The sequence below is a fragment of the Cibotium barometz genome, chromosome 42 (assembly GCF_041138505.1).
Source record: "Cibotium barometz isolate CiBa-2024 chromosome 42, ASM4113850v1, whole genome shotgun sequence".
Lineage (NCBI taxonomy): Eukaryota > Viridiplantae > Streptophyta > Polypodiopsida > Cyatheales > Cibotiaceae > Cibotium > Cibotium barometz.
Genome location: NC_141087.1, coordinates 40,232,174 through 40,304,262, shown reverse-complemented (window position 1 = coordinate 40,304,262; position 72,089 = coordinate 40,232,174). Strand labels below are relative to the sequence as shown.

At 41.8% G+C, this 72,089-nt stretch overlaps 2 protein-coding genes across 5 annotated transcripts; one reads left to right on the top strand and one right to left on the bottom strand.

The window, feature by feature from the left end:
• Positions 1-14,063: 14,063 nt before the first annotated feature.
• Positions 14,064-51,763, bottom strand: LOC147614471 (uncharacterized). Of its 4 annotated transcripts, none has more exons than XM_086781004.1 (5): positions 51,583-51,763; positions 50,926-51,224; positions 15,798-16,021; positions 15,227-15,429; positions 14,064-15,063 (listed from the first exon to the last, which is right to left on the bottom strand). In XM_086781004.1, exons 2-5 carry the CDS (start codon positions 51,200-51,202, stop codon positions 14,505-14,507), a joined length of 1,263 nt encoding a protein of 420 aa, XP_086637130.1. In that variant the 5' UTR covers positions 51,203-51,224; positions 51,583-51,763; the 3' UTR covers positions 14,064-14,504. The 4 variants fall into 4 exon arrangements, with proteins under 4 accessions (XP_086637130.1, XP_086637131.1, XP_086637133.1 ...); XM_086781005.1 differs by having other exon boundaries at positions 15,227-15,423; positions 51,583-51,737; XM_086781007.1 differs by lacking the exon at positions 51,583-51,763 and adding an exon at positions 49,518-49,680 and having other exon boundaries at positions 50,926-51,047.
• On the top strand, positions 24,985-26,750 carry LOC147614472 (uncharacterized). The gene has a single exon (XM_086781002.1). It carries the CDS (start codon positions 25,262-25,264, stop codon positions 26,534-26,536), a length of 1,275 nt encoding a protein of 424 aa, XP_086637128.1. The 5' UTR covers positions 24,985-25,261; the 3' UTR covers positions 26,537-26,750.
• Positions 51,764-72,089: the final 20,326 nt, after the last annotated feature.

The window sequence follows — 72,089 nt, the reverse complement described above, 5'->3', positions numbered from 1 at the left end:
GTCACCTAGCGCTTTACTCATAGGCCGCTTCCTAGGTCCCTCATCCACCGTACTGGAAGCTCACCATTTAAATCGAACCGAGGCTGGTCAAGAGCTCGGCCGACCTTGCTACACGGAGGTCCTCCGTTGACTCTCCGTCAGTTGTTGCAACTTTATTAGTTAGGTCTCCACGACCTCATTCACAAGACAGTCAAAATGCTTCCCTGGCATTCTTGACATAAAACAGTCATTTAAAAACAGGTCATAAATACAGTTTCTATAACGAACTCTCGTCTTTCCACATTGTTCCACATCAATCCACATTATTTAATCCACATCCATTTCGTATGTATTCCCATTCTCATCCAATCACATCACTTTCTATCTCATCACTTCTTTCCTCGTTTATCCTCATCAGATCTCATCCACTCGCATCTACCCATATCCACATCTCATCACATCACATTCATTCACATCTCATCCATTCATATCTACTCCGATCCTCATCACCTCACATCACATCACATCTCATTCATTCACATCTATCCCATTTCAAATCACATCACATCACATTCATTCACATCACATATCATTCATTCACATCTATCCCAATTTACATCACATCCATTTCACATCACATCTCATTCACTCACATCCCGATTCACAACACATCACATCACATCTCATCCATTCACATCCCATATCATTCATTCACATCCCGATTCACATGACATCACATCTCATTCATTCACATCCCGATTCACATCACATCTCATTCACTCACATCTATCCATTTCACATCACATAACCTCCATCCATCACATCACATTCATTCATATCCATCACATTCATTTACATCACATACATATCCACATCACATTCATTCATATCCATCACATTCATTTACATCACATACATATCCACATCCATTCTTTCACATACATCCACATCCATTCTTTTCCTCAAAATTGACAAAAGAGTTTGTTCTTGATCATAGTCTGATTCACGATTCGAGTCTGATAAGATTTTTCGTGAACTATCTTTCTCGAAAAGGTTTGATAGATTTCCTGAATTTTCTTTCTACAAACCGTGTGAATATAAAACGAAAGAAATTTCTCTCTTAGAGTATTTAACTATTCATTTATCAATTACTCATAGAATTTAAACATAGAATTTAAGAGAATTCTAATTTTGATATAAAAATTCTTTATGCATCTATTTATGCATAAAAATCAACTTCAATGGGAATAACACTTTTATATAAAAGAAAATCCTTTTATGCATCTATTCATGCATAAAATCAATTTAATAGGAATAACACTTTTAAAATAAAATAAATTCCTTTATGCATCTTTCTATGCATAAAAACTAAATTTAATGAGAATAACACTTTTATAATTAAAAATTTCCTTTATTCATCTTTCTATGCATAAAAATCAAATTTATTGAGAATAACACTTTTGTAATTAAAAAAATTCCTTTATGCATCTTTCGATGCATAAAAATCAAATTTAATAACAATAACACTTTTATAATAAAAAAATTTCTTTATGCATCTTTCTATGTATAAAAATCAAATTTATGAGAATAACACTTTTATAATTAAAAAAATCCTTTATGCATCTTTCTATGCATAAAAATTAATTTTAATGAGAGTAACACTTTTATAATAAAAAAAATCCTTTATGCATCTTTCTATGCATAAAAATCAAATTTAATGAGAATAACACTTTTATAATTTAAAAAAATTACTTTATGCATCTTTCTATGCATAAAAATCAAATTTAATGAGAATAACACTTTTATAATAATAAAAATTCCTTTATCTATCTTTCTATGCATAAAAATTAATTGTAATGAGAATAACATTGTTATAATTAAAAAAATATTTCTTTATGCATCTTTCTATGCATAAAAATCAAATTTGATGAGAATAACACTTTTAGAATTAAAAAATTTTCTTTATGCATCTTTCTATGCAAAAAAATCAAATTTAATGAGAATAACACTTTTGTAATTAAAACAATTCCTTTATGCATCTTTCTATGCATAAAAAATCAAATTTAATGAGAATAACACTTTTATAATTTAAAAAATCTTCCTTTATGCATCTTTCTATGAATAAAAATTAAATTTAATAATTAATATCAGTGATATCCATGCATATTCATAGATGAATATATACATAGAGTAATTAGAATATTTCTTTTAGATGCAAAAATGGTGGGAATTACTCTTTTAGAATAACATAAAAACAAACTTTCTTTTCCACAAAATTTTGGAAAATTTTGCCATAACCTCCTTTGTATGACTGACCATTTCTCATTTTTATCATTCTTTATTTGACTTAAATTAACCCAAATTAGATTTATAGAACTCTAATCTGCACAATTTTCTAAATTCAAGAGAGTAAACAATAAGAAGAGTTTAATTAATCTCTTAGTTAATCTTTCTAGGATTAAGAAAGGCTGGAATGTAAAGAAGAGAAGGGGGTGGCCTTTTCATCAAGGCATAGCATTTGAATTTAATTCAATCAACTGTAAAACATAAAAATCAAGAAAAGCATAGATTTAAAAATTATAAATAGTAAGAAAATTAGCTTACATGGAGCTTGTAAGGTCTCCTTTGGCTTGAGGGATTGAGGGTTCTACTCTTGTTTGAAGCAAGAGTGGCCACCAATTCACTTTGGAGAGGATTAGGCCAATAACAATTGAATTATTAAGAAATTAAATGTAGATGACTCAAGACAAGAGTAGAGTAATAGTGCATAAACACCATTAGGCTTTTACAAAGGGGGAGGCTTCTATTTATAGGAAAAAGTGAGCCTCTAACCAAGCAAACTCATTCTAGAACTTTCCAAATCAGATTTGGTCAATTTTTGACCATTTTTGGGTCAGTTCAGCTTACTTTTTGGATCTAGTTTTGAAATAGGAGAGAGGAGAGATGAAATATCTCATTTTATTGATTTAAAATTGGGGGTAATGATGAGAAAAAAGGCACCTCCTTCATGAGGGGAGATCCCCACTCTTAGGTGTCAAAATTCAAATTTTTAATTGTTTTCTTTGGTCCTTAGTCCACTCTTCATCTTATGTGAGCATTTACTCATTTTTGGGGGGTTTTTGTTTTATTCTTCAATTTATCTCCTTCCTACATTTGGAGCAATCTTATTGGTCCATAGGAACGTTAATGCAAAATTTTTAGAAAATCTGGACCCTTAGGCTAAGGTCTTTTGCGCACATTATATTTTATTTCTAATGCACTTTAGGAATTTCTTTTTGAACTTCTATTTCGGGGGAATTTATTTTAATAAGAAGGGATATTTTTCCATCCAAAGATATCTAAAAACTGAATTATCTCTCTCTAGAATATTTTCTCTCTCTAGACCAAAACAGGTAGAAACAAGATCTTTATTATTCTAAAAAGGGGATTAATTATAGGAGAAGAAGCTGGACATCTTGAGGGGTTGGGGACGAATCTTACATCCTACCCCACTTAAAAAACATGTGATGTTTTCATCTCGTAGGTGGAGTATGATCTCTTTAATCTTCTTCTTCTTCTTCAATCACTTCCAGCGTTACTGCCTTGGAAGTGGACGACCGATTTGGGAACATCTCTCTTTGACTTCCCCTATTCTAAGGCGGAGGTCTTGCATTACTTTGGATTGAAACTACGGGTTGGTTAGAGGGTCTACCTCTGGGATTTCCCTGATTTGGGCGGAAAGAGACCTGATTACTCTGGAAAGAAGGAGCTGGAGTCTGGAATCTTGATCCCTGATTTCCCTGCCCCGAAAACCTTGATCCAAAAGGAGTTGGGCAATCCATACTGCGACGTCCAAATCCTTGACAGTTATAGCATTTCACTCCCTTGTTCAAGGGTGGAACTTCTGAAGTTGAATTCTAGCGGATTGAGTTTTGGGAAAAGGACATTTCTTCCATTCTGGAACTTCCCATATACTGGGCTTGACCTTGATATCTCTTAGAGGCGGTGGAAGGTTGGAATCACCTTTTGGAACTAAAAACCTTTTGAAAGGTGATGGTGCTGGCTTCGGTGGGACCTTGACATCAAAGGCCTTGGTGAAATCCTTCGCCATCCGCACTGCTTCGGCCATGGAAACTGGCTTGGCATTCTTCACCAGGATATTCAAAGGTTCGTTCAATCCCTGAATGAACCTGGCCCATCAACTATTCTTCATCCAACGGTGGCGAGTATTTGAGGAGGAGAGTGAACGCTTGGTGATACACTTCAATAGTTCTGCTCCCCTAGGTTAACTCTAAGAATTTGTTCATCTTTGTTTCCAAAAAGCCGGGAGGACAGAACCTCGAACTAAGGTAAATTTTGAGATCATTCCATGTCTGGGTATTCCGATCCAGACGGTTTGTCTTGCAGTGGTTTCTCCATGCCACTCTGGCTGTTTCTACTATCTTCAGCCTTGCAAGAGCCATTTTGCTCTTCTCATTGTACCCGGTGACATCGAAGTACTCTTCCATTGCTTCGATCCACTTCTCCACAGCCTCGCCGAAGTTTTTCCCTTCACCCTTAAAAGGTCCAGGCTGCGATCTATGAAGAGTTTTACAAACATCCAAGTCGAGCTCTTCCTCATCGAGTTGGGGGTTATCATTTCTACCACGACGACCTCGATCCATGATCCTATTAATACGAAAATTCTTTTTAAGTCCCTTTATTTATGATTCAAATCCGATTTTAGATTCAACTGATTCTGGGGTTCTTTAGATTGGTCAGCTCCCCACATAATCATGGGATAAAGATACTCATATAGAACTCATTATCAGATAACAATTCATTCAGAACATATCATTCATATCTTTAACACAATAATGGTTTATTAGACCGAAATTTTCATCTGAACAATCCTCTATGGGAATTTCAATTATACAGATTTTTAATTTGTCATCCCTTAACTTGATCCACTGGGTCAAGTGTTAACAGTAGCAATCTATCTCAGCACAATCCACTAATCTCATAGTGATTTGCTGAAGTCATTATCGTCATTCCAGTTACGAACATCATCGAAGGGACTCGTCCCATTCATCCTCATTGTGGTTTTGCTCATCTTATCGCTTTTCAACCAAAATTTAGGAATCATCATTTTTTAATCAGAATCCAAATCAACTCATCAGTTCTCAACCAAAATTTTAAAATCATATCAACCACATTCGAATTCATCATCTGGATAGAATTTTAAGAGTTTGGATGGTTGATGAGGATTATGAGGAGATGTTCGAGTCATTCTTATGTGAACAAGATATTCTGACAAAAGGAACTTTCAAGGGTGTTAGGTTTTAAAGAAAAGCAATAAATAATTCTCTTGTTGGTGGTTTAATTGAAATGAATACGCATTAGTAGCTGAAAACTTGCCAAATTGATGGGAAAAGGCCAAGAAAATTTCAAGATTTTTTTGGATTTTTCTAGTAATTTTAAGGGCACTTTTGGGCGTAAGTGGTAAATTTTCGATAAAAATATGGATTTTGGGAACAAAAAGTATCTAGGAAATTTAATGAAATTCACTAGAGAGGAAGAAAATAATTATCGAATCTGAGATGGATTCTAGGCCATGATTTAAAAAAATAAGAAGCCTGGTAGCTTATACCAAAGCTTTGTTGGATATATCACCCAAATCCATTCAAAGGTTAAAAGGGGCTATATAACCTTGATTACATTACTCAAGACACATCCTCAAATGGGCGCCTACTTCAAATATAGCCTAGAGGGAATCTTGCTCATTTATGGCATACCCACATGGGGGAGATGGCGCATACCCACATGGGGGAGATGGCATCTTATGCTTGTAAGACATCATAGGTGATGTCATGAGGTCATGTACTACTTGCCTATATAAGAGGCTCTTGCTAATGAAGAAAACAACTCGTGTGTTTCCATGATTATGCCTAAGCCATGTCTCATTAGTATCTTCTAATCCACTCTTAATCATGTTTCTAATCATGACCTAACCATGACTATAACCATGTTTGATCCTCCTTAGATTTGCTAATCCACTCTCAATACCAAGAATTGGTATCAAAGCAGGTTTTACATCATCCAAAGCTCACTTATTAGGGATTAATTAGCACTTTATTAACTTAATCATATCTTATCCTCTCCTATTATCTAGGCTGAAAGATAGGCAGTTCATGGAGCTTCAATATCTCATTGCAAGATTCAAGATTCACCACAAGCTCTCAGCCAGGCATTCTCAACTCAAACACGAAGCTGCTTGACGGGCGGAATTAGCCAGAAAGCGCCTGGAGCCAACGGCATTGCAGCAGAAACCGGCGCCTTTTTATTTGGGGGAAAACGCTGCCCCATCGCCATCGCGTCACCAAACTCTAATTCCTCAGAGCCTCAAGGGTTTTCGTAGGCTGCGAACACGCTGATCTGGTCAGAATTGCAAATGGCTGCGTGGTTTGGTGGCTGTAGGACTGACAGAGCTTCTGAAGCTTCAGTTCTTAACAGTAAATGAATGGGTAATTATTCCACTTAATCACCAATGTTTTGTGCTTAAAATAGTCTCAAATCACTGATATTTAAAGTACTTAAAGCATTAGATGCTTTGACCTAGTCCTCTACTTCCTTCAAGTACTCCAAGTGACCCAATTTTTGGAAGTTGTTTTGAAAGCATTTATCACATTGGTCACCATATACTTGATGATATTACTATATTGTGATGATGATATTGTTTACATCATTTTTTGAATCACAATGGCTGAACCATCTGATGCTGAATCATCGAACATTCAACATTTGAGGCCTAAGAAGAAAAGCAGAAAGCCGAGGAGACGGGTAAGAAACAATGTCTACAACTCAAGAGCAAACAATGTTTTAGGAGGGCATGACTGGTCTGAATTTTTCATAAATAACCTTCATCTATTTGGTGAAGGTATCTAATCTTGTAAAAGCATTAGACACTGCCCTTGAGGGATACTCAAGTGGTAAGACCTTGCTTTATCATCATGTCTGCATCCTCATTTCATGTTGATAAGTTTAATGGGGTAGGCTTTCATACCTGGCAAGTTAGAGTAAGATTTATTCTCATGAAGAAAGGTCTGTGGGGAGTTGCTAGTGGAAAGGAGAAAAAACCTACCACTAGAGATGGTGAGCAAGGATGGTTACCTAGGGATAAGAAAGCTTTTGCCATAATTGCATTAGGTCTAAGTGACAACTACATACATCATATCTCTAATGCAAACAACTCAGCTGAAGCATGGGAAATCCTAGAGAAATTATTTGGGGCAAAAGGGAAGCATTCCAAGATAGGGCTGAAAATCCAATTCTTTAAACTTGAAAAGAAAGCTTCTGAGTCTTTACCTTCTCATCTTAATTATATGAAAAGCCTAATGTCACAACTTGCAACAATAGGAGCACCAATAGATGAGGAAGATGCCATTGCAGTTTTATTGAAAAGCATGCCTTATGATGAATATGGACATTTAGTGTCAACTCTCATGAATCTTCCGGATCCTACTTTAGAAGCCATTGAAGCTGCACTCCTTGAGGAGTACAAGAAGAAGCAAGAGAATATAGGGATAATGGAAGGGGCATACTTCTCCAACAACAAGTCACACTTCAAGAAGAAGAACTTCATCGACACAAAAGGAAAGAAGAAGACTTGTGGATTCTGCGGCAAGGACAATCATATTGAAGAAAATTGTTTCTTCAAACAAAAGGCACAAAAGGCATTTCTCGCAAGTCAAGACAAAGAAGAGCTTCAAGAAGAGGCCTTCGAAGAGGCCAATTTTATCGAAGAAGAATGGGCCTTTTGAGTAAAATCAAGGGATAGCCCATACCATGTTTAAAAACCTCTCCACCCTAAACATAACTATCTCATTGTAAGCTTTACTATGGTATTCTAGCATCATCCATCATTGCTAGCATTGTAAACCTAACTGGAATAAGACCTACGGGCACCAGCATGGTCATCATAACTAGTTTTTGTATGTTGTAACTAGAACCTAGAATTGCCATCATAAAGGTAGCATTGTCATGGATTTGGTTGAAGGAGGGTTTGTTGGATATATCACCCTTGAAAGGGGCTATATAACCTTGATTACATTACTCAAGACACATCCTCAAATGGGCGCCTACTTCAAATATAGCCTAGAGGGAATCTTGCTCATTTATGGCATACCCACATGGGGGAGATGGCGCATACCCACATGGGGGAGATGGCATCTTATGCTTGTAAGACATCATAGGTGATGTCATGAGGTCATGTACTACTTGCCTATATAAGAGGCTCTTGCTAATGAAGAAAACAACTCGTGTGTTTCCATGATTATGCCTAAGCCATGTCTCATTAGTATCTTCTAATCCACTCTTAATCATGTTTCTAATCATGACCTAACCATGACTATAACCATGTTTGATCCTCCTTAGATTTGCTAATCCACTCTCAATACCAAGAAGCTTATTAGGTGAGCTTTATAAAGCTTATAAAGCTTTAAGCTTTTATAAGGTTTAAAGCTTTAAGAGTTTAAAGCTTTATGTGTTTAACGCTTATAATGTAAAGAGATAAACCATCGGCACAGCTGCCTAAACGATTTAGCAAAGTAATTTAGAAAAGAAGGGACGTCATGCACCGTTGAGAAAAGGAAGGAGATGAACTTCAACTAAAAATAAGAGAAAATGTAGTTTTGAAGCCTATGGTTGAGGGAATTAGATCCGTGGTGTCTGATTTATAAAAGGAAAAGAAATTAATAAAACATTTGGGTGGTTTTGGAAAGTAGTTTTCCACCTTTCTTTGCCTGGGTAAAAGAATTGTGCGAATTTGTTATCCAATGGATAGAAGAAAGCCTTGCTTTGAACCTTAGCCTTTCCTTGCGAATTGTAATTTAAAAATTGCCTTCCCAAGATTCTTTATTTTCTCGTTCTTTAGCGGCATTAAGCTTTGCAATTGATCTTGGCTCTAAGACCACTATTAGGGGGAAACGACCCATAAAATAATTACAAAGTAATAATTAACATAGCATAGAATAAAACTTACACATAACACAAGATTGAGTCCAATTTTCCCTACACAAAAGTAAGCCCACGCTTCCTCTTGGTGTATAATCATATTTCTTGAAATAACTTGTGGGGCTCAAAATACTGTCCACTTTTACAAAGATATCGACTTCAACAAAAATAGCATTCTTTATTGAACGTGCAAGCCAAACTACCCAAATAGGTGTAAACCTTAAACCATATAAATGTGTACCTCTTGTAAAATTAAATATGCATAAGGGAGCTTTCACATCTCAATAAATATGGATGGTGCCCAAAATGAAATAAATAATGCAGGTTGTCACAAAATCAAATAGTATTCCACTGACACCAAAGTCGAGAATCTCACAATCTTCTTGACCATCACCAACTCGCCTCCATTATCCAACACAAGGATCTGCACTTACATTAACTATGCCAATCAATTAATACATTGATTGGTTAAAAATACAAATAACAATACGGAACTCATAAAATCAAGACGATGCAACCCATACTTTAACGTATGTACGGAATCACTTGTGTATGCATAAAGAAAGCTACAATCGCCCAAATTTAGGAAGGCATCCCAATCTAAAGTTGTCTAGGAGAATTTGTAATAATGAGAAATGTGGGAATATAAAACTCCATAAATTTACTTCTCATAACAAAAATCTAGAAAAAGGTTTCAAGGAAGTGGTTCATTGCGTTTTGGAGAAGAATGACGACATTGCTTTTGATGAGATTTTGGAATTATGTGCTTGATGATATTGGATCATTGGTCCCTATGCTTTTCATTTAATTCAGGAGGCCATAGTTTTTTGTTTCGTCACTCACATGGGTTGTATTATGAGGTTTCAAGGACGAAACCATTTGGGTGGGGATAGTTTGTAATGTAGGGGCCATGGACATGTGTAAATAATGGGCCAAGGGCTTGTGTGGACATGGGGGCTAAGGGCTTGTAGACATGGGCCTAGGCCTAAGTGTGTGTATGGGCACTTTTAAGTGTGTGAAAGGGGGCTGAGATAAAACCCGTAACACAATTAACTCGTACTAATCAAGAATTACAGTTTCTTGGAGCTCCAATCTCTTGGCTATGGTAGTAATAATCCCTTGAGTGCATGTGACCACTCAATTATGAGGGTGTGTGGTACTCCACTTGAGTCTCTTTCCTCTACCCTCTCTTGTAAGGTTTAAGTTAGATATCGGGGTGCCAGCCCATGCGAGAGCTTTTCAGATTATATTTTAACGAGAACAATATTTTCTACTCTTTTTTTTAGTGGATAGAGCAAACCGTTGTGGAAGTAACCATATGTTTCCTATTTTGTGAACATCGATTCATACATTAGTGAACGTGGGGGCTTATTGTGATATCTAGGAGGCTGCTTGGACATACGAGCAGGCAGTGCTGAAAATAGAAAAGAAGAGGGGAGCTTTTAAGCAAAGGCTATACGGTGGGAAGAGAGAGATAAAGAGAAGAAGTGAAGAGAAAGAAGGAATCCCATGCTTTGATTTCCTTTACATGCTACCCACAGAAAGTATAATGGAAAGCTCAACCTCTTCTTCAGTGCCTATGTGCATGCAAAGAGGGTGAGAGAGATGAAGATAGAGAAGAAGATGGAGAGGGAATGAAACAAGCATCTCATTGTGCACACCGTAATCCACAAGAAAGCATGCATAAACAAGAACATGCGAGCCATCACCACAAGAACTCAAGCTCAATTTATGATAATGGGAATATGTCCTTTCTTAGTATTGAAGATGTCTCATAGACATGGCCTCATATTTACAAGTTCCCAACCCATGTATGTATGGGGGCACAAAATCTAGTTAAGCTAATATCTAGGCTATGAGTACACAAATTCCATCATAGTCGGCATTACACATATCATAGAATCTGCTAGATCCCATAATCAATAATCATGAAATACATGACATGGTTACCAACGGTGATACCAAAGTAACAAGACAACACATTGAAAGTAATGTTAAGGAAATGTGGTTAATAGCTTTCTTTCTTTTAAGTTTGGGGTTTGGTTCAATTTTCTCATTTTTGTCACCCAAATGATTCAAGAAAGGTAAGAATACACCTTCATTTTCTTCCATTTTTCATGTAAGTTTCTTCTTTTCCTCCATATATAGATAAGCTTTTAAAAATGATAATTGGCATAGTGAAGAAAGTGACCTTGATTATATTTTATTGGCTAGCAGTAAAAAAAAATATACTTTTATTTTAGGTCCAACCTGATGCAATATATAGTAGGGAAAGGAGAGGTTTGTGTCAATCAAACGGTTTTTCATCAACCTTTCTTTCTTTTTCTATGAACTTTTTTATTAGTAGACTTGGGCTTTGCATTTACATGTAATATGTGTTAATGCATAAACTATGTTGTCCATTCTTTTTATTATTTTGTTGGTTAAAGATTTTTTTTTCCCACTCTTTTTCAAACAAACCCAACAAAAGAGATAAATAAATCAAGAAATAATAATTTATTATATCCCGAACTAGCTAAGTACAATAGTAAAGTTCATTGTGATGGATCTTGTTACTTTGAATAAAAGTGCACATGATCTAGGCCTACAATCTTTTAACTATTAGGAATTTGTTTCGAAGGTTTCATCTTATCCAAGCAAAAATTCCTCCATCATCATGTAAAGTTACATGCTAGTATTTTCTTGCTCTTATCCAACCATGATTGACCCCCCCACAAAACAAAACCCAAAAAAAAAAACTCCCCTGATTGAGAAAAATGGTTACCTGCCCAAGTCAAATCACTCCCTCATTTATGTCCTTGGCATGAAACAACATAGAAATGGAAAAAACAAGGGTCCACATATGGAAAGGCCCCCCTTGGAAGGCCATTTTCCAAGCAATTGTGAACCCTTTTTTTTGGGGTAGGCTTGCCTTTGAGATAATTAGTAATCCTGACCATTGATTATGTCTCAAACTCAACCAAATATAACCACTTACATAATGAATAGATGTGTAATTTCTCCCTTTATTCATGAAATGAATACATATGTTAAATTAAAGAAAAACATGTCAACAATAAGATTATTGTACTGCCATAATAAATGGAAGAAATACAATGTCTATAAAAAGGTATTTGTACTTTCATAATGGAAGAAGTACAATAGTAAAATGAAGGGGCCTTGTGTAAGAACTCAATTGCTGGTGACTAAAATCTAAAGCAAATCCTGATTCTGGTGCTATAAAAGAAAGGTGTATAGGGGTAGATTGGGGAGAGTCGGAGAAATCCATGAAACGTTCCTTCTATTTTTTATGAGGTTGCATTGTTGAAACTAGTCAGTTAACCTACCAGAACTACTTTCATGTGAGCTTCCACAACCAAACAGTGGCCAAGGATTTTGAATACATACCATTCTACCCTTTAATAACTAAAATTTTCCCCAGGTTCATGCTTCTTTGAGATGAAGGTTTAGGTGTGAATGTTATCACAAGAGGCATTCTATGGGGAAAACATTAGGTGAATCCCACAAACTTTGCCAATCAATCCAAGTTGAAGCTGTTGGGAGTATTGAGAGAGAGTAATAAGTTAGGATAGCAAGATTGCAATGTATAGGAAGACCTAAGAAAATATAGCATGATCACTTGGATGTATGCTTTAGCCTATTAGAAGACATAATCACCTATAGAAGTAATCAAAGGAGGAATTGAGAACTCACATGGAGACGATGCACAAGCTTGAAAGGAACACAGACCACCAAAAGGGGAATTTAGATGATGAGTGATTAAACAGATGAGAAAACCAATGTGTATAAACATACTTTTCAAGGTTCACCGAAAGAGGTTAGACATTACTAAAAAAAAACACTACTTGAATTGGAGCTAACCTCTTGCTACACCAGCACAAGTGACTCATAATTCCAATTTAAGCTAATAAAAAAGTCAATCTAAACCAAGATCAAAAGGAAACATCTATTGGTTCAAGGATGTTTGGAGTAAGAATGGAGAGCAAATTAGTTAAGAGCAAGACCCTAATGAGGGAAGAGCACACGAGTTTACAAATGTCATCCTAACAAGCAAATGAACTAGTGACAACCAACCAAGTTAAGGAACACCCCGCCCTTTTACAGCTCTCTACTTAATGCACCAAGCAGATGTATACATTTAATGATAGACCCTAGGTATGCATTCAATGATAAGACCCTAGGAGAGACATGACCAAAAAAGATTAGGTGGTGGTGTCAAGCCCCTTATATACCTAATGTCAACTGTCAATGATCTTCCAAGGGGTGGGAATGGAAGGAATTTGAAAAGAGCAAATCAATTCAGCTTTGCTCCACCCATGTTGATGTAGCAAAGTGAACATTTACAAGCACCTTAGAAGCCATACACATGGTTTAACACCGTTTTGGGGGTATAAGAGTGTATGCATGTGACACACCTTATACATAGGACTTGTGTAAATAAGCTACATCATAGTAAGGCGGAACCTTAGAGACTCTTATCAACTAAGACATTGCATGTGGAGGAAGGGTTTATTCACACAAGGGTAGAGCTGTAGGCTACCATCCATAGGACGCCAATTCAAATCTTGACTCACCTGCAAAGACCGCATTATTCATTTGAAAAGAAGATGGATATGAGCAAACCGTCCATGACCACATGCAAAGCTCTCTTTCATGAAAGAGACAGGTAGAAGGCATACCGGCACACCCATTGAAGAGCACTCCAATTTCTACCAATGGCATAAGCCTTTAAAAATAAATACCAATACAGACTAATCTCTTCTGCCACCCATCCCACCGAATGCACACTCAGACATGAAGCAAGAAAATTACTCTAATATGGTCAAGGGACACAAAGTTTGAACAAAATGCAAACATCATTGCTACCACCACAAAAGGATGGTGTATCCAAGCAAGGTCAAAGAAAAGGCCATATTCAATTTCTAGACACCCGCCAAGCAAGGTCAAAGAAAAGGCCATACTCAATTTACAGACACCCATCTTGTATCCACTCACCCACAACAGCCATGCAATTCCACCCTCTATAACAAACTTTAGGATATACTAAAAGAGTGATTGTAGGCAAAAATGTCAAGTGCAATTTAAAGGTAAGCAGTTTTAGAATATGCTGCCACATTATAAACCAAAAAAATGGGGAAGAGATGGCTTTGCTTCTTTCCTTTTATCAACCTTTTCTGACATTTTCTTGTTTGGGTTAGCTAAACACCATAACGGCAGGAGAAAACTCCAGGCAAACAACGAGAAAACCCTCACTAGTGGTAAGCACATAATTACATTCACTTGACTAATGGATATGTCACTCTTCCGGTCCTGTAATGTATAGACCAATGTCTGTAACAAAAGTTCCATATGTACAGACCAGATCAGGCCTCCACACTATGAAGGGTTCTGACCTTTCTTCTATCATAAACACCAACCCCTCCACTACCCTCCAGCAGGGAGGAGCAAGTTAAAGATTAAAAAACAACACAGTACACCCTTTCCTGTATTTTTAAATTAGCAGACTGCAATGAAAAACCACCGAAGGCAGCATTCTGAAGGACAACACTTTCATATCACCTCATATGAAGCCTTGCCAAACCAACATCCAATGCTCCCATCCACACCATCAGGTCATCACTACTCGAAGACAAGGTAGCACTAGCACTGTGACTAGAACTACCTGCACTTGTTACATCACCACTAACCTCAGCTCTACAGTAAGGGCATTTGCCATGGCTTTCCAGCCATGGGGTAAGACAATCTGGGTGAAACATGTGCTTGCAGGGAAGATGAATAAGCAGTTGCCCTGGTAGAAAGTGTTCTAAACAAACAGAACAATCATTCTGCTGCAAGGAGGTGTCACCAACCTCGTCATCTCTTCTTTGTACTTTCAGCACAAAGACCTCTTTGTGCAGATTCCTTATCACGGATTTGCTTAAGCCTGTAGATACGGATACCTGTTCAGATGATGAGAGAGAGTCTGGATACCATCCCTCTCCATAACCCCATGCTGCTAGCCAGTCCTGAATACCCAGCTCCCACATTTCATCATCACTCCATGCATCTTCATCATCATCAAAAAGAAGGCTAAATTCTTCAAGAAAGCTCCCTGGAAGATCAGCATTGCTGTGCCTGAAGAGAGAGAAAGCTAAGAGCTGTAAGGAATCAGTTAAAAGATAATGTGAAGACCAGCATTGTATACCTGAAGGCAGCAAGCCAAAAATACACACAATGCACATTCTTGTCATGTTCTAAAAAGCATGGAGATGCAAAGTCAGGAGATGAAGCACCCAACCTGTGGCTTAAAAGAGCTGCATTCCTGAGCCTTTCATCCAATCGATCCCTTGCTTCCATCGCAACAACACGTCCATGCAAGTTATTTATGAATGATAACCTCTGGTTGATAGAATTCCGGAGTTGATCAGCATTTCTTGGACCAGATCGACTTGAAGAGTCAGCACCAGTAGAGGCTGCAGATGGCATCGTTTGGCCCTGATCCTGGAAACAAGAAAACAAGAAAACAAAAAAAACAAGGCAACCTTGACAGCTTTGATATTTGTACTACCCCAAACATCACATGATTATCCAGTCATATTTTATCAGGAAAACAGAAGCACGCTGCTAAGAAAGCGTAGACAATCTCCACAAGAGAAGGATTTCTCTACAGAGACCCGCCTTTGTCGGTAGAGAGAGAGAAGTTTTTGTTTGTTTGGGGGGGAGAGAGAGAGAGAGAGAGAGAGAGAGAGAGAGAGAGAGAGAACAACATACTAAAAACAACTATCTAACTCTTCTAGTTTTTGAAGGTTCCCTAACTATCACTATAGGCTGCCTTCTACAAAGGCAGGCCAAAAAACCTTGATTCATACCTGATGTTCATTTAACTGTCTTTGTGGTTGACGGTGAAGATGATGATAATGGTAATGATGGTGGTGGTGGTGATGATCATGGTGTTGATGATGATGGTGATGCTGCTGGTGGTGAGCTATGGTTGCACTAGGCCTGCCAGCGTGGCCAACAGATGCATTGTCAGATGCTCTTCCTTGAGGAGCATATCTTCTGCTGACAGACTCATTACGTGCCATCATCGTTCCTAATTGCAGGGTTGAAAGCTCATCATTCACCAAGGCTCCAAAACAGAGCAATACAAGCACTCAAAACATGCTCATGCCATGCAGCTGTAAATGCAAGATGCATATCCGAAACATAGTCACAAGGTTTCGAAGCATCTCGAAACAACCAATAAGTTTCAGAAAATCAAAATATTAAATAATTTTTACAATGTAATTAGAGCATATAGATACCATTATATACAATGCATATTGAATATTGATTCATGAATTTAAAATCTTGAAACTTCAAAACTTTAAAGCATAAACTTCAAATCCAGATTCCATATGCAAAGTCCCGATCGGTAATATGAAATGTGCATGTGGTTTCAAGTGGATCAATTAAGTGTCTTTATTTCAAGTGCTTAATGCCATTAATAGTCATGTGAAAACCTTGTCAGGGTAACATTCCAACAAAGGAGCAAAGGAGATGGGATGCAAGAGATGCACAGGCCATGTCTCTCATTGCATTGTAAGTCAATAATAGCTCACATCAGGTCTTGCAAGACTGCCAAACTTGCATGGGATACTCCAGAAGCCATGCATCAGACAAGGAATGAGGCTCGAGTTGCGTATTTGAAGAGGCAGCTTGACATTCTCAAAATGGAATAGGGTGATGCTATGACAGTGCACTTGCCTAAGGTCAAGGACCTTAGCGAACAATTACTCCCTCCAATGCCTTAGAAAGGCAATAGGGAAACTTACTAGGCAGTTCTGTCCCAAGGACCAACTTAATGCAATGATCCTCAAGACAACTAGGTGGGAGCTACGACCAGAGATCATCCTTTAGTATGATGTCCTGAAACTGTGCTAGGAGACCATCTAGCTTTTGCTTCAAAGGGGTTGCTGATTGAATAGTAGACTACTAGCTACAGACATAAATCAAAGTGCACTTGGCTCCTTTTCCGATAGCTCGTTGGGCCCGGATGTGTGAGATGAGCGGAATACCTAGAATGCTCCTATCCTCACAAATCAAGAAAGGCTAAAGAACACCACAACAATATTGAAAGTGTCCTGCCTCCAATCAAGAATGGATGCATAATCCCTAAACCACTGAATGCCAAGGCCCGAGAATCATATCACACCCCAAGAGAGATGAGACAATGAAGTCTCACTGAAATGTGGCCTTTTGAACACTATTGAGCCTTATGAGATATGTGAGTGTGAAGACCGGATGTGAACCCATCTATGTCCAAATGATGGGATACAAGTGTACGACTCATCTTCTTAGCCAACTAAGGAGAAGTCGCATCCTCAGATCTCCCCATATCGAAGAGGACAATGAATTGTCGTCCCTTTGCTATGTCATAAGCACGAATGAGGGCTTTCTTTTTGTAAAGCCTCCATGCAAGGCAACCATCTCTGTATCAAGCCTCATGCAAAAAATGTGAGAGTGAAGAAGATGAACTTAAGAATAGCGAAAAGAAACCTAGCTTGGCATACCATGTTTAACCACCCCACCATTATATATACCAGTGACCCCGGGTGTCCAGTGTGTACCTTACCAACCACACACCATACTCACGCGTCCCCTGTGTCCCCGCTGGTACCTCCATGCTATACGTCACTAGGTCTTTGGCCCACAACCGTCCCCCACGAATGTTACCCGTTCACACTTATTATTATAAACGATGATGTGCAATAGTATGCCGCCATTGGTTACCGAACCCACGGTAATCCAGTGCAATAACCGGATCTGTATAGCTATTGCTCGGAACGTGGTCTTCCATGCCCGGACCAAGCACATAGAGATACAATATCACTTTTTTTGTGAGAAGATTTTGGTTGGTGACATCTTGCTTGTTTATGTTAGCAGTCATCTCCTGTCTGTACACTATGTCAGGGCCTCTATCGTGGGTGTGCCCGCCTGTATTTGGTGTCTTAGCATTTTTCCTCTCTCTCCATATTTTTTCCCATTTATCTGGAGCTGTGTTTGGGCTATTGGCTGCACCCAACTGCTGGCCGACTGTGTCTGCTGGGGCTGCCCGATTGCTCTACTGATACCCGACCACCCTTTCAGCGTTGGCCGACTAGGTTTGATCTAGCCGACTGACCTTTTTTGCTGGTCGTGAGCAGTCTGTTTTGGGCTGGCCGACCAGCAGCCAGGGGATATATAAAATGGCCCCTTGCCCTCACACTCATTCATTGTGTATTCCGGGATTTTATTGGTGTATATAGTAGAGTTACACAAGCTTCTCTCTCTCTTTCATCTGCGTATTGCTCTCTACAGCAATTGTCTTCATTTCCGCTGTGCATTCTGACATGGTATCAGAGCCCCAGGTGGCTTGAAGCTTGGAGACAGTGGAACATCGAGGGTTTCTTGATTGAGGTGTTGATTGGAGATTGTTTGGCCTTACGGGATTTGGAGATCGGGTAGAAGGCAGCCATCACCATTGGACAGCCACCTTGCATTCTATTTGCAGCCTCTACAATTGGATGGGAACAACTACGGCATATGGAAGGTAATGATGGAATCTGATTTCGAGTCCTATGACTTGGCTGATTTCGTTGTTGTTGGGGTTCCACGGCCGGAGTTGGAAGATGGGGAGTTACCCTCTATTCGGAAATAGGCTTGCAACTCTCCATCCCAAAGGCCTTAAGCAACTCATGAACATACCGTTGCTGAGAGACAAAAAATCCCCTCCGGGTCTGCCAAATCTCCAATCCCAAGAAGAAATGGAATAAGCCTAAGTCAGTCATCTCAAACTCCTCTGACAAGGCAACCTTTGTCACTACTATGTGCTCCACATGACCGCCAGTGAGAATGAGATCATCCACATAAAGGATAATCAACGTGACCAAACCGCAATCCTGAGAGAGATACAAGTTAGGATCTACAACTGGTCTCTGAAATCCTTTCCGTAGAAAGAAGGAATCAATCTTCTGATTCCAAGCCCTAGGAGCCTGCTTAAGACCATACAAGGCCTTCAGCAACCTCTAAACCATCCCCTTTGATCCCGGAACCTCAAAGCCTAGAGGTTGCTCAGCATACACCTCCTCCTGCAAGTCACCATTAAGGAACACGGATTTTACATCCATCTGATATATGGGCCACTACTGAGAAGATGCAAGGGCAAGAACGGTCCGAATGGTGGTCATCCTTGATGTCGGTGCAAAGGTATCCTCATAGTCAATGCCAGGCCACTGAGCATAACCCTTGGCCACAAGTCAGGCTTTGTGCTTGTCCACCGACCCATCAGACGTATACTTGGTCTTAAAGACCCACTTGACACCAATGACCTGTGAAGAAACAACACTTTTCCAGCCCTAAAAAGGGAGTTTCTAGTTATTTTATATTTTATTTTTTGGGGGTTTTGGTCTAGGCTGCTGACCTACACCTTTATGGTGACCGACCAGCACCCCCCTTTACTAGATATAGCATTGCCCATACCTCATCATCAGTGTACCACTTCATCACCATATCAGGTACCATCTGGCCGCCTACAAGCAGAGGCTCTCATCTGCGTTTTCCTCTGCTGGTCCATGCCACCTACTTCAGGGCTCACATCAGCCAACATCAGGCTGTATTCTGGCGCTTACGTCAAGCCTTCTTCTGCTCACATCTGCGTTTCACCTCAGCATATGTCAATGCCTACATCAGAGCATATATCAGCGTTTATACATCAGCTTGCATCAGCGTTTTGCTTCAGCAGACATCTGTGTTTTGCTGCAGCTCACATCAGCGCTTTACATCAGCCCACCTCTGCGCTTACATCAGGCTTACGTCAAGGTTTATACCAGCATTTATCTCAGCCTTCTTCAGTGCATACATCAGGGCTCACATCCAGCGTATCTTGTGTGTTTTGGCACAGCCCTTGGGACAGCAGCCCTCTTTGCTACACATCGGGACGGCAGCCCTCTCTGCTACTTCAGGGCAGCAGCCCTCTCTGTTTCAGGTATGCAGCACCCGTGTCACCAGAGCTTGCACCACTCGGGACGGCAGCCCTCTCTGCTTCAGGTACGCAGCACCCATGTCATCAGAGACTGCACCACCATCATCGTCATCGACGTTACCTTTTTCCGCTGCCACTATCACCTCGAAGTGCTTTGCCACACATCAACGCGAGCCTTCATCATCGACCGTGCTTCAGCTCCGACATCCTTCTCTGCTTCAGCACTGGTCTTCTTTTTGCTCAGAGTCACCTCTCATATGAGGGCTCTTGTACATATCTGCACTCACGTTTTTATATATATTCACTCCAATATTTCATACTGTGTGGTTTTACTCTAATCTCTCGTATATGTGGTCCTTCTGTCCTTTTGCCCTCACATGACCAACGGTTTTGACGGCCTCGGAACCAACTCCCAAGTTTTATTCTTCTCTATGGCATCTAGTTCCACTTGCATGGCTTTCTTCCAAGCCTCCTAAGAAAGAGATTCCTTCACGGAAGTGGGCTCTTTGTCCCGAATGATACGAGACATCAAAGCATAGTTGCCATGTAAGAGCTCTGCTGAATGACTTTTGTCACAAACTCTATGCGATCTTCGAGGTCCGTCCTCTGTGGTCCATCGGAGGGAAGCTCCGTAACACCTGACTCCCAAAGGGTGTCTAACAACCACTTTGGTACTCGAACAGAACGCGGAGCCTCCTACTGCTGTTGAGGCTCATCTCCAACCTTGGGCTCAACCTCTATAGCTGATTGAGGCTGTCTAGCTGGAACAATAGACTAGGAATCATCCTCAGACTCATCTCGTTCACCAAGAAGTGGCGTCTCATCAACAGTGGAAGCTCGAACATGCTCATCAAAGACAACATCTCTACTGACAACAACCTCGTTCCGTTCCGGGTCATACAACATGTATCCTTTGGAAAGAGAGTTATATCCCACAAATACAAGCTTCTCGGACTTTGAATCAAGCCTCCCCGTCTGCTTCTTTGGAATGTGAACATAGGCATCACTCCCAAGCACAGGGAAATGGGAGACATCTGGTTTCCTGCCAAAATAAGCCTCAAATGGAGTCATGTTTGGTACTGAAGTTGTTGGAGATCGGTTGAGAATATGGATAGCCGTGGCCACAGCCTCTCCCCAGAGTGGACGAGGAAGATCACGATGCTCAAGCATCATCCTCGCCATCTCCACCACAGTCCGGTTCTTTCGCTTAATCACTCAATTCTCCGAAGGCAAACCTGTATTAGCCAGCTCCCGGTTCATGCCGTGTTCCGCACAAAACCACAAAAACACATTAGAAGAGAACTCTCCTCCTTTGTCATCCCGAAGAGTCCTTATCTACAATCCAGACTCCTTCTTCACCATAACATGCCACTCCTTGAACCGATCAAAAGCTTGGTCCTTTTGGGAAAGGAAATAAACCCATGTAAATCTACTACAATCCTCAACAAGCAACATAAAGTACAAAGAACCTCCCAAGGATGGGGTCTGCATAGGTCACTCAAGTCAATGTGTACCAACTCCAAAGGTTTCGAAGCCCACCTAGTAGCCTTCTTCGGAAAAGATTCTCTGTGGTGCTTACCACGGATGCAAGAACTACAACGTCCGTGCTTGCTGCCAACATCTATCAAGCCATCCACCATCTGGTCCCGGAAAGCCCGCCGCAATGCATCCACATTCAAGTGGCAAAAACACAAGTGCCACAAGTCATCGATCTAAGTGCCTGCCAGAGAAGAGAGTGCTGAGAGTTTGTAGATACATTTCTCCACTCCGCCTTCCCATACAACCTGGCCTGTTTCTTTGTCCCGTAGAGCAACAAAATGATCCTCAAACTCCACCTGGAAGCCAATCTTGCAAACCTCATGCACACACAATAGATGAAAACCAAGTGCTGGGACGTAAAGAACACGAGAAGAATGCTTCTCCCCTTTTTGCCATTGGGAATAATCTCCATCCTACCCTCACTATGAATCGGTATAGTGGAGTTGTCGCCAATGAAAATGCGACCTGACTGCCGTTTAAGATCTTGTAATAACTCTCGAGAAGGAGTCATGTGCTTGCAAGCACCACTATTGAGAATCCACTCCCGAGTATCCCTAGCGATGAAACCAATTGCCTCCCTGCTCGAAGAAGATGAAGCCTCTGTGTCCAAATCTCCAAGTGCACAAAAGCAAGAGCCTTGGCAGCTGAAGCTGAAGAATCAGCATTCTTCTCGATGCTCCACTTAGGACATTTCCTCCAATAGTGACCTTTCTCGCCACAATTGTTACAGGTCCACTTGGCCTTCAAATTACCATGCTCTGAATCGGGCTTCTTCACAGAAGACTTCTCCGATGGAGACTTCTCTTTGCCCTTATTGTTGTTGTTGTTATGGCCCTTCCACCGCCGGCCAATCAAGGTCTCAGAACCTCTGCCCTGTGGAGGGTTCGTAAAACGCTCTTCCTGGTCCAAGACCATAGGCACAAGCTCCTCCCATGTGATGGTGCTAAGCCTGCAACAACTGGTGATCAAAGAGGAGTAGAAAGCTGAGTACTGAGAGGTTAGATGAGATAGCAAAGTGATAGCCATGTCCTCTGAAGATATCTCCTTCCTAGCCTGAAGAACCTCTTGCTGAAGAGCCCGCAACTTGTTGATGTGCTCCCGCATCGTACTTTGCAAGATTCATCCCCCGCATCTGCACTTCCAAGGAGATCCACTTCATGGGTGATACCTTGTTATACAGAGAAGCCAAATGCTGCCAAATCCCTCTGGCCAGCGTCATATGTTCGATATGATTAATCACCTGTGTGTTGGGGTATAGGCGTATGTGCCTTGCCCGGCCGCCCGAGTCACGGGCGCCCGCCCACTGAGTATCCTATACATATAGTCAATATACTGTATAGGGGGAGCTCACTCACATATTCAGAGTCTCCCCACCCACACAGTGTCTCGTCCCTCTCTGTCTTTCTCTCCTTGCACACACAACACCGCACGCACGCATGCACACGATCCCCTTCACTTGGTATCAGAGCGGTGGTGCAGGTGCGTGGCGGTGGCAGTGCTCGACGACGGAGGTGTTGGTTGGTCGCGGAGAGCGCAGATCTGAGCGGAGATCTCGATTGCTAGCAAGAAAACGGACTTGCAACAGGTAGAGCTGAGCTCTACGCACAGAGAGGAGTGCACGGAGATCAGATCTAGGCCGATTTGGTGCTTTGCAGCTAGATCAGAGACAGGCTCTGAGGGCTGGATTTGTTTTGCTATGGAATTCGACTCACAGGCAAAGGCAAGAGCAATTGAGGACTGAATTTCAGTCGCATCTGTTGGGTAGAGTCGCTGCAAAACCATACAGGCTGAATTAAGGCACTCTGTGCTACAGGTCAGTGGGTAGCATAAGGGAAGTGAGAGTTGTGTCTGGTCTATCGGCAAGGCAGCGTGGAAGTCCTCATCATGGTAATCGATCACTGGCGGTAGCAATTGTAATTGCGTCCTATGTGGTGGCTGAGCCGGAGGGCAATACGGTGGAGGATACCATCCATTCGTTGACACCGTGGTGTGGTGCAACTTGCAGTCACTTGCACAGGTTTCAGGGATAAAGTGCTGTAGAGTGAAGCGGCCGATTCTTGCTGCAGGCAGCCAAGCATTGTACGCAGTGTCACGCGGGCAGGTTACAGTAGCAACAGCGTACCACAAAGGGGGCTGCAAGGAAGGGAATCGCTTCACACAGTTGTACGCTAAGCCACGTAAGTGTATGGGCAGCCAACGAATTGGGCTAGTAATTTGCTGAAGGCAACGTAGAGGTTATGTGGGCAGATTCGCTACAAGCTGTGCATCGCTTTTTTCTTAAAAGCGATCCTCCTTTGTGTAGCGTAACAAGGAGACTGAAGCGCTGAATACAAGGAGGCTGTAGCGCTGACAGAAGGCCATATAGTACAGGATAGTGTGAGCTGCAAAATTGCGCTTGTATGAAGCACATGTACACGTGGGGCAGCAAGGTACACGCTCTGCATCTTCTTTTGCTGCAGGTAAGGTAGCCAAGCACAACGTGTAGGCTACATGTACAGATGTGCAGCGTGACATAAAGCGCTAGTTGTTGGCATAGCTAAGTCGTGGGCAAGACTATAGCAAGGTAGCCAAAGCGCTGAATTCTCCGTCTACAGGTGCACTTAATTGACCCAGCCTGTTCCTTGTGCAGTAGGGCAGCTAGTCGCTCATTTGAGGACTCTACAGGTGGGCAGCCAACCCTTCAGTTATGCATATACCCTATCCTATGTAGGGTATATGCATATACCCTACCCTATGTAGGTGAAGGCCGCAGTGCCTTGTTTTGCAGGTGATTTCTCACATGTATGTGAAGTGTGGAGCGATGCTTGTACGAGATATGATCTCAGCAAAAAAGCTCGGTCCAACATTTTGGTAGCAGCAAGCTTTTGTCAGCTTGTTGCAGGTAGCACTAAAGAGCTACGAAGAAGTATCTGATACAGCTGGTTGATAGGTTGCACGTGTTTTATGCCTATGTATGATCAGTGTGGGCTGCAAATTCAGCCATGTCTTGCTGACTTTGATGCATAACTTGCACACCAGGTAGCAGACAGCTAGTAGCTGTTGTGGGCACTCGAAGTACAGCTTGCGGGAAGTATTTGAGAGCTACTTTTCCGCCATCCCGAGGACTGGAAATTGTTTGTGCACTGTGTGGGCGACCAAGTGCACAAATAAAACAGACAAAAGTGATCTGTGTACTGTGTGGGCAACCAAGTACACAGTGAGAAGAGCGTGTCCTGTGTGGGCAACCAAGTACACAGCATGGGGGGTAGCCAATACACAGGTGTCAGCTAGGTGTGCAGCACATTCCGCAAGTGTAGACCAATTGTGGACATCGTTCAGAGAGGTAGTTTGTCATGTATGACATGTGCGGATACAGGTAGCAGGTTCCAGTGCTGTTTTCGCACATACGCGCTTAACTGCGACGTTCCACAGATTGGTCTAGCCTTCCAGACCCCAAAACCTTAAGGTGTTAGAGACCTCCAGTTTGGCCAATTTATGCAACTTCATAGCTATGAGCTTTGACAATGGTTGATGTCTGTTCTTCCACTTGATCTACAGGGTTTACGTACTTTCTTGGCAGTTGAGATTTGCATCAGTGTAACAATTGCAGAGCACAGTGTGGTTACACTATTGCGGGAGATTTTTGGCGTTGATGCGCTTGAGCACTGTGAGTGCTGGTGAGCTCTTTTGAGAGTGTTTTTCTCCCCGCAGGGAGCTTCTCTTTCGGTCTCGATTCTGTGCATTTCTTTGAGAGCATTGGTTTATGCTCGTTGTCTTCTTGTACAGGTTGTGGAGCCATAGCTCTTGTCACTTATGGCAGACATTATGTGTGACACGTCAGAGACGACTTCTGAGAGACGGCAGTCTCGTGGTTGTCGACACATGAGATGTTGGCATTGTGGTCACACAGGGCACATCAGGCGTCGCTGTTTTAGACGTATGAGACAGCAACGGAGATGTATGCGTGATGCAGAGACGGCTTTGACACAGGTTAGAGAGACAGTTGCAGTGGTTGACTATGCCAGTGACGGTGATGTCACGTTTGCCTCCAGTGTCCCTCTTGCGTACTTTACCAGATGCTCAGTTACTCCACAGTGGTTGCTAGATGCAGATGCTATATTTCACGTCACGTCGCATCGTGAGTGGTTTAGCACGTTTTCTAGTGGGAGTCTTGGTTCTGTGCATCTACATGTTGCAATCTACGAGATTGCAGGTGCAGGAGATGTATGTTTGTCATTGTCTAGTGGTGCATTGTATACGCTACATCATGTGCGTTATGTTCCTGAGATGACGCAGAGTTTGATCTCGGTGAGACAGCTACAGGACAGTGGTTGTCGAGTATTGCTTAGAGAGCAGTCATTCCAGATGCGTTGCGGATCACTTGTGATTGTGAGAGGAGATAAGCCTACGTCTGGCTTGATCTCTCCATTGTACGTATCTGAGGTTCGAGACGGTTCGATCTCGATTGTGGTACTGCCATGTGGTGTGCGAGAGACGAGACGTGTCTTATTCGCAGACGGACTCCAGGATGCTCCAGAGACAGAGCATTTAGCTGTGCAGGACGTGGCAGTGGACTGTGTAGAGACAGAGATGGAGCACGCTTGCTGCAGTGAGACACAGCAAGTGTCATCAGACTTGGTGCACACAGAGGTAGAGCGGGTCTGCTCCCTAGACGCACATTCAGAGATGACAGGTATGGAGTTTGATGATATGCTCATGCTAGATCATGCTGATGAGGAGGAGCCAGCACACAGGGAGTGTAGTCCTGATGATGCAGTGCATGCATACAGCGCAGAGGTGGCGAGGACAGCCAGGATTGCGCAGATTTCTTCAGCGTTCGGGTGTCTCTTCTACGACCTACTAGTGTCGAGACCCGACTTAGCAGCTGCAGTGGGAGCATTTGTAGCAGGGATTGTCAGTCGTACGATGGCTGACACTAGCATGATGCATTATGGAGGCATGCAGGCCATTATGGAGGACCTGCGGGATTTGCATGCAGGCTTTAGCATGGATATGCACGCTCGCCTATCACTAGAGCCGATACGGCTGTATGCAGATCATACAGAGCAGCCAGTGGGCATTGGATGAGTGTGGATCTCACTCATCGTGTGTGTGTGTACATAGTCATTAGACTAGGTTCCTTGCTTAAAGGCACATTCGCCTTTAAGTGGGAGGTTGTTGGGGTATAGGCGTATGTGCCTTGCCCGGCCGCCCGAGTCACGGGCGCCCGCCCACTGAGTACCCTATACATATAGTCAGTATACTGTATAGGGGGAGCTCACTCACAGATTCAGAGTCTCCCCACCCACACAGTGTCTCGTCCCTCTCTGTCTTTCTCTCCTTGCACACACAACACCGCACGCACGCATGCACACGATCCCCTTCACTGTGGTGTGCAATTAAGGAAGATGAAAGAACGCACACAAGATCCACTTCATGGGTGATACCTTGTTATACAGAGAAGCCAAATGCTGCCAAATCCCTCTGGCCAGCGTCATATGTTCGATATGATAAATCACCTGTGGTGTGCAATTAAGGAAGATGAAAGAACACAAGCATTGACACGATCCCATAATTGTGCCTGAGCCTCCCGTTCTTTCCGAGTAGAGGGTGAAAGCTCCCTGTCCTCCAACTCCAGCCATGGAACACCAACCACAATGAAATCAACCAAGTCATAAGACTTCAAGGCAGACTCCATCATTACCTTCCATGTGCCGTAGTTGGTCCCGTCCAACTGTCGATCCACTGGGAATGTGGGGAGTGTAGTGATCTTCACGTGCTTCTCAGCCATCTCAAGCAAGTCTGCCATCTCAAGGGTTCACAAGGTCTTATGAAGCGAGGGTGGGCGGGAAAAAAAATGAAGAAGAGGTTGCAAATAATATGCAAGGTGATTGTCCAACGACCCGATCTCCAAGTTCCGAACAGTCTAAGCAATCTCCAATCAGCACCACAAATCAACAAACCCTTAAGCTCCCACTGTCTCCAAAAGCTTCAAGCCACATGGGGCTCTGATACCATGTCAAGATGCACAGCGGAAATAAGAGACAACTGCTATAGAGAACAAGACGCAAAAGAGAGAGGTAGAGAGAAGCTATATAAACTCTGCTCTATACACAAGATCCGATACAAAAAGTGTGGGGGACCATGGGTGGTATTTATACCACCCACATATGCTGGTCGGCTAGGAAAAAGGCAGCCCCACATCAACCTCCACCCCCCAGCCCCTCTCCTCCAAGCACTAACACCCAACCACCAACACCACCACCACCCCCATCTAGCACCTCAACCCTCCCCCTCTTCCCCTCCCAATCATCTCCACCACTCCGTTTTCCCACCCCACCTACCTCATCAACCCCATCCTCACCTCCAGCCGACACGCCGCTGGACATGCTCACGACTGCAAATAGGCAGTCAACTAGCAAAGGTGCAGTTGGCCAGGTACTGGACACAAGTCGGCCAGCAAATAACAGCCCCACAACTAGTAAAAATAGGGAAAAATACATGGAAAAATGGAGAAACACCTAAATGGGCAAGGCACACCCACAACAATGGCCCTGGTGTGTAATGTACATACAGGAGATGACTGCTAACAGGGGCATGTACATTGGGGTGGGCGGATACAAAGGGTGGAAAAGGGGTGAGTTTCGTCAATACGATTGGGAACTTCGTTGTGTTGGGATTTACTGTCTCTTACGAGGAGCAACGTGATTCTATCCTGAGTAATATTTGGTATTTCCTAGGATTCTTCTCTTGTTATTTAGACAGTTGTCCAAGGGTCTTTTGATTGGAATGACGAACTATCGGTGCTCTACATTCCTGTGTAAGACTTAGCTTTGGTGGCAGTACCTAGAGACTAGTTAGCCATTTATGGCTATGCTCGGTGCCAGTGAGTAGCTATGAGCAGAATGTTCGTTGGAGTATTCACAAAGTTTGTCATTTTTTGAGTGTTAAGCACTTATGGTAATCCTACGAGTGGGGGTCTAACCTCAAAGCGACCAACATTCAAGTAGGAATCTGGTTGTCACAAGACAAGGTCTAGGAAGGAATTGATCACTCTAACTTGGATTCAAGGTCTAAAGGAGGTTTTATATGAAGTATATCTTGGTGGTATGGGATGCTAGGATATGCTACATGTAGGATTTCCAGATGCATCCATATTTGTGTTTGGGTGTTAGTTGACCAAAGGTGATAAACGTTAATTATTTAGTCAATTACAGGGAAGAGGGAAAAATGGATCGGGGATTGCAGATGATGGAGTGCTATTGCAGATTGATTGCATCTCTTATGATTGGATCTAGAATTGGGGTGGTGGAACTCTTTGTTTCGTCACTGCTATGGTGAAATTGTTATGTTTTGCATGTTCTAAGTGGTGTTGAGAAACCGGTCGGGTTACCAATGGATCTTGAGACGCGCGCATATATTCTACAGAGATCCATACTCGGAGATTATATCATTGATGATATTTCAATGGATTTCATGGATAAATATATTCTTCTGTGAAGGGTTAGTTTGTGTGCCAGATATTGCTAGCAATTTAAATATTCGTGTTATGCGGACTCATGAGTGATGGATTCGTAAAACGTATATGGAGCATATCCTGGTGGTATGGGACACTAGGGTCTCCTTCATGTGCGGTTTACAGGTTTTTGGTGAGGTAGATGTTTTAACCTCCGATGTGATCCAGAACTCATGATTGTTGGATAATAAAACTGATGTTTTACTTGCCGTTGTTCATGAGATATGAGCTCTATTCTCCAATGTGGAAAATATACGGTTATCATGATCTAAATCCAAATTCTCAAACATCGGCCTCTCAAGGTTATTATGGCAATGGTTCACGTATGGCTCGTGAAAGTTATCAACAATCCTCATCGGACAACTTTCAATTCCGATCCAACTTCCCTTGGCAACATTCACAGCAACCTCGCCGACAAGAAGAGTCATCTTTTAATAATTCTCAGCGTCAACAATTCCTTCAACCACGTGCATCTGATCGTGGACGAGACTCTAAACATGACCAATCTCGCACTCCATGGTTGTCACGGTACGAAAATACGATACCGTACGGGAATTTTTGGTACGATATGAAATTTTCGAATACCGTACGATAAAATACGGTTTTTATTTTTTACACGTACAAGCTATGGAGCTTCAAGCTTGAATGTGAGGGAAGGTTGGGAGGGGAGGAGTCTACAGTGCTTGAGAAACCAGTACATGGATATGTGTCTCTCCCGGTTGGATCTCCCGACTGTCTCCAAAAAAGAACCTGGATGGGTAATGCAATACCAAAGGTCTCCCAGTGTAGCGTTTATGACTAAGGGACCGTCCTTGCACAAGAGGAGTGCATCTAGGGTGATAAGTTTAGGGACTCCTCTCTAGATCAAAATGGCCATGTCCAAATGTTCTCCCTCGTGCATAACTTGAGAATCTAATTGTCTAGCCTACCTATACCAGGGATCCCCAAGTGATGTAGCAAGATTCTCTCATCCTACCAATCAAGTGTACACTACCAGTCTACCTCGCCAGATTTTTTAGGTCTCTCCACAACCCCATATGGAATATTGAGTGGACACAAAAGTTGCGAAGTATTGCGAGCATTTGGGATCTTCGTAAAGCAGGGTTTCTATTTTTTTTAAGCATTTGGAAAAAAAAATTCCAAGGAAAAAAAAAATTTGGGGAAAAAAAAACCCCAACTCGTATCGTACGATATCGTACGAATTCGTACGGTATCGTACCGTACGACTCGTACGTACGAACAGGTTCGTACGCATACGAGAAACAACTATGTCGCACTCCTTGTCCTACAATAGCTTCACCTTTTCGTGAACAACAAAAGACAAGATTGTGCACGATTTGTAATGGCAACCATAGATGGTTTGAATGTCCTAAACGACCCAATGCTTCTCAAAACCGTAATGTGGAATCTTCAACTTCAGAAGATTGCTCCGATAATTTAAAAGAAAAACATGCAGTAGCTCATGCACTTCATGTTAGTCGTCTAAAGGAGGTTTTATATAAAGTATATCTTGGTTGTATGGGATGCTAGGATATGCTACATATAGGATTTCTAGATGCATACATATTTGTGTTTGGGTGTTAGTTGACCAAAGATGATATGCGTTAATTATTTAGTCAATTACATGGAAGAGGAAAAAATGGATCGGGGATTGCAAATGATTGGAGTGCTATTGCAAATTGATTGCATCTATTATGATTGGATCTAGAATTGGGGTGGTGGAACTCTTTGTTTCATCACTGGTATGGTGAAATTGTTATGTTTTGCATTTTATCCGCTGCTATTGGTTCCGAAAACTATTCGAAGTCATCCAAGATTCGCATGGCTAGTTTACATCTTATGGAGACAGCCAATGCATGGTGGGATGCACTCATGGTTGAGGGAACTTCTCCCAAGAAATGGAAAGACTTCAAAAAGCAATTTTGTGATCAGTTTTGACCTAAGAAGTTTGAAGATGATATGCACCTTGCATGGGAAAGATTGCAGATGGAAACAGGTGAGACGGTTGATCATTACAACAAGAAATTTTGGGATGCATATCTCAAGATTATTCCTTTTAGAGAGATTTCTGAGAAGTCTAAATTAAGAGTATCGGGCTAGTTTGCATGACAACATTCGAGATTTTGTGAATGTATGCCCAAATGTCACCATCCAAGATTTCACGCATTCAGCTGCAGTTGTTGCCAGCCTCCAAGGTCTACATGGTAGACGAACCAAAGAAAAAAACAAGTATTGGGGATAAAAGTCTTCGGTACTTGAGAAGCGTGAGAACTCCAAGAATCGGTTTCAGCCTATGAAGCTAAGGGGTATTCCAAACTCCCAAACTCCTACAAAGGAAAGCACAACTTGACTAATGAGCAAATAGAGGTCTACCGCAAGGAAGGGAAATGCTTTAGATGTGGCAAAGAGAGGCACATGTTGGCCCAATGTCCGGATCGTCCTAAGGGACCTCGAGAGCAAGTCTAAGCCAATGATTAGTGGGATTCCCAATGTATTGGGAAACAGTTCAGAACCCGAGGCTAGAGAGTTACATCTCTCTTGGGACAACGTGCGGGGCAAGAATGCTCTAGTGTTGTTTGATATGGGGGAGCCACAAATAATTTCATTTCCATAGAGCTTGTGGAACAGCTGGGTATCAAACCCGAGGAGATGGGACCAGCCTTGCATGCGAAACAAGTGTTTCATGGTGATGCAGTGGCAGTAACGCCTATCATTGGTAAGTTGAGGATTCATGTCTAGGGTTATGTGGACTATGAGGATTTCTATATTCCACCTTTGAAGAACTCGGATGTCATCTTGGGAATGCCATGGTTTCATAGGAAGAATGCTATTATCCAAATTCACGATAGGACTATTTCTTTTAAGCATCAAAATAAGGATATCAGTATTATAGCAAAGAAGAAGAGAGACACCATCCCTATCGTATCCCATGTATCTATTTCCAAAGCAATGAAATCTTCTATCTTCATGTATATGATCTTTATAAAGGATAAGAGTGAAGACTCAATGAAAGATTTGAACTCTCTTGAGAGGGAGAGACTACAATTTCTAGAGGGATACAAGGATTGCTTTACAGATGTTATTCCAGAGCGTTGCCTCCTGAGCGACCAGAGGATCATGTGATAGAGTTGATTCCAGGGAGTTGACTCCCAAATCGACCTCCTTATCGTGTGAATGAAATATAACAAGAAGAGATTATGACACAAGTGCAAGACTTGTTATCAAAGGGATTGATATAGCCTAGTTCTTCACCCTTTTGTTCTCCAGTACTTCTAGTGCAGAAGAAGGATGGCTCATTCCGCATACAAAGCCTTGAACAAGATGACCATCAAGAATCGATTTCCTATACCAAGGGTGATGGTAGATTGGATCGACTGGAAGGCACGGAATTATTTAGTCGGATTGACTTGAAGAGTGGCTTTCATCAGATTCGGATCCAGCCACAAGATATTCACAAGACTGCCTTTCGTGTCACTTTTGGATTGTATGAGTATTTAGTGATACCTTTTGGACTCACAAATGCTCCGCTACCTTCAACCGCATGATGGATCAGATCTTTAGACCACATCGGATGAATGGGAGAGTTAAGAATTAGGGTTAGAGTTCATGTGTGGGAGACATACACAGAGAGAACAAGGGAGAGAGAGAGACTTGTGGGGATAAGTCAACTCATCAAGATGAGTGTGTGACTCCCCTATCACACATGTATATTGCACTAGTACACATAGTGCACTTAGTACATTAAAAGTACTAAGTGTACTATGTACTATAACTTATGGGCTTGTACACACTATAAGGGTGGGCATTATGCCTTTACCCCAACAACCTCCCACTTAAAGGCAAAGTGCCCTTAAATGAAGGAAAAGAAAAATCAGCATGTACATGATAATATACAAGGCCATATCAAGGCTGAAGCTGGCCTCATCCAATGCCCATCAAGTGTCTGCAATGAGCAAACCGCTCCGGAGGCAAACTCTTTGTCAACAGATCAGCCGGGTTGTCATCCGTGTGAATCTTAACAAGCTGAATTTGCTTGTTCTCTATCACCTCTCTGATGAAGTGATACTTCACATCCACATGCTTCGTCTTTGCATGAAAGACAGGGTTCTTTGCCAACTGGATGGCACTCTGACTGTCACAATGCAACAATGGAATATCCCCTGTATAAACCAAATCAACCACTAACCGAGATAGCCATAATGCCTCCTTGCAAGCCTCTGTGGCTGCAATATACTCGGCCTCTGTAGTAGATAAGGCAGTGCACTTCTGCATCCTGGATATCCATGACACAGCACCTCCTGTGAATGTAAACACATAACCAATAGTAGACTTCCGGTTATCTGGATGACCGGCATAATCCGAATCCGTGTAACCATGCACTAATGCATCCTGTTTGCCAAAGCAAATGCACATATCCTGTGTGCCCTTCAGGTATCTCATGACACCTTTCACTGCTTCCCAATGCTTCTTGCCAGGTTTAGCCATGTATCTAGAAACTACTCCCACTGCAAATGCAATGTCCGGCCTAGTAGTAACCATGGCATACATGAGACTGCCACAAGCTGAAGCATACGGAACCTTGGCCATATCAGCCCTGCCACTATCTGACTGTGGGCTGTCCATAGCACTGAGTTTCACATATGGAGGCAAAGGAGTACTAGTCTTCTTCCCCCCGTCCATATTGAACCTCTGCAAAACTTTGCCAATGTATTCCTTCTGAGACAAATACAACACATGCTGATTTCTGTCCCGAAGTATCCGCATACCCAAAATGTGATTTGCATCACCCAAATCCTTCATATCAAAGGTTTCATGCAGCCTCTTCTTCAAGGCATCCATCTCTTTACGAGATTTCCCGGCAATCAACATATCATCAACATACAAGATGAGGATCAATAGACTGCCATCCAAAGCTTTCTTGGTGTACAAGCAGTGATCTATGTCACTTCTCCTGAATTTCTGGGATTTCATGAATGTATCAAATTTATGATACCATTCTCTTGGTGCCTGTTTGAGCCCATAAAGACTCTTTTTCAGCTTGCATACAAGCTTCTCCTTTCCACTCACTGCATAACCCTCTGGCTGTTGCATATATATCTCCTCATGGAGATCACCGTGAAGAAAAGCAGTCTTCACATCCATCTGAATCAAGTCCAGATCATCATGTGCAACCAAAGCTAACACAGCTCTAAGTGTGGTCATTTTGACCACTGGAGAGAAGATCTCATCAAAGTCCACACCATATTCCTGCTTGAAGTGTAAACTGGCCTTGACGGGCGGTGAAACAAACACTCGCACATAAAACACTTCAACGCCATTGAGAACCTAGAAAAAGAAAACAAACAGGGGGAGCTAGAGTGCTCCTGCAAACAGTACACGGACACCGATTGGCCCCAAATCGCAGTGGCGCCCCTTGCGGTATTTCTTTAATTGATTATAAGAGCTTTGATTACAATATAAGGCTGGGAACTCAGCCATCGCAGTAGAACCCTTGAAGCCTGCAAAGAACCTGCATCTGGCTTCTTGTCCACTCGGCATCCACAAACAAGTCCAGCCATTGTTCACATCGAAAGACTCTCACACATTGAGTCTGCATACAGAAGCTTTCTCCCATGATCAAGGAGGCCACAACCATCCATAGCCTCTCACACTATGAACAGCATCACACCCTGACACATCCAGTGCTTCTGCATCACAACACAGACTCCCAAACTGTCTCTCAAAAGAGTATCACAGCACAGCATACCATACAGTTGACACACCTGTACAAACCCTCTCTACCTTCCAAGGGTACTATCCATCTCTGTCATGGATTCCCTGTCCCCTGCCCAATCAGTAGCAAGGCTGTACCAAACATGTGTCCATGCCTGTACCTTCTGCCTGCACGTGACCTGTCTCCTGGAGAAACCCAAAAAACATGTTTCCTCGAGAAACCTACGACCTGTTTCCACATGAAACCCTTAGGCCTGTTCCCCTTTGAAACTTCTGTCCTGTTCCCATACATCTAGTTATCTGTTCCCTCATGAAACATCTGGCAACATAGAGATACCCATAGCTGTAGGTCCCACTGTTCCTTTCTAGCAAGAAGAAAACAATCTGCTCCATGAGCACGCAGCCATGCGAGCTTGCATCACTCCCATGCCAAGAAACATAACCAAGAGACCTGTACTTGTAGCCAGAAACCCAAGTACATAGCTGAATTTGCAGCCAAGCAAAAACAGCCCATAAACTGTCCCAAAACAGTCCCTAATCCAAAGCAAAGAGAAGCTGAAAGTTCCATCAGTTGAACGCCATCGACATGATGTCTATGTTCATGGAAAACCAACCTCTCTCCACCTTTGTATCAAGAGAAACCAACCCTTGTCTACTCTTCAGCAAAGGGAGAGAGAGAAAGGAGGCCTGTGACTCTGTCTTGTAGCACAGCACAACAGCCAGCCTTCAGTCTCCAAAAAGCATGCATAAATAGACACTCAGATGCGCCTATATTGCCTGTAGCGCCAGCAGTACCTTCCTGCTGTCTGTGTACAGGCTTGCAACGACCACCTGTACCAGCTGCCAGCCAACCTGCAGCAGCCGTACAGATCTGCCACGTGGACTATACCTGCACATGCGCCGCCTCCAATCTGCAGCAACCTAACCTGCGCCGCCTGTACCTGCATCGCCTGAATCTGCACCTGCACAGCAGCCTAACCTGCCACGTGGACTGTACCTGCAAACAACAGCCTGACCTGCCACATGGACAGTACCTGCACAGCAGCCGTACAGTCCTGCACAGGCTCTTCTGTGCGCAGCCAGCATGCAGTCCACCTCTCCCAAAAAGCACATGCTTCCTCAAGAGAGATAGGCGCCTCCTTTGCCTGGCAGTCCCTCTTCTTCCCAAAAAGCACACGTGGCCCCATAATAGCATAAGGGCCACGATTATCTTTAATGAAGGGCTTTATAAATGATTTTAAAGGTTTTTAAACCTTTTAAGCTAAAATCTCTTTGCCCCCTTTCACACATGGGGCTGTCCACACATGGGCTGCCTTTTTGACTCCAACCTGATGCCATTCACACTGTCCACCATGTCCCCGTGCACATCTGCATCTTGTCCAGAGAAAAACACAGGGTCATGACATACCCCCCTCTTGAAAAATGGCAAGCGTCCTCGATTGCACTCAATGGCACAGTAAAGCATCTCATGAGCAAAGACACCCCAAACAATGGCCTTCCAATGCATCTGGATGATAAAATAATCATCCTGCACAATAAGCCACACTGTCCTCTTGCTTGTTCCTTCAGAACCTACAGCAAAAGTCTAAAACCAAATGGAAACACGTTAACGGTGTTCGCCAAAAACAAAACCATGCATCATTCTACATATGCATGACACACATATTCATTCGCAAACAATATGCTCCTCAAAATGCTCTACCTACTCCAAAGTAACAGTCTAAGGGCTGCTCGCAAGCCTTACGCCCATGGGCATCCCGCAGGACCCACGACTAATGGTACAACATGAGCATATGAAAGCACTCAATGCATCCAAACACTACATCCACTAAGTACTTTCCCACATATGTTTCATGGCCATCTCGCACGAGTCACACCCATGAACATAATAAAGCACTTGATGTATCATACCAACATACATGCAGCACAAGACACAATGCAGAGTATTTCCCAATGTATTCTCAATGGTACCAGGATCCAATGGCACCAGAATACAAAAATACCTCTACCTCAAAAAGTGTATGCATACATGCACAAATAGAGTTCGATCCATATAGCCATGAACCAAACCAACTCTAGGACTGCTCGCAAGACTTATGTCCTCTATAGAGTTATCCATAGTTGCAGTTATAGTTCAAGGTGCGCGCGACTGCCAACTTTACCATCTCATGTGACTAGTACACAATATCATAGAAGTCCCATAAGCAGATGTACTGTCAGCCTCAGTACCTTCGGGTGAATACAAAGATGTCACCAAGCGACTACTAGATAACAACTGAGCCTGTCTGTAACAAGGGAGCGGAGGTGCTACCCCCCTCTTGAGCATCAGGCAATGCTCCAGACCCATGCTCGGCTGAACCTGAATGAGCCGTAACAAGAGTCGACTCCAACTCATAGGCATCAAGATAAAGCTGCAAATCCTGAGGTGAATCTGCTAAGTCACCCTCCTCCATCCACTTCGCATCCATCAGTGAACCTCCTCCATCCACTTCGCATCCATCAGTGAACAGCTCTTGAACTTCACAGGATAGCGACGCGAAACTTTACCCTCAACCTTTCTTTCCTTATGTGCCAGTATATGCTCAGGAATAAGAACCTCGTCAAGTTCCTCCACTTCCATCTGAGCCTCATCTGATACATCCTCAGGCACCCAAAAACCTGCTTGCACTCCACCCAAGTGGTAAGCACAAGTCCTCGATGAAGCATAGTAGATCACCACTAACATAGAAAGAAACTGTCTTCCGAACCCATGAAGCGCCTATGAAGGTACGACCGGTGACAAACTGGCAATGTTTTGCACCATAACACTTCAACTGCTTCTTGTTCCTGGCCGACTACTTCTTGTCCTTGGTGTCTTTTCTCCTGAGCTTCATCTTCAGCTCTTGCTCTTCACCTCATATAGGCAAAGACACAAAATCCTGTACTGTGTCCTGCACTTCCTTTTCACTTTCCTCATGTTGAAGCTTTTGATGTGACAACCATGAGACAACCACAAGCTCGCCCCCTTAGGAAAGTTGGCGATTGTCCCGACCAAAGCAACCACGGACTCGCCTCCTTGAGAAAGTCGACGATGTATCCCGGCAACGGAACCATGAAAACCGGCCTTGACGGGAGGTGAAACAAACACTCGCACATAAAACACTTCAACGCCATTGAGAACCTAGAAAAAGAAAACAAACAGGGGGAGCTAGAGTGCTCCTGCAAACAGTACACGGACACCGATTGGCCCCAAATCGCAGTGGCGCCCCTTGCGGTATTTCTTTAATTGATTATAAGAGCTTTGATTACAATATAAGGCTGGGAACTCAGCCGTCGCAGTAGAACCCTTGAAGCCTGCAAAGAACCTGCATCTGGCTTCTTGTCCACTCGGCATCCACAAACAAGTCCAGCCATTGTTCACATCGAAAGACTCTCACACATTGAGTCTGCATACAGAAGCTTTCTCCCATGATCAAGGCTGCCACAACCATCCATAGCCTCTCACACTATGAACAGCATCACACCCTGACACATCCAATGCTTGTTGGGGTAAAGGCATTATGCCCACCCTTATAGTGTGTACAAGCCCATAAGTTATAGTACATAGTACACTTAGTACTTTTAATGTACTAAGTGCACTATGTGTACTAGTGCAATATACATGTGTGATAGGGGAGTCACACACTCATTCCCATGAGTTGACTTATCCCCACAACTCTCTCTCTCTCTCTCCCTTGTTCTTCTCTGTGTATGTCTCCCACACATGAATTACTCTAACCCTAATTCTCCCATTCAACTGGTATCAGAGCCCAGGCTGCCTCGAACTGCAACTGAGGAAAGTCACTACGCAGAAGAAACTCAACAAAGCGAGGAACAACCCCTGCCGCAATGACTTTTTGAATTGGAGGACTGCGCTCAATGGACAAGAGCTTTCGGAACTGAGCTGGACTGGGCGGCAGTGGTGCTGGACAGCTGCTGGGGCGGCATGCCCTCCTTGCGTTTCTTAAGCAGACTCTCCTCGCGCTTGCTCTTGCGGATCTCCACCAGGTTGTCCTCTCGCTTGCGGCGGGCCTCATCTGCATCCACTGCGATTTTGTAGGCCTTCTTGCGCGCATCTGCGCTCGCGTTGGGCGGACAGGCTGGCGGGCGGACCTCATCGCCTATGGGTTTCGCTCCTCGTCACCTTCTCCTAAGCGTAACAACGCTTACGTGTCCCTTGGTTACGCTACTTGAGTCGGCAGCAGCTGGTAGGCAGGCGAGCGAAGAAGAACGCCGTGCATTCAACAGGCCTTCAGCGCCGGAGGTCCACACGCAGAGGGCATCTTCAAAAACTGCTGCTGGTCCTGGTGCTTGCAGTAGCGCTTCGTGGAAGGTGCAAGTTCTACCACTTGTCCACCTTGTGCCTGCGACTGCCCTCTCGAAGCGTCTTCCGTGCTGCTGCCCACAGAGCTCCGCAGCGTTTGGATCAGCGTGAGCGTGTAGCAACATCAGCAAGAAGCCCCCCCCCCCTTTTGTGCAAGAGCATCAGATTTTCTGCAACAGCATCAACACAAAGAAATTCAGCCTGCAAATCTCAGAGAAATTCAAAAATTAAAAGGTATTTGCCTTCAATTTTGGGAATTTCTTATCAATTCAATCAATTGAGCAGGTACAGGTGCCGAATTGCTCAATTTCTGAGCGAAATTGGCAAAATTGGGTGACATTGGTCACAATCAGGATCAATTTGCAGGAAATTGGATGTCGAAATTTGGGGCTTTTGATGTAATTGTGCAATTAAGCACTCATACATGAGTGTATGATGTGAGAAATCGCACATTTGGGCAAAATTGCAGCAAATTGCAGTGCAAATCAAGGGGCTTTTGTGCCGATTGGGTTGATTTGCATGCAGGCACTCGCAGTTGATGCTGTGGATAATGTGTTGATGCCTTACAAGCACTCAATGTGCCTGTAAATCAAGGGGCTTTCATTATTTGGATGTATATGTGGCCAGGGGGAAGCATCGTGAACACTCTGGATGCCTTCATGTGCGTCAATGTACCATGTATGATCAGAAATTGATCTTAAATCAAGGGGCTTTTCAAGTTCGTATGCTTGTTGAGCTTGGCAAAGCAGCAGGCAAGACATTTATGCCTTGAATCCTCAAAAATCAGCTTGCAGTCAAGGGGCTATTTAAGGTGCTGTCCAAAATCTGCAGCAACCAGATTTTGGTGATTTCATCACAAACAGTGGGAGAAAAGTTGCATTCTTGCTTCCGCAGTGGGAGATAAAGCTTGGGAGAACAACTGTGAGCACTTTGTGTGCTTTTGGTGCAGTGTTTGCACACTTGCAGGGAGTCAGGCATTGACAGGTTGCATATTGCTATGGCAACCACAGGTGAGAGCTCTTCATTGCTTCACATCAAGAAGCTTGAAGGCTCACATAACTATGATATTTGGCAAACCCAGTGCTATAATGTGTTGCTCCAGAAGAAGCAGCACAAGCCTATCAAAGAAAGGGGTGTGATGCCCGCTTCTCTTACTGCTGAAGAATGGGAAGATATGGATGAGCTGGCAAGATCTACTATCATGTTGTCTGTGTCAGACTCTTTACTTTTCAGCATTCGTGAAGAGAAGACAGCTTGGGGAATGTGGCAGAGATTGCAGGACTTGTATGCCCAGCAAAGTGCCTCAAGCAAAGTGTATTGGTTGAAGAAACTCATAGGTCTTCAGATGAAGGAAGGGGCGTCTATGACAGCCCATTTAAATGAGTTTAATGGTATTGTCAGCCAAGTTATAAATCAAAAGTTGGCAATGGACGATGAGTTCAAAGCCACTTTTCTCTTATGCACTTTGCCAAAGAGTTGGGACACATTCAGGACAGCCACTAGCAATTCGAATGCTATGCTGTCATATGCAGATGTTGAGGGTGCTCTTCTTCAAGAAGAGATGAACAGGAAGAACAACTCTGTTGTAAAGTCCAATGCAATGAATGCACGTGGGAGATCCCAGCAAAGGGGAAAAAGCCAAGAAAGGGGAAGGAGCAAGTCTCGCTCCAAAAAGAATTTGGAATGCCATTATTGTGGCAAGAAGGGACACATTAAAAAGCAATGCTACAAATGGAAAAATGATCAAAAGGAAAAGGGAAAAGGCAAAGACAAAGAGAAAGATGAAGCCAAAGATGTAAAGCCAAAGGGCAAAAGTGGAGTCAAGATTGAAGAAATCAATGTGTCACATGCAGGTGACAGTGAGGATGAGGTCCTATTTACGTCTTCACTTGATGCCCATTCACTTCTTACAGGTGGTCATGGTATGCACTCATGGATCATTGATTCAGGTGCCTCCTTTCATGTCACAGGTTGCAGAGACTTGTTTGTCAGGTATACTACTGGCAATGAAGGAGTTGTTTATTTGGGTGATAACCATGCATGCAAGATTCTTGGCAGAGGTGATGTGAGGCTTGTGTTTTCAGATGGCTCACAGCTTATGCTCCATGATGTCAGGCATGTGCCTGAGATCAAGAAGAATCTGCTTTCTACTGGACAGCTTGATGATGCTGATTATGTTACCACATTTGGTCGTGGAAAGTGGAAAATTAGTAAGGGCTCACTGGTTGTTGCCAGAGGCTCTAAGGTGGACACTCTTTACTTTATGCATGCAGGTGTTTGTCACCATGCTAATGTAAATGCAACCTAGCTGCCGGAAATCTCTATGTGGCATAGCCGGTTGGGACACATGAGTGTCAAGGGAATGGAGCAATTGTCTCGTTTGGGTTACTTGCCTTCTCTAAAGTTTTCAAGTTTTCAGTTTTGTGAGCATTGTATATATGGCAGGCAACTGCAGTGCCCCCACAAGAAAGCTCTTGGACAGAAAGATGCTCAGTTAGAGCTTGTGCATACAGATGTATGTGAGATGCCTCAGCTTTCTTTGGGAGGGGCAAAATACTTTGTGTCTTTTATTGATGATGCCACACGCAAGGTGTGGGTCTATCCTCTTCGTTTAAAGAGTGATACGTTCTGAGTGTTTCAGAAGTTTGTTGCTCATGTTGAGAATCAAACTGGCAAAACACTGAAGGCTTTGCGTTCCGACAATGGTGGAGAGTATATGTCCAAACAGTTTCAGGACTTTTGTGATGCTAAAGGCATCAAGAGGGAGCTCTCTACTCCTTATGATCCTCCACAAAACGGGACAGCAGAGAGGATGAACAGGACCATTCAGGAGAAGGTCCGTTCTATGTTGTCACATGCTGCATTACCTCATGGTTTTTGGGCTGAAGCTGTTATGACAGCCGTTCACCTTATAAACAGGTCACCTAACACGAGGCTTGGTGGGAAAGTGCCAGAAGAAGTATGGACAGGGAAGCCTCCATCATACAAGCACTTGAGAGTGTTTGGTTGCGTTGCGTACGTGCACATACGCAGGGAAATGCGCACCAAACTTGATCCTAAGTCTCACAAATGCATATTCCTAGGATATGGTGACAGAGGTGAAATGGGGTATAGACTTTGGGATCCCGTGAATAGAAAGATCATACGCAGAATGATGTCATTTTTGATGAAACATGCATGTATAAGGAGCCTGCAAGGCAACAGGAGCCTGGCAGAGTCATCTTTGATGATGATGGACATCATGGACAACAACCAAGGGCTGTAAATCAGCCATTACAGCAGCAAAACCAGCCCTTAAATGGTGCTGAAAATGGTCCAAATGGACAGCCAGAGATGGCAGAAGATATCCCCATGGATATACCACAGTTAGAGGAGATACCGGGCATGATTTTTCAACCTTATGGCATGGAACAGAAGCCACCAATGGGTGATATGCAGGCTGGACAGCAACCTACAAATGATGGTCATTGGGTACGGAGGTCCACGAGACCCTCCAGAGCCCCTGACAGGTTTGTTCCAGGGGTTGACTACTTGATGCTCACTGACTGTGGGGAGCCCTCATGTTATAAGGAGGCTTTACAGAGGGCAGACAAGGCTCTTTGGGAGCGTGCCATGAAGTCAGAGATGGATTCTCTGCACAAAAATGGAACATGGAAGTTGGTGCATTTACCTGCAGGCAAGAAGGTTTTGCCATGCAAGTGGGTTTACAGGCTCAAAGTTGCACCTGATGCAAAGCCAAGATACAAAGCCAGGTTAGTGGCTAAAGGCTTCAAGCAGGAATATGGTGTTGACTTTGATGAGATCTTCTCTCCAGTGGTCAAAATGACCACACTTAGAGCTGTGTTAGCTTTGGTTGCACATGATGATCTCGACTTGATTCAGATGGATGTGAAGACTGCTTTTCTTCACGGTGATCTCCATGAGGAGATATATATGCAGCAGCCAGAGGGTTATGCAGTGAGTGGAAAGGAGAAGCTTGTATGCAAGCTGAAAAAGAGTCTTTATGGGCTCAAACAGGCACCAAGAGAATGGTATCATAAATTTGATACATTCATGAAATCCCAGAAATTCAGGAGAAGTGACATAGATCACTGCTTGTACACCAAGAAAGCTTTGGATGGCAGTAAATTGATCCTCATCTTGTATGTTGATGATATGTTGATTGCCGGGAAATCTCGTAAGGAGATGGATACCTTGAAGCAGAGGCTGCATCAAACCTTTGATTCAGCTTGTTAAGATTCATACGGATGACAACCCGGCTGATCTGTTGACAAAGAGTTTGCCTCCGGAGCGGTTTGCTCATTGCAGACACTTGATGGGCATTGGATGAGGCCAGTTTCAGCCTTGATATGGCCTTGTATATTATCATGTACATGCTGATTTTTTCTTTTCCTTTACTTAAGGGCACTTTGCCTTTAAGTGGGAGGTTGTTGGGGTAAAGGCATTATGCCCACCCTTATAGTGTGTACAAGCCCATAAGTTATAGTACATAGTACACTTAGTACTTTTAATGTACTAAGTGCACTATGTGTACTAGTGCAATATACATGTGTGATAGGGGAGTCACACACTCATTCCCATTAGTTGACTTATCCCCACAACTCTCTCTCTCTCTCTCCCTTGTTCTTCTCTGTGTATGTCTCCCACACATGAATTACTCTAACCCTAATTCTCCCATTCAGTGCTTCTGCATCACAACACAGACTCCCAAACTGTCTCTCAAAAGAGTATCACAGCACAGCATACCATACAGTCGACACACCTGTACAAACCCTCTCTACCTTCCAAGGGTACTATCCATCTCTGTCATGGATTCCCTGTCCCCTGCCCAATCAGTAGCAAGGCTGTACCAAACATGTGTCCATTCCTGTACCTTCTGCCTGCACGTGACCTATCTCCTGGAGAAACCCAAAAAACATGTTTCCTCGAGAAACCTACGACCTATTTCCACATGAAACCCTTAGGCCTGTTCCCCTTTGAAACTTCTGTCCTATTCCCATACATCTAGTTACCTGTTCCCTCATGAAACATCTGGCAACATAGAGATACCCATAGCTGTAGGTCCCACTGTTCCTTTCTAGCAAGAAGAAAACAATCTGCTCCATGAGCACGCAGCCATGCGAGCTTGCATCACTCCCATGCCAAGAAACATAACCAAGAGACCTGTACTTGTAGCCAGAAACCCAAGTACATAGCTGAATTTGCAGCCAAGCAAAAACAGCCCATAAACTGTCCCAAAACAGTCCCTAATCCAAAGCAAAGAGAAGTTGAAAGTTCCATCAGTTGAACGCCATCGACATGATGTCTATGTTCATGGAAAACCAACCTCTGTCCACCTTTGTATCAAGAGAAACCAACCCTTGTCTACTCTTCAGCAGAGGGAGAGAGAGAAAGGAGGCCTGACTCTGTCTTGTAGCACAGCACAGCAGCCAGCCTTCAGTCTCCAAAAAGCATGCATAAATAGACACTCAGATGCGCCTATATTGCCTGTAGCGCAGCCCGCCAGCAGTACCATCCTGCTGTCTGTACAGGCCTGCAACTACCACCTATACCAGCCGCCAGCCAACCTGCAACAGCCGTACAGATCTACCACGTGGACTGTACCTGCACATGTGCCGCCTCCAATCTGCAGCAACCTGACCTGCGCCGCCTGTACCTGCATCGCCTGAATCTGCACCTGCAGCAGCCTGACCTGCCACATGGACTATACCTGCAAACAACAGCCTGACCTGCCACGTGGACAGTACCTGCACAGCAGCCGTACAGTCCTGCACAGGCTCTTCTGTGCGCAGCCAGCATGCAGTCCACCTCTCCCAAAAAGCGCATGCTTCCTCAAGAGAGATAGGCGCCTCCTTTGCCTGGCAGTCCCTCTTCTTCCCAAAAAGCACACGTGGCCCCAGAATAGCATAAGGGCCACGATTATCTTTAATGAAGGGCTTTATAAATGATTTTAAAGGTTTTTAAACCTTTTAAGCTAAAATCTGTTTGCCCCCTTTCACACATGGGGTTGTCCACACATGGGCTCCCTTTTTGACTCCAACCTGATGCCATTCACACTGTCCACCATGTCCCCGTGCACATCTGCATCTTGTCCAGAGAAAAACACAGGGTTGTGACATGAAGCCCTTAGCCACTAACCTGGCTTTGTACCTTGGCTTTGCATCAGGTGCAACTTTGAGCCTGTATACCCACTTGCATGGCAAAACCTTCTTGCCTGTAGGCAAATGCACCAACTTCCATGTTCCATTTTTGTGCAAAGAATCCATCTCTGACTTCATGGCACGCTCCCAAAGAGCCTTGTCTGCCCTCTGTAAAGCCTCCTTATAACATGAGGGCTCCCCACAGTCAGTAAGCATCAAGTAGTCAACCCCTGGAACAAACCTGTCAGGGGCTCTGGAGGGTCTTGTGGACCTCCGTACCCAATGACCATCATTTGCAGGTTGCTGTTCAGCCTGCATATCACCCATTGGTGGCTCCTGTTCCATGCCATAAGGCTGAAATATCATGCCCGGTATCTCCTCTAACTGTGGGATATCCATAGGGATATCTTTTGCCATCTCTGGCTGTCCATTTGGACCATTTTCAGCACCATTTAAGGGCTGGTTTTCCTGCTGTAATGGCTGATTTACAGCCCTTGGTTGTTGTCCATGATGTCCATCATCATCAAAGATGACTCTGCCAGGCTCTTGTTGCCTTGCAGGCTCCTTATACATGCATGTTTCGTCAAAAATGACATCATTGCTGCGTATAATCTTTCTATTCACGGGATCCCAAAGTCTATACCCCATTTCACCTCTGTCACCATATCCTAGGAATATGCATTTGTGAGACTTAGATCAAGTTTGGTGCGCATTTCCCTGCGTATGTGCACGTACGCAATGCAACCAAACACTCTCAAGTGCTTGTATGACGGAGGCTTCCCTGTCCATACTTCCTCTGGCACTTTCCCACCAAGCCTCGTGTTAGGGGACCTGTTTATAAGGTGAACGGCTGTCATAACAGCTTCAGCCCAAAAACCATGAGGTAATGCACCATGTGACAACATAGAACGGACCTTCTCCTGAATGGTCCTGTTCATCCTCTCTGCTGTCCCGTTTTGTGGAGGATCATAAGGAGTAGAGAGCTCCCTCTTGATGCCTTTAGCATCACAAAAGTCCTGAAACTGTTCGGACATATACTCTCCACCATTGTCGGAACGCAAAGCTTTCAGTGTTTTGCCAGTTTGATTCTCAACAAGAGCAACAAACTTCTCAAACACTGAGAATGTATCACTCTTCAAACGAAGAGGATAAACCCACACCTTGCGTGTGGCATCATCAATAAAAGACACAAAGTATTTTGCCCCTCCCAAAGAAAGCTGAGGCATCTCACATACATCTGTATGCACAAGCTCTAACTGAGCATCTTTCTGTCCAAGAGCTTTCTTGTGGGGGCACTGCAGTTGCCTGCCATATATACAATGCTCACAAAACTGAAAACTTGAAAACTTTAGAGAAGGCAAGTAACCCAAACGAGACAATTGCTCCATTCCTTTGACACTCATGTGTCCCAACCGGCTATGCCACATAGAGATTTCCGGCAGCTCGGTTGTATTTACATTAGCATGGTGACAAACACCTGCATGCATAAAGTAAAGAGTGTCCACCTTAGAGCCTCTGGCAACAACCAGTGAGCCCTTACTAATTTTCCACTTTCCACGACCAAATGTGGTAACATGATCAGCATCATCAAGCTGTCCAGTAGAAAGCAGATTTTTCTTGATCTCAAGCACATGCCTGACATCATGGAGCATAAGCTGTGAGCCATCTGAAAATACAAGCCTCACATCACCTCTGCCAAGAATCTTGCATGCATGGTTATCACCCAAATAAACCACTCCTTCATTGCCAGCAGTATACCTGACAAACAAGTCTCTGCAACCTGTGACATGAAAGGAGGCACCTGAATCAATGATCCATGAGTGCATACCATGACCACCTGTAAGAAGTGAATGGGCATCAAGTGAAGACGTAAATAGGACCTCATCCTCACTGTCACCTGCATGTGACACATTGATTTCTTCAATCTTGACTCCACTTTTGCCCTTTGGCTTTACATCTTTGGCTTCATCTTTCTCTTTGTCTTTGCCTTTTCCCTTTTCCTCTTGATCATTTTTCCATTTGTAGCATTGCTTTTTGATGTGTCCCTTCTTGCCACAATAATGGCATTCCAAGTCCTTTTTGGAGCGAGACTTGCTCCTTCCCCGTTCTTGGCTTTTTCCCCTTTGCTGGGATCTCCCACGTGCATTCATTGCATTGGACTTTCCAACAGAATTGTTCTTCCTGTTCATCTCTTCTTAAAGAAGAGCACCCTCAACATCTGCATATGACAGCATAGCATTCGAATTGCTAGTGGCTGTCCTGAATGTGTCCCAACTCTCTGGCAAAGTGCATAAGAGAAAGGTGGCTTTGAACTCATCGTCCATTGCCAACTTTTGATTTATAACTTGGCTGACAATACCATTAAACTCATTGAGATGGGCTGCCATAGACGCCCCTTCCTTCATCTGAAGACCTATGAGTTTCTTCAACCAATACACTTTGCTTGAGGCACTTTGCTGGGCATACAAGTCCTGCAATCTCTGCCACATTCCCCAAGCTGTCTTCTCTTCACGAATGCTAAAAAGTAAAGAGTCTGACACAGATAACATGATAGTAGATCTTGCCAGCTCATCCATATCTTCCCACTCTTCAGCAGTAAGAGAAGCGGGCATTACACCCCTTTCTTTGATAGGCTTGTGCTGCTTCTTCTGGAGCAACACATTATAGCACTGGGTTTGCCAAATATCATAATTATGTGAGCCTTCAAGCTTCTTGATGTGAAGCAATGAAGAGCTCTCACCTGTGGTTGCCATAGCAATATGCAACCTGTCAATGCCTGACTCCCTGCAAAATGTGCAAACACTGCACCAAAAGCACCCAAAGTGCTCACAGTTGTTCTCCCAAGCTTTATCTCCCACTGCCGAAGCACAAATGCAACTCTACTCCCACTTTATGTGATGAAATCGCCAAAATCTGGTTGCTGCAGATTTAGGACAGCACCTTAAATGTGCTCTGTTGCCCTTCCAAAGTACTGTACAGCAATACTAAGTGCTCACCTGTGATATACCAAACCTGTACCGGCAAGTACAGCAGCTGAAATTGAACCTTTTCCTCACTCAAATCAGTGTACAGCCATGCCAAAACTTGCACAAAGCTGTGCCAAATCTGTACCAACAGGTACAGTAGCAATAAATGCTCTCCTGGCTGTCCAAATGAGTGAAAATCAGACTTTTACAGTCCCGAACACTGCATACAACAGTCCCGAACAGAAATTGCGCAAAAGCCCCTTGACTGCAAGCTGATTTTTGAGGATTCAAGGCATAAATGTCTTGCCTGCTGCTTTGCCAAGCTCAACAAGCATACGAACTTGAAAAGCCCCTTGATTTAAGATCAATTTCTGATCATACATGGTACATTGACGCACATGAAGGCATCCAAAGTCTTCACGGTGCTTCCCCTGGCCACATATACATCCAATACATGAAAGCCCCTTGATTTACAGGCGCATTGAGTGCTTGCCAAGCATCAACACATTGCCCAAAGCATCAACTGCGAGTGCCTGCATGCAAATCAATCCAATCGGCACAAAAGACCCTTGATTTGCACTGCAATTTTGCCCAAATGTGCGATTTCTCACATCATACAGCATGTATGACTGCTTAATTGCACAATTACATCAAAAGCCCCAAATTTTGACATCCAATTTCCTGCAAATTGATCCTGATTGTGACCAATGTCACCCAATTTTGCCAATTTTGCTCAAAAATTAAGCAATTCGGCACCTGTATCTGCTCAATTGATGACTGTACTTGCTCAATTGCAAATCCCTAAAAAAAATTGAAGCAGAATACCTTGTAATTTCTGATTTTTTGTTGCAGAAAAAGGGGTTGATGATGCTGCTGCTTCTTTTGCAGAAATGGGCAATTGAAGGAGCTGCTGTGCAGATTCTTGGAGGTGATCCTTGCTGCAGATTTGATGGCTGCTCCAATCAAGCTGATGCGCCTGCTGCTGTACGGATGACGGAGGACTGGGGCAGTCGTGAAGAGCCGACGGGCTGCCTTGAGAGAACAAGGGAGAGAGAGAGAGTTGTGGGGATAAGTCAACTCATCAAGATGAGTGTGTGACTCCCCTATCACACATGTATATTGCACTAGTACACATAGTGCACTTAGTACATTAAAAGTACTAAGTGTACTATGTACTATAACTTACGGGCTTGTACACACTATAAGAGTGGGCATTATGCCTTTACCCCAACATCGGAAGCATGCAGGGACTTTCTTTGATGACATCATTGTATTTTCCAAGACCAAAGAGGAACACATAAAGCATTTAGCTAACGTATTTCAAGAGTTGCACGAGCACAAGTTGTTCATCAATGGAAAAAAGAGTGAATTTTTCTTAGAAGAAATACATTACCTTGGACATATAGTGTCTAAGGATGGATCTAACAAAGCTTGAGGCCATCAAGAATTGGCCACAATTGAAATCCGTACATGAGATGCGCAGTTTCTTGAAATTATGCTTCTATTCCAAGAGGTTCATTAGAAACTTTGCCACCATTGCGGCTCCATTGCATGATCTAACCACAAAGAAAGTAGTATTTAGATGGGGTGAGCATCAAAGACATGCCTTCAACTTATTGAAGCAGAAGCTTACTACTGGACTAGTATTGGTTATTCCAACCTTTTGTGGTGGAATGTGATGCAAGTGGAGATATTGTATAGGGACAGTTTTGCAACAAGAAGCGCATGTGGTTGCCTTTGAGAGCCAAAGGTTGCAACATGCCGAGAAACACTGCCACGTTTATGAGAAAGAACTTCAAACCATTATTCATGCTCTTACTTCATGAAAGCATTATTTGGCTGGGGCTGATGTCATGGTGAAGACGAATCATCAAAGTTTGAGATATTTCCTGACCCAAACTAAGCTTTCCAAGAAGCATATGAGGTGGGCAAACTTTTTGTCCATGTTTCATTTCCGGTTTATTCATACACCTAGAAAGAAGAATGTGGTTGCAGATGCTCTATTTAGGAGGCCATAGGTACATTCACTGAATACAACATAAATTCCAAGGGGGTGGTGGGTTTTTTTTTTTTTTTGTTGGGGAGGGGGGGGGGGGGGGGGGGGGGGGGCGGGGTATTCCAGTCCCATTGTGGTGCAAGTCCTTAAGTGTGCATGTGGTTTTGAGTGGATAAATTGAGTACCTTTATTCTAAGTGTTTAATCGCATTAATAGTCATATGTGAAAACCCACGCCTAGGTTACACACTCTCTCCCAAAAAGTTGAGGACCCTTCGCTTGTTTAAAGGGAGCCAAGATCTGCCTTGAGAACAACCACCGCAGGAAAAAGCCAGCGAACATCTAACGCATACAAACTATAACCCTGGATAATGGTGAGTAATTTCTATAAAAAGACTTTGAAGCCACTATTCTGATTGGCATGTTGACGTTTCAAAGTTCAAATTGAGACATTCAAACAATAGCCTTCTCGTGGAACATATCTCAATAAGAAAGGTGAACACCATTTGTATAGGTATCTGCAGCCTGATACAAGTGCACCCTTCGTTCATATATGAAATGTATCCGTTCCAAGTTTAAGGCATGCCACATGCAGATGTACCGCTTCATTTCTGATGCAGAATGCAAAATATGAAATGCAGTGTAAATACCAACTCAATGCAAATCTTGGGACAGAAGATCTGCCAAGGAAGTCATGAAACCATATGCTGAACATGACATGGTTTCTTTCTGAGCTTCCCCAGCTCTCTGGTGAACATGAAAAACAACCAACATAAACAATAAAAGCACAGGAGATTTTATCTGACCTTCCCGAGATCTCTGGTGATCATCTCTGCGTCCCTTTCGTGCTCGCTCGTTGGAACGGGAATGACCGGATCCTCTGGCCGCTGTACCCGGCCTCCTGCCTTCACCGTCCCAGTTTCTTGAAGACCTAGAATGAGAAACCCTACTGGGAGCCAGTGTTGGAGGGATACGAGACCGCACTCTGCTGCTGCCGCTGAATAGGTTCCAAGAACGCAAAGGTGCCCAGTGCAAACTCCTGTACAATGAGCTACTGGAATCCGTCTGGCCATCCAGGGCCATAAGCAGCGCTAGGAGACAAAACCTAGAATCAAAAAAGAGCCTATAGTCACCTGAAATAATCGCAAAACAGAATCCGTTCTTCTGCTCAACCAGCGAATCAGAATGAAGCTTAATCTCAGGGGAAAGAGAAATCCCGCCTTAAAAACCCTTATCTTGCCTCAAAAACCCAAATCACAGCTAGCCTCCAAAACTTTGATCTCAAATGCAGGAAACTCTAGTTTCTGAATCCTAACTCAGGTGCATACCATAGTCTTTTGAAACCATGCGAAACCCTAATCCCAGATGCAAGAACCAAGCAACCCTGATCTTAGAGGCAAGAGTAGACCCTGAACTCAATTTTGTTGCAATGTCACACAAACAAGAGTCGGAAGCTTACGTACCTTGATTCGATACCTCTAACTTGATAGGATCAGAGTTCTGTTACAGAGATGCGATGGCGATGGCGATGGATATACTCTGTGCAACGCGGGCCACTGTCAGGGCAAAAAGAGCTTACAGATAGACAGCAGCATGCAACATGAGTTCATTTCTTCCGTTGCTGCTACAGCCGCCATTTATTATCGTTTGAAACTTTGTTTGCAAGTCGAGCAATTTGGGGTGTGTCAAAAATACCTTAATTAATTAAGGTATTTGGTTGTATATTCCCAACATTTTGTTTTTGGTTGAATTAATTAAGTGGCCAGTTAATTAAAAAAATTGTGTAAGGCTACTTTCTCTCCACACTCGCCTACTGTTCACCTCCCTTATCGGCAACTTGTCGCACTTGCACACCTACTCACCTCCGTTGCCTATCCTCACCTTGCTTGCTTGCTTCCCCTAGCAAGGTCGCCACCCCACCTTCCCCTCGCCTACTAGCTGCTGATTTACACTAGAATCCTCATTGTTAGCAGTTGAGGCACTACTTTGAGACCTTGTTCCATTCTGTATAGCTTGGAGATTATGTCCAAGCATGTTATTGCTTGTTGCCAAGCTTGCATGGCCTAGGATGCCATTCACCTGCCAATCCCCATCCCGTGTCCCTCGCCTCCCTGCGCCTGCCGAGTTCTTAACCCTCTCTCAACCATGACAACCTCAATCCCACGCCTTCCCCTAGCCTAGTTGCCTCCCCCACCTTCCCCTCGCCCGGTCTCCGAAGATAGAGATGGCCACAGATAGAGAAATAACGAGCGAGGAGCGAAATCTACATGGAGAGATGACAACTGTCACACGAGCTGAAGATATTTATTCCACATGCCTCCCAAAAATAGAAGGGCATGGGCACCCCTTTGCAATAAAAAAAATTGGGTGCCTCACTGCATTATACATTAAAAATTACTCTTCGACCTTCAACAAAACCTTGGAGATTTTTACCTTCTTTCTTGCACCACTGTCTAATTAATTTATGGCACAAAACATTTTGAGTGCATATTGGGGTGTGTGCCTTCGCCCATGTCTTCCTTTCTTACCTTTCTTTGAAATATGGGTCTCAAACTTTTTGGTTTTTTTCATTAATTAATTAGTGTGGATGGTAATACCTTATTTAATGAATTTGGTAGACCTGTTTACAAAAACTATTATTTCTTGCCTTCACCGTGTTATCCTATATGTTTGGACGCCCAACAAAGTCTTCTTTGTTCAACAATGACTTCTTATTTCAGACAAAGAACAAGTAAATAATTTCCTTTTATCACCACCTCTAAGGGACTACCTAGCTCTAAGTTTTTGCAAGATAAAACCTTTTACGTACTACAAAGCAACGTGGAGTGGCCATGATTAAAAGTTGCATGTGTAGAATCTAGAGGGGAGTGAACCGTGTTGGGTGGGTTGTTGAATATGAGACTCATCTTTCCAAAATAAGTGGGCGCCAATGTGTGCAAATCAAAGGCCTAGATTTGGCTCCCACAAATTAGAAAGATCTTATCAATATGCTCTCAAAGTTCCAAGACCGCTTCTTATCGATTTGCTATCAGAGTTCCAAGACTGCTTCTCCTGCTTTTTGTTGGAAATACACAGACATGAAAGGTGTGCCTCCCGAGGTGGTCAAGCACACTATTCCCATAGTGGAAGGAGCTAAGCCTTTAAGACACAAGGCGGATTCATTTACAAAATAGAACATACAGAATGGGTATCCCCATAGTGATAGAACAAAAAAACTAGAGTTTGCATTAACCTCAAAAAGGTTAATGTATCCACTTTCAAGGACCACTATCCTTTACCGTTTACAGAACATATGCTTGAGCGAGTTGCAGAGGCAAGTAGGCTTACAATTTCCTTGATGGATTCTCGCGTTATAACCAAGTGGAGATATAACCAAAGGACCATCACAAATTTACATTTTGCAACCCAGAATGGTGCTTGTATACATGGGCATGCCATTTAGCTTAAATAATGGCCCAAGAACCTTTTAAAGAACGATGTGAAGTCTTCATGGACAACCTTTTTTTATCAATTCTCTAGTGTCTCCTAAAGGTGTTAGAAAGTTATAGGTTATAACGAATCTCTCTCAACCCTCTGAAATGCTAATTTTAGGGTTCAACAGGGAGTGATTCTAGACACATCATCTCTCGCCATTGAATATCGATTAAGACATCAAGGTGAGACTCATCCTTGAGTTACCACCACCACCAACTAATAGTGCCCTTAAATTTCGAGCTCACATAAAAAAAGACGTTTATTGGTGTGCCTTGCATATGTAGGCTAGGCAAAAGAAGGAGGAGTTGGGATAAGGTCGCTTGAGGGATTTGACAAGTGGTTTGGTAGGGCGAGGAATGAACATATTGACAATGTGTTTTGTGAGTTTTGGAGCAAGACAAAGAACAAAGAGTAGGAGGGTGGTCAGCCTGAGGTGACAGAAAGCTCTAAGAGAATCCTCTATCGGGTGAGTGAACACACTATGTGTGCATAGCCAACATTAAATCTCCTAACTTTCACTTATTGTTCTCTTTGTCTTCTGTGAAGATGGCTCGTCAAGATGTACTTCAAGGATGATTCATAATCTTGTATACTGACATATACGTCGAGTAGCAAGACCCCTTTATTGGCTACTCATTGTTTTTTTAATGGACCGAAGAATGTCGTAAAGGATACGAGACTCTCGAAAAAGCTTTGGCCAGTGCATCAATTTTATGAGCCCCCAATTGAGACATTGTTTTCATGTGCACATTGACGCTTTTACCTTCATAATTGGTTGTGTGCCCCAACCTAGAGAGCTGAAATCTGCCACCCAAGAAGAGGTTGGGTGTGATGCCGGATCTGGAGGTGAGAATCACCCAACTTTTGAACAACCAAGCCAACTACACCAAGGACCTAATGCAAAGAAGGGCAAAGCAAGTTTTTGAAGCCCAAAAAGGAATTATTGCCACCAAGCTTGTGCAAATCTATAGATGGCCACCTACACAGGTACCTTGGAATTACTCACAAAGGCCCAAGTTGATCTCTAAGAAAAACAATTGGATATCTAGAATCTCAAGGATGATAATCAAGCTAGGAGGAATGTGGCATGAAAACTCAACCAATACCTTGAGGTCGCCAAAAGCACTACCTCCACCTTGGAAGATCAACTTTGTACTAGGGAGATAAGGAGCTTAAGGATAGGGATGCCTAGAAAGAGCTTATAGCAAAAGCGCAAAGGGTTATTACCTATGTTAGTATTTGCTGATTCTCAGTAGATTTTGCCTCTGATCCTTATTGTTGTAAGGGGGGAATGCTCAAGGGTTTGATGCACTAACTTCATATCAATTGGATGATGTAGTAAATGCAAAAATATCAGTAATCAATGAATCAAGGCTTATGCCTAGATGGGTTAGAAGCATCTCTTGCAAGATAGTAAATTGTTTGCTTCTTTGCAGAGTAGAAGTAGATCCGGTGCTATTGCTAAGTTTGCATTTCTTAGTTCTCTACATGATGTAGATAAACTCGAGTCTTTAGAAGAGGCTCAAGAAGATCCAAATTGGGTGAAAGCCGTGCATGATGAAATTTGTGCCATTCAAAGAAATGGTACTTAGTTTTAGTGGATCTACCACTTAGAAAGAAAGTTATTAATACTAAGTGAGTTTTCAAAGTCAAGAGAAAGGTAGATGGATCCATTAACAAATTTAAGGCTAGACTTGTTGCAAAAGGTTATGCCCAATAGAAAGGGATTGATTATGATGAAACTTTTGATCCCACTTCCTATATAACCACACTATCCAATTTGTTATTGCTTTGGTAGTCCATCATGGTTAAAAAGTGCACCAATTGGACATCAAAACAATTCTTAAATGGTGACTTACAGGAAGAAGTTATGTGAGTCAACAACCTAGATTTTCCAATCTAGTCAAGAATAGAAGGTGTTTAATAAAGCTTTATATGGCTTGAAACAAGCTCCCATAGCTTAGTACCATAAGATTCATGCCTATTTGACTAGACAAGGATTTTAAAACAGTCCAACGAAAAGCACTTTATATGTGAAAAGAATAAGTAGGATTTACTTGTTATTATTTATGACATGCTAGTAATAGGCACTAATAATGAGGATTTCATTTTACAGCTTTCAAGGCTAACCTTGCCTCCAATTTTGAGATATTAGATCTTGGTCTTTTAAGATGAATCACTTGCAAGAGACTACAATACTATTGTGAACCAAAGTTTATGAAAAGCGTATCTTGCTCTTTACAGCTCACAATCCATCATTGGAGAAGAGTTACGCAAAAATTGATGAAAGCCAAAAAGAAAAACAAGGCTATAGAAAGCTTGGAAGCTTGAACACTGTGAAGATTGAACCAAAAAACAAGCTGGAAATATTTTCTCTAATACCATTGTTACCTTATAGAGTGGAGCTGGACTCACACACACACACACAAAATGCTCAAAGATAAGAACATATAGGTGTAGAGTTTGAGAGAGATTGGCAAGCCCAAAGGAGAGAAACAAAGCTCTCTACAAGTACAAACACAAAGTACAAATGAGTAGAATCCTAAGCTGAGGATGAGGTTGCTTATATACTAGTTAACTCTAATGTGATTGTCCACACCTAGATGGCCATGGGAAAAAACTAGTGGGGTAAAAGTTCCCATGGCATACATACATGTCTTCACAATGTATTACTACCATATATCTAACAATGGTGTTTCTAATGTGGTTCCTTTTAGGGAGCTCTTTGTGAGAGGGTTTCGATGAAGTTATTGTCAAATTCAATGGTGTTAACAACATGGCTCAAAGGCCTTATGTTTTTGTGTATATAAGGTATGGATGCATCTTGGAGTCCCTACAAGAATCTTACACTCAATGTTTTATGAGAGAAGCTATCTCTATTAGCATAATAAGAGTGTAGGTATCCCTTAATCAATTGTGAAAGATATCTTTAAGGCATTTTCCCTCCATTGTGAGGGCAAATGCACTCAACTTCACTTGATTCTTGTCCCAACCATTGTTAACCTATTCCTATGGTTAATAAGATCTTCCACCATTATCTTACATCAAGGAGTCAAGGTAGATACACCAAAGGGTCATACATTCAAGATATAAAGCAATGGTGTCCAAAGCTACAACTTGGACGGGCGCCCGTAATGGTGTGACGACGGAATACTTATGGTGATTCCTACTTCAAGAGCGTGTGGTACAATGTAGGATGAAGTCCCAAACGATGTACTTCATGGATATATTATGAGAGTAGTCATTGTAATAGCATTAGGCCTCTTAAGAGCCTAAAGTGCCCGATCGACCACATTTTAAGTGAGTGTGAACACTTATGGCTATGTATATAACTGAATTTCTCTCAAAATACAACACACTCTCCCATTGTGCAATTGAGTCTTGCTCTTGCTAATCTCCCTCCCTAATGTATGCTATGTGTATGAGTGAAGTGAGGTGAGAGGAGGGACGAGTACCCGTAGTGCAACGCGGCGGTGTGACAATGCTCGTGGGAGGTGCGGTGGAATTGCTTCTCAAGGAGTTGTAGAGCTTGGAGACCTCAAAGGTTACGAGCTCAGCCATTGGAAAGATCCTCAGGACAGTTATGGTTCACTAAGTAATCTCTTGTTGGATGTGTTTCAAAGAGGGATTAAGGTAAGCCATAACTTTTTTGGCATCGCCGGGGAGCCATCCCTTGGCTTTTTCCAACGTTTTCCTCTAATCTACGCATTACCAATTTTCCATTATCTTGATTAATGGTTTCCCATGAAAAAGATGTGGATTGATGGTTGGCTATTTGTGTGTGATTTTGTGAGAAATAGCTCTTTTTTTTTGTTTTGTAAAGAATGCTTTTTTGCTTAATTTATTGTTTTTGTTATTGTGTTAATGTGATTTTTAATGTTCTTAGGGCTTGCACATAGTTTGTATTAGGCTTAGGTTGCATCCATTGCATCAAACAATGTAATAGAATGCAATTTTTAGTGAATGTTAGCTCTCTTTAGTGTTAAACATATAACTAAAATCATTAATTTTAGCTTAATTTATGTGTTTTTTTGTTGAATTTTTTTGCATTAGAGTATTAGCAAGCATTAGGAGTAGCTTAATCCTTCAAAAAATTTCTCAAAACCATTAAAAAAAACCCTTGAATTCGACTAATTTCTCTTAATGGATTGGTTTTTATCATTAAAGGTGATTTATCTTGTTCAAGAGGCAAAAAATTTAGAAAATGTGTTAATTGGGGTCCAAATTAATCATATAAGTAGTTGAAATTAGTGTTTTGAGTGTTTTGAGAGCATCTACATGCTTCAAAACACCTAATTACATCAATTTCTTCATTAATTGGAGGAATTGACTCTCTTTTGCTTAATTTTGTCTTAAAAGAAGAGACCAAAATTAAGAGTCTAATTAATCTTCTATTTTAGATTAATTTACACATTTGTTGATACACATAGTTTAGCATTCCCTTGATCTATTCAATGATTTGCTCAATTGTGTGAATTATTTAGGGATTAATCGTTAATTAGAGTCCTTGATTAGTGTAAAAGAGGGAAAGATTAGTGAAAGAATTAATCTTTTATTAATTTTTAATCACTTTTTTACATAACTCATTAAGGCTGATGAGCATTGAGTAGATGCCCATGAGTTGTCAAATTGTCCATTTTGGGGGTCATTTATGAAAGGTGTAAGAGGGTGTCATAAAAAGGTTGACTTTTTTGATTCCCACTTACCTTTTTGGGAAAATGTCCATATCTCCTTAATTTAATGTCTGGTTCATGGCATGAAACCCTAAGCATTTTAGGACATGAAACACTAGGTATCTCATGGCGTAAACAGTCTAATTTTTTTAAAAAAATTTTCATGAAGTCTGGTTCACGACGTGAAACTCTAAGCATTTCACGGCGTGAAACACTAAGTATCTCACGGCGTGAAAGTCTTTTTTTTTTGTTTGATAAAATCCATGAAGTCCACTTCACGCTGTGAACTACTAGTTCACAACATGAAAGGGGGTTCGTCAGCAAAAATAAATAAAAATAAAAAAAATGATAAAATTTGTGAAGTATGCTTCACGTTGTGAATGCACCCTGCTGGTTCACGACGTGAAAGGGGGTCCGTTGGCCAAAAAAAAAAGACTCTAGAAAACACCCCTGTTTGGAGGCTTGTATCTCCTAAACCATGAATTCAATGAGGCACTCTAGTGCTCATCGAAAAGCCGACATTGAGCTCTTCAAATTTGGTCTTAGTCGTCCAAAGTCAAAATCGATCATTTTGGCCTCCAACCAGTAACCTCAAGATTTGACTCGAAAATCGAGGCAAAAAATAGTGTGAAAAGCACTAAAAATCGTATAAAAAAAACAGCGCGAAAACGACTTCAAACCATATTCGGGCTACTTTTCGAGGGTCTAAATGACAAAATCACGAACGACTCAGAGAGATAAAGTTGTAGTACTTCAAAAATACTACAACTCTCTCATATAGAGTTTCTCCAAATTCCTTTTGGAATATCCTCAAAAACGTGCTGCGAAATAGGAAAAAAATTTGATTTTTTTTCCATCTTGAGACAGTGATGGAAAATAGGTTTTAGGACCTCCTCTTCCATCTGGGAAGTGACTAGCATGCACTTTTTCTCGAAAAATATCCCTAAGAGGTTCACGCACGTGTAGCGTCTAAGCTAATTAGGGAAAACGGACACTCGTTTGACCCAACAAAGAGTATGCCAGGTCTCTTGAGGCTGTAAGGGACTGTGAGAAAATATAAAAAGCAAAAAAAAAAAAACACGTGTGTTTGCTCATTAAGGAGCAATTAGGCAATCAGACATGGCAATGATAGAGGGACTACATGGGCCGACACTCTCATTGAACCCAATTGTTGACAGCTTCGAGGCATTAAGGAGCAATTAGGCAATCAGACATGGCAACGATAGAGGGACTCCATGGGCCGACACTCTCATTGAATCCAATTGTTGACAGCTTCGAGGCATTAAGGAACAATTAGGCAATCAAACATGGCAACAATAAAGGGACTACGTGGGCCGACACTCTCACTGAATCCAATTGCTGACATCTTCGAGCCATTGAGATCCATGTCGGCAAATGCACCTCCCAATCACATTCATTATGCCTATAACAAGCGTGTCATCGGGTTTTGCACTCCCTGCCACTTCAATCCCAGGCTTTGATCCTTTACCTAACATTTCCACAAATCCTATAAATATCAATCCCTAGATGCCCACACCTTGGACATACTGACTAGTCTAGGAAGGGGGGTTGCCCAAGGACTCAGTAAGTCCCTACCATCAAGAGCACTCACATACGGCCTCAATGACATACAAAAGTATGATTGTAAAAATTTCCAAAATTATGGGCAAATATGATGGAACAACTGATCCTGTTCAATTCATACAAATGTTTGAACAGCGATGTGAAGCCTTTGGAAATCCCAACTACCCCACCAAGGTACATGCGTTGAACCTATGCTTAGTGGGAAAGGCTAGTCGATGGTTCATCACATTGATGCCGACAATCAAGACAAACTTTAGAACCTTGAAGTCAGCCTTTACCCATGGCTTTTCAAGACAAGGTGATCAATGGAATCTAGCAAAAGAACTTTATTCAATTGAGTGTAAACTAAACGAAACCATTAGAGACTTTATCCTCGAATAAAACTCATGGACTCACGGTGTGAGTCATGGGAGGAATTAAACGATTCTCAATTAAAGAGATGTTTCATGATGGGCTTAAAGAATAACAGCTTACACAACTTGATCGTTGTATCCAATCCAAAAACATTTGATCAATGTTGTAAAGAAGCAATACGGTTAGATGACAACGTGATGGAAGATGATCACGATACAAGGTGTTCCTCATCTAAACCAAGTGAAGCAATGGCTAAAGAATGGTTAATCTTGGAATTGTCATTTCCCTAATTCTATGCAGCCTTGCTTAAAAGCTTTCAATCGACATCTTTAAGAGAGGATGAGCTCCTTCAAAACCAACCGTCCTTAATGCCTCTACTAGTAAGGAGAAAAATGCCTTGTGTTAAGCGCAATCACTACGACCATCCCAATCCCCATTGTGCATACAAGGCACCTGTCTTTCTGTAATGTATATATTGTAAATCTATGGTGTTGATGTCCCGATTCATCAACAATTGACTCAAAACCTCCATCTCCTGTGCACCAAACAATCCAAAAGAAAACCTTCTAAACCCAAGAAAAACAAGGGACAACAAACTATAAAAAACAAGGTTGAAAAAGAGGACAGGGAAAAGGAGCCTGTGAAGGACATAAACCCAAAAGAGCCAAAAGCTACACATGATGTAGAAGCATCTACCTCAAAGGCCACCACTCAGACATCGGATACAAAAACCAAAATTTAATCTTGTCGCATGGGAAAACATAAAGAAAACCTGAAGATCTAAAGAAAGTCAGATGAAACAAGTTCTAGTACGTCATTTAGTGAGGATGAAACAAGTTCTAATTTGGCACTAGGTGCACCTCACAGACCAATCAAGAAACTAGAACCTGTCCAACCACCCCAAATTGAAAATCATGATCATATGACATATGTGGAATGCAAAAAGCAAGCTCAGGAGAGCATGCTTAGCATGGTTGAGTGTCTTGCAAGATCATCGGTTGTAATTGAGCCTCATAATGCCAATCCTAAAAAAGCAACCAAAATATAAAACCCAGAGGAGTACTGCTTCCCCTTTCAAGAGGAAGACATACTCTTTACAGAAGATTCATTAGAGACAGATTGCATGAATTATATGGTTGAGAAAGCACGTGGGAAATTCGATGAATCCCTTATGAAATTAAAGCAATCTCTCAAAACCTCATTTGGAGGAATGCTCTTCTCTCATGGGTGAAGCCAACATAACATCAGCACTTGCACCTTTAAGGGCTCAACATGAGTTATACCAAGACATAAAGAGCTACATAGAACAGGATTATGAGGATTCACAAAATTCCAAACAGACCTCATTTAGAATCGTTAGAGGACTAAGTGTGCTATTGTACACATTGGGTGCTCTTGAAAAAGTTGAGAGCCAAAAAGAGGACAAAAGTAAATGGGAATATGAAACAAAAATGGAATCTAAAGCAAAAACACAAACTGAAACATCCATGGTTCCTCTTAAAGATTCTATCATGGTATGGTTAGATTTCCCTACAAGCAATGATGTTAAGCATAAATGCGCATTGATTAGCCCTCGAGCTAGTCTCATAACATCATGACAATAGACACGGGTGTCATTTTAGGACAACCTAAACTCATCTCTGCAGATAATGGTCTTGCAAGAGGAGCCAATGGACAAAACATTGAAGTTCTCGGTTACTTTAGCTATGCTACTCAAACAATCGGTGGAGATATGGAATTTACATTCCATGTTACCCTAGATTCCCTTGAGTATAATGGCATCCTTGGTGGAACTTGGATACGTGACTTGCTGTATTCAATTGATGAATCCATGCAAAGAGTCACCTTGAACACTCTTGCAGGCATTGTGCAATTGCTCTTACGGGGGGACGAGACCTTGGAGGAGCTGGAACTTCCAACATATCTTACTGAAAAGATCCCTAGGATTCTGGTTGGATTGGAACTTTCCAACACAGCTCAAGCACAGCGTTATCGGACCTGAGAGCACAATCTCAAGACCCTCAAGTTATGGGATTTGTTAGGTCAACCAACACTCACAGATCATCCTGAAAGAATTCCCTTTACACAAGACTTGAACATGCCATGTTTGGGGTACTTTGAACATACAATGTATATTGAAATTAACCCCCTTACTTGTGCAAGTTTTTTGAGGTTGAGTATGTGTTGGAAGCAGATTTGATCTTGGGGCGTGAATGGATTATTGCTACCCAAGCATCACTGTGCTTTGCTAGTGATAGGGTCATCATGATGGTCAATGGCACAAAATTGACAATACCATATCCCAAGGAAAAGGATCCAACCCTAATGGATTTCTATGATGTTGAACACAAAAAGTTACAAGCCTCTTCCACCAAAGCCCCTCTACACAATGACCTACCATTTGGGTCAACCGACCGACTCCGATAAAGCATCTTCTCCTTCAACCCCACCCTCACCAACAAAGTTCGATGCCAAATTCTCTTAATTAATAGTTATTCCTCAAAAAGTTTCCCACATCCAACCATCTATCTTTAACAAGAAACTCAAAGGAAAATTCCCGAAGCCAACGCCTCTTTATCAACAAACCTCACTAAAGGAGATGGCAATATGCTCAAAAGCCTCATCATCGAATACCACTTTGCAAGATACTCTAACCTCATCATTAACAATGCCCATGAGTCTCAAACCTGCAACCTTAGCGCCAACTAATGTGAATGAGGTCTCACAACCTCCCACTTCAACCAAAAAGAAAAATCCACCAAGACAACAAAAATAAAGGTATCTTAATGGTATTAAAATGTGGGTGGAGAAGTAGCTACTTGTTGCTTAAGGCTACTACTAAGGTGCTAATCAAATTTGGGTGCCTCGACAGTCAAAGCCTCTTTCTCAACGTAACACTCAGGGGCCAAGGAAAAATAAAAGTACTCCATAACACCGTCCACAAAAGCCTATGCAAGTTCATCAAAGAACTCCACCAAGTTAACAAGTGTGGGTACTAAAAAGATTACTATAAGCACGAGGGTAATACCAAGATAATACCAAAGCTTGGATTCCCAAGTGCATTAAAAAGTCCCCTCAACCTATTCAAAGAAACAAACCTCAACACCAAAGGCATTAGCCCCACCACCAGTTTATAATGTACATCAAAGATGGGTGCCCGTGCACGTGCTTCAACAATAAGGATATTATGAAGGTAATACCATCATATGGTTTCCAAAATCAAACAACGTGAAGAAAGCCTCATCACCGACTTCAAACCACACGCTCTTGAAAGTGGGAATCGCTATAAGTATTTCGTGACACCATTACAGGCGCCTGTCCAAATTGTAGCTTTGGACACCATTGCTTCATATCTTGAATGTATGACCCTTTGGTGAATCTACCTTGACTCCTTGATGTAAGATAATGGTGGTAGCTCTTGTTAACCTTAGGAATGGGTTAACATTCCCCCCTTCCTGATGGCGATCGCATCCTCGTGATCTCGTTGAAGACCTTTGTGTGGAAAGAATTGATATGCTTTGTCGATGGCTTTGATATTGAATGATGTTCAATGGTCTTTGTCCCTTTAGAAGAAATAAGAAAATCTAGTTAGGAAATGAAAGGGTTAGTGTTTTATTAGGAATTCCTAATGGGGTGGGAGGGTGGGGTTTTTTTGCGAATGATTGGATTTTTTTATTTGTGTGAGCATTTTTTGGGGGGTTTTTTGCTTACCTTTTTTTTTTGTAGATGCGATTTGTGTTAGTGGGGACTCTAAGAGATGTTAATAATGGGAGAGAAAAGAGGGAAGGATCTGGAGGAACGTAGACCTAATCATTAGAACAAGGAAGATAGTGATTCTCAGTTCCTCATTTGATTCATTAAAGTGACATTCATCATTTTAAGAAATTGGCCTTCAATGAAGTCCCTTTGTGTGGCAGGATTCTTTTTAAATGTTGTTGAGTAGGACCTGTTCTTGCATGCTTCTTCCCATGTGCTTTTTATGCTTTTGTGTATATTAAAGTGCTCTTATAAAGCAGATATACATGAAGTACAAGAAGTGAGTCATATAAACTCTTATTGAACTACTTTGTGTTGAAGTCACCACCACTGGTTGGTAAGGATTGAAAGAATTACGTCAACTTGCGAGGCTAATATAGATATCTTCACTAAGGATTGGAGATCATTGATTTGTGAAGATGGTAGCGTCATTTGGAGAGGTTTGTAATTTGAAGGGAAATTCCAGGCGATGGGTTGTACCATTGACCAGGCTTTCGCCAACCATGGCTCCCCCCCCATCCAGAGATGTACCTAGAAGTTGTCGATTGTGAGGCTTTGGTGCAAATGTTCTCTAGTGCATGAATATGTACTCATAGAGAAGCTACTACATTAACATAGCCAAAAGAATAGTAAGCGATAAGCTTAACAAGATATAATGGCTATTAAATATCCTTGGGAGTTGCCATATGCATTACTCCCTTGTTTTTGTTTTGGTTGTTTTGTTTTTTAAACTTTTACTACCACCTTGCGACAGGAGCAACAAGTTCTTGTGGCTACTCTCCTTTTTGAGAGAATAGGTTCTTATGTTTGCCACGTAGCTTCTACACTTACGCTTCACATCCAAAGGGGTGAAAAGAGCATTGTGAGTTTGTTTTTGATGCGCTCATAAGTCTCCGTTGTTGCAAACGTGGGAATTTATTCTTGAATGTTTGGCTCAAATGTTGTCAAGGCAGTAGATAAGAATACTGGTTGGTTACCATTGGGGTTGCTTGAACACACAAGCTCTTGTGTAGGTGCTGAATGCACGCCAAGGAATGTCCAGGCTTAAAAGCTAAATAAGACTAATGTCCTAAGCAGTATATAGATCACTAGCCTTATACAAGTCCTAAACTTGATAAAATACTAATTAAATGATATTACACAAGTTGTAAGCTCAGTGAATCCAATATCTTACATTAAGCGTATTGTGTGGTTACAAAAAGATGGCATAAAGGTGCGACCACGTGTTTGTGGCCTAACATTGACTAGCCATCAACCCATCCCTTTGATTTGTGAAGCATCATGCTTAAACATTACACACAAAGACCTAATTGAAGTAGAATCATTAATTGTAGCTCATTGCTCTCCATCAAGTACATAATACTATCACTATGTAACTTTCTATATTGTAGATTTATTGGAGCTCATTGCTCTCCACAAAAAGTACATAATACCATCACTATGCAAGTACATAATATCGTCACTATTGTGGCTTTATTAGAGCTCATTTCTCTCCACCAAGTACATAATACCATCACTATAAAACTTTTTATATTGTTAGTCAAAGGACATTACAATGATTTTTAAATAGACATGATGATTTTACTATAATCAAAGACAAGACTTTCCATGTGTAATGAAAATATTCATGAAAATTTTGTAAGCCATGGGCCAGGCTTTGTATGTGGATAATACAATATCAAAAAAGAATAACCATTATTGATAAACTCTAAGGCAAAAAATGTCCTCAATATTCAATACCAAAATTTTGATGCACCTAAATATCTCCTTGGGTATATACTTATATTTTCATTGCACTCTATTTCCCTTTGTCGAGTCATCATCATACACATCACAGTTTTTTTAAATGATGCTAAAAATTATGAACCTGAACACAAGGACCCATTATCTACCTTATGTCAAAAATGTGAAAGCATAGAATGTATGCCGACTACACACGATGATAGAATGTATGCATAAGGGCCACTCTGGTGAGCTCATGGACCATTCATATGATGAAGTTGAACAAAAATGCCCCTTTGACGTGATCATAAATATGATCCCATTAAACCTTTTTAGAGCTTGTACATGCTATTGGCTAGTCTTTTATTGATGCTAATAAAGCTATTATACAAAGCTATTGTACTTTCATGTATAGAACTTTATACTTTCATGTAAAGAACTCTATACTTGCATATAAAGAATTCAATGCTCGTACCCCAAACACTTGCTCGACACCTCCACAAATGCACCCATACCCTCTTTTATTTCATAAATTCTTGAGAACATTACCAAGCCTATCAACTAACTACACCTTATTTGCTAGCTTTTCTATTCAATAAGAAAAAGGTGATAAGCTTGCGAAGACCAAAATGTGCCATTCCACCAGCATTTGGAAATTCTCCTTGATATTTTTTACGCACCCCTTATGCCTAAATTTTTTTTCCTAGATGTTCGTGGAGCCTAATGATAGAAACATTTATAAAGATGCTGTAAAATCTTATCTACAAACATTCAAAAAATAATTGCAATGTAAGATGCCCCCATGACACTATTATGATCATGGCCAATTCCCAACATGTTCTAACCTCAAAATCTAGAAAGCTACGATTGCTGATTGAGTAGTAACAATGCTTGTGATGTAGATCAACATAGATATAGGGTAGTAATAGGAGGAAAATATCAAGATCTTTGTGAAAAACCACTTATGATGAAGTGAGCAATATGGGCTTCCATTTGCAAAAATGACGACCACTAGTTATATAACTCAAAATGCCTACTTACCACAAGAAAAAGCTCATAAGGCAAGAGTGATGTAATGCTGTTGATCTGGCCAAACTGACTTAAATGTAATCATAATATGCACACTACACACCAGTTACTAAAACTATCCATAAAGCACTTGTACGCATCACTACATTTAGCTAATAGCATAATAGTTAGACCCTGGAAAGCTTTTCTACAACATGCACTCTGGTGAAAACTTTTGCATATATATCCCCAGATTATTTTGCTTTTATCTACCTCTATAATCGATGTTCAAATCTAGCTTATTATACATATAGTATCAGCCATTGATCACCACATGATAATCTGTGACTTTATGAAGCTTTTGTGGAAAGCCTTGATACACAAAAATACGAAAAATTGCATGACTACAAGCTAGCACGTCGTATGGGTTCTCGCCCTGTTCCCAACATCAAAATCAACTATGCCCCATTTTCCTTGAAATATGTTATCATATTATAAACCTTTGCTACTTGTTTAGACATGGTCTAAATATGTTGGCACACACTTAGTGTTAATATGGTTTTACCCGCGTTACCAATCGTAAGGCATTTTGCCATCTTACCCACTTGAACGAGCACCTATCTTTTGTAAGACAACTCTTGAAATTATAAAGTGACCTTAACACAAGCTTAATGTCAAATAGGGAAAGTTTACGGCCTTCATGTACATATTTGCTTAAGACTAGTAATGCGGTTAGACCACTTTTAAGACTAGCAATGTGGTAAGATCATTTTTAAGACTAGGAATGTGGTTGGACCATTTTTAAGACTAGTAATGTGGTTGGAACATTTTTAAGTTTTGCTAGCCAAGTGTGAACACTAGTCACTTGTGTATAAGCCAATTTTGACAATAAGAAATACACATTCATTTTCTTTCAATAGAATACTTGTGAGATCTTCTCTTCTCTATTCTCACGTGTGTATGTAAACTATTGGGGAATCTTGCATGCTACTAGATGGTTTCTTGCTTGTTTAGGTTTCCTTATAGGTTTCCCTCTTCCATTAGCTTCTTCCCTATTCACCTTTTGTGAGAGAGAACTACCACAAAAGATTTCTCTTCTCACCTCCATAGAGAGCCCCTCCTTCACCCTCTTAGTAGAAAAGGAATATTTTGGTGTGACAATGGAGTGAGTACACGACAAGATGAGCTAGCTCACCTACATTGAGGAGTTGCATTATAGCTCAGAGGTTAAGACACAACGACACATGATCAACAAGGCTAAGATAAGCTCTTGAATTGAATATATTTTGGCATTGCCGATGTGTCTCTTTTCCCTAGATATGGCTTCTTGAAGCTGTGTGGATGGTTGAGAAGTGGAAAAACAAGTGGATAAGGTTGTGAGAAAGGAGAATAAAAGAGAAAAGGAATGGTTGTTTTTTTTGTGTTTTTGCATTTTGAATGATTATTTGCACTAAGTGTTGAAAAAGATTAAAAACAAGTTATTTGCATGGTGGGAACGATGTGATTATGTAGTACACTCTTTTTTTGCATTTTTCTTAATCATTAAAATTTAGAAACATAAGGACCCATTGGTTCTTTTGCTAATTATCACATCAACATTTATGATGCAAAGGACCAATTAGATACTTTGGACTGGAAAAATTGAGATTTGCACCCCAAAACCATTAATTTTTCATCAAAACTAACAGAATCACGTCGACATGATTCTGTAGACTATAAAATTATACATGTTATTCTCGATCATGGCCGTGATTATTTGACAATCTAGTTATCACCAATTATGTACTAATTGTGACCAATCGGATTTGATTTTATCTTGTCTTATCCAATCACGATCACATCTCTAGGTTCACACTTATAGACTCACATCTCTAGGCTCATTTCTGTGGGCTCATGCTTTTGGAATCATGCCTCTAAACACACTTCTATAGGCTCATAATTCTAGACTAATGTCTCTGTGGGCTCACACTTCTAGACTCATGCCTCTAGACTCACGTCTATAGGCTCACACCTTTTTTATATAAAATAGGTTCGCATAGGTTTGGTGAGCTAAACTTACATCATGTCTCATTGGCTCATGTATGTAGACTCATGTCTTTAGGTTTATGCATTTAGACTTAGGTCTCTAGGTACACACCTCTAAACTCACGTCTATAGGCTCACTCCTCTAGACTCATGTATCTAGGCTTATAAATATAGGCTCATGCCTATAGAATCACACCTCTAAACTCATGTCTCTAGGCTCACACTTTTAGACTCATGTATTTAGGCTTATAAATGTAGGTACATGCCTATAGAATCATGTCTGTAGGTTTATGCTTATAGTTTCATGTCTCATGCCTTTTGTTGTTTGAACTAGGCTCATAGATTTGATTTTTATAAACTAGGCTCATAAATTTGATTTTTATAAAATAGGCCTCACGTCTATAGGCTTATACCTGTAGACTTAGGTCTAAAGGCTCGTGCCTTTTGTTATTTGAACTGGGCTCACAGATTTGATTTTTATGAACTAGGCTCACAGATTTGATTTTTATGAACTAGGCTCACACTTGTAGACTCACGTCTATAGTAGGGTCGTGCTTGTAGGCTCACATTTTTAGTAAGCTTATGCCTTTTGTTATTTGAACTAGGCTCACGAATTAGAATTTTATGAACTTGGCTAATAGATTTAATTTTTATAAACTCGTTCTCATGGCTTATGTCTCCATGTTCACATCTGGCTAGACTCGCGTCTTTCATGGAACTAAGAGGACTCGCATCTCCCAACTCGAGATATAGTTTGGCTTGGTTTTTAAAGTTTTTGAGGTTTTTTGGACTTAATGGGAGTGATTATGTCCTTCATTCTAGTTAATGATGATTAAGATCTTTCATCCTATTTAATGTTGAGATTTTACCCCATGGTTTCATTGCAATTAATTTATTTGCGGGGTAAAACTATTTTCTAAGGTCTTTCTTTCCAGGATTTAATTTCAACCCCTAGCTCTAAAGTTGATTTTGTATACCTTACATAGGGTTTAATTTATTTAATTTAATAGACTCTACACATAGGGTACACCTTTAATAGGTCTTTATGAGCCTCTATTTTTTATTTATTTAATAGAGAATTGTAAAATAAAAAGCAAAGATTTCAGGTTTATAAAGGCCTATGTATCTTCACAAATTCAAAATTTTAAACAAGGGTATTGATAACCTAGTTGAGATATGACCAAATCTTGATATATAGGTGCCCCAAGATGAAGAAAACCACTCCCAAGTCCTTATGAATTCATGGTTTCTTTAAGCATATATTTCAGTGCCCTACTACGCTCTCTAAAGGTGGCTTAAATGACATATTTGACTAACTTGGATGGTACCACAAGGTGTAAGTGTGTCATATAAGTATGGCAGGGTGTAAAAAGAATACTAATGAATGAGCACTGAGTAGGCATAGAGAAAAATGAGAGAGGGGAGTCCTTTATACAAGTGATGGCTCCTTCATATGAGATTCACCTATTTTGGCATGTATGAGTTCTAGCCACCATGCACTTCATATTACATGAGTTAACTCCAAGGAAAAGGTGTTAGACTAAGGCTTACTAAAGCAAGAGCCCACCATGCACTAATGCAACTAGATTTGAGGGAGCTTACGACACACCCCTCATGCAAGAAACCACTAGCCAACCCATAGTTTACCAAAACCATCTAGCAATTGGAACATTGAATTTAGAGAATCTTATTATTTCTTATTTTATAGATGGATGAATTCTCAGACAAGTCAAATGTATGGCTTGATAACAACTATCCAAGTCCATTCCCCATGGTGACAACTCAAACAAGGGTAGTAGCCCAATATTTTCTGTATTAACTATCTTGTGGGCTCATATTCCAATGTAAGCTTATGGCATTCTAGGGTGGGAACAGCCACAGAGTAGTGTGTAAAGACTAGCAAATCCCAAAATTGGAATTTAAGAATCATGCCACCCACAACTTTAAGGCTTGCTATGTTCAAATAGCTCTCCCTAGCTTCAAAGAGCTGTAGGGCCATGTATGGCTCAAGTGGGGGCCCTTGGATCTCTTTCATTAACTTCTTGCCCTTCCCTTTTATAGGGCTATCGATATAGCCATTGTACTTGATGCCTTTCTAGGTTGCAAAGTGATTTATTACACTTAGCTGTTTTGAGCTTTACTGACTATCAAGTGTTTGTTTTAGGCATACACTTCCACTTAGTTTTACTGTAGGGCATCAACCCTTGCATGCATGAGTATCCACAAAAATTACTGCCTTAGTGTTTGCATCATTTAGCATGTATTTCTTTTGGGCAATTACAATTACATGTCTAAATGTAAGGAGATTATAGAACTCATGACGTGGCATGTTACTCATCGCTCAACCGATGGCATCATGAGGATCGTATGACTTACCAGCATGGAAACATGTGGAGCATCAATGGCCAAAGTTTAAAGATGAGCCTCGTCACTTACGTCTTGGCTTGGGCATCGATGGTGTTAACCCATTTGGCTTCAAGTCCACATCATGGTCTACTTGGCCTGTTGTAGTGGTGGTGAAGTACAACCTCCCTCCATGGGTGTGGCAATCAAGAAAGGTTATATCATACTTGCTCTCCTTCTACCAGGAAAATATGAGGTGGAAAACATGGATGTGTACCTCAAGCCTTTGATTGAGGAGCTTGAGACACTATGGCGAGGTATCAAAGTACATGACATTTCAAGGCCAATAAATAGGTGTGAGGCGGAGGTGAAAGGAGTTTTGCTTTGGATGATGCATGACTATCCCGGGTTCTCGGAGTACTCAAGTATCTACTTGAATCTTATATGCATAAGTTTTAGCATTTAAACTTTAATTTTATATCTCTATCTCAATTAAAATAGGTTTGGCAACCTCCGGACATCATGCATGTCCGATTTGTGGACCATCACTTGTTTCAAAAAGACCCTCTACACTTAAGAAGGTGGTCTATGACAAACATCATCGATTTCTCCCTCCTTTCACATCCCAAGTATGTTCCACATGATGTCTCACCACTTGTGATGAGAGGTAGAGATTGGTTTTAGGCATGGAGAAGCACTCCCAATCCACCACCAAATGGGATATCTAGACACTCACTCTTATTTTGACTTCCATATTGGTGTGACATGAAGATCAATCATCTCTTAGATCCCATGCATATCTTCAAGAATGTGGCAAAAAATATTTAGGACCATTTAACTGGTAAAAGAGATACAAAGGGTGCAAGGGATGACTTACAAAACATTGGACGCCTTCAAAGTGCATGGCCAATTGAAAGTGAGAGTTGTAAAATAGTCTTACCAAAGGCACCATGGGTATTCACCAAGAGGGAGCACAATAAGGTGAAAAGTGTGATCGCCTCTTTTCGTACACCAACGGGAGTAATGCATTC

Coding starts and splice junctions, on each gene's coding strand:
- LOC147614472 (XM_086781002.1), top strand. CDS start 25,262: ATGGCAGACATTATGTGTGACACGTCAGAGACGACTTCTGAGAGACGG.
- LOC147614471 (XM_086781004.1), bottom strand. CDS start 51,202: ATGGCCCTGGATGGCCAGACGGATTCCAGTAGCTCATTGTACAGGAGT. Junction 15,430..15,797: donor GACAGTTAAATGAACATCAG/GTATGAATCAAG, acceptor TCTTGTTTCCAG/GATCAGGGCCAAACGATGCC. Junction 15,064..15,226: donor GCAGCTCTTTTAAGCCACAG/GTTGGGTGCTTC, acceptor CTCTCTCTTCAG/GCACAGCAATGCTGATCTTC.